The sequence below is a fragment of the Triticum urartu genome, chromosome 5A (assembly GCF_056163025.1).
Source record: "Triticum urartu cultivar PI428250 chromosome 5A, HENAU_Tu73, whole genome shotgun sequence".
Classification (NCBI taxonomy): domain Eukaryota; kingdom Viridiplantae; phylum Streptophyta; class Magnoliopsida; order Poales; family Poaceae; genus Triticum; species Triticum urartu.
This window is the reverse complement of record NC_141877.1, coordinates 560,676,233-560,748,321: the sequence shown is the minus strand read 5'-3', so window position 1 is coordinate 560,748,321 and position 72,089 is coordinate 560,676,233. Positions and strand designations below refer to the sequence as shown.

Below are 72,089 nucleotides of genomic sequence, written 5' to 3'. Positions count from 1 at the left end.
ACATAACATTAGAAAACGATGGCGATATGTATTCTCGTGAGACATGTTGGAAATATAGATCGGGACTTCGCTGTAAAACTCCATCAACTCTAGGACATATGGATAAGAGCTTCGATATATCATGCATGTAGTAAGGTCATTAAATTTATGGCATAATATAAACATGGGTTACCACTTTGCAAAGGCTACCTCTGGGAGGCCTGCACCTTCGTCCAATATGGCCACATATGAGAGTTCACTCTCTCTATATGCTGCTCCTGCTGCCTCCACGGTTTCGTTTTGTGCTCCCTTTTGTGCGCGACAGAACGCGCTCCTCGCGGTCTTCCTGTGCTGCTGCGCACGACCATCCTTGGTTTTGGTGTCCTCTATTCTCGTCTGGCGTCCCGTCTATCTCTTGGTCGGTGGTGTCTAGATCCAAGAACAGTCGCCGTTGTTCTCTTGCGAATTCCCCAGCATATTGATTGCGTGCAAATTCGTCCAATTCCAAATATCCATCACTTCCATCCTGTGAACTACTTTGAACCAGGACATGCTCACCAGCCACTGGAAAAGGTGGTGATGCTGTAAACATGCACTTGTTAGGCACTGGAGAAGAGGGTGCTATTAGCCAACACCGATTTCCTTATGAGGACGAAAGTAGCATGGGCCGACTTACTTGCAGAGCTTGGTCGGCGTCCGGGTCCACATCCACTACCAGGAGCGGCACCACAACCACGACTGTGTTTTCCTCCCGTGGCCACTTCTTCATGATAATAGTCCCTAAGATCAAGGTAGGTGAGACTGGGACGACACTATCATCATCGCAAATGTCAATTAGTTCGAGCACATTGCATTTCCACATCTTGAAGGAAATCTTCTCATCCGCGAATCGATGTTGGCGGAGGAGATAGATTATATATTGTTAGAAATCCTCGATGTTGGAGATGCACTAGTCGGGATCGGTTGCAGCGGGACAATTTCGTTTTTGTTAGTAAAAGCAAAGGCAACCCATTTTCTCTTCTTGAAAGGCAAATCCTTACCCTCGAAGACCACCTTCTTCATGATCCACTATTCTTCTTGCAGTACCGGGGGAGCCGCGTCATGGAACAGGGTCACGATCCCTAGATCAATAGCCTCGATAGATGTTGTCTGTCTTTGTGTCTCGTGGATCTCGGACAGCATAGCTTGTTCCATGATTCTCCACCAGCATGATTCCACCTAGCTGCAAGCCTTTTATGCGTTTCCACTCCGGTAGCCACTTGCACCAGAGCTACTCCAGAAAAACCCCATGTCGCAGCCCGAGCGAGGCCGTTGTTGGACGTGAACGCATATGAACAACGAAGAGCCAGACGCCACGCACGAATTTCTGAACGAATTCGTCTTCCTCGACCAAGACAATGTCCGGGATATCGAGCTCCCACTACTAGGAAAAGGCCTACTAATGGCGCACCAGTTTTGCCTACTAATGGCGCATCACTGGTGCGTCATTACTAGCACGCCACTAGTAATTTTTACTAATGACGCACCACTGGTGCGCCATTAGTATCTGGTATACTAATGGCGCACCACCAAGTGCGCCATTAGTATATAACACCATGCGCCATTAGTGTGCCTCCCAGGGGCCATATTTAACCATGTGCTTTGGCACACTAATGGCACACTGCGGATAGATGCGCCATTAGTATACTTGGCATACTAATGGCGCACTCTGTCTTGATGCGCCATTAGTATCCTTTGGCATACTAATGGCGCACCTTGTGGTGATGCGCCATTAGTATGAATATTTGTTTTTTTACTTTTCTGATTTTTGCACAGGTTACAAAATATATTATTTGATAGAATATAGACAGTAGCACACAGCAACAACAAATTCATCGAATACAATAGAAGATTAGTCTCCGAATACAATTCATCATATTAGTCTCCGAATTCAAAAGACCGAACAAAGATAAAACATTACAAGTCTCGAGACCGTGAGTATCGAGTTTGTCTCTTCGGTAAATTCCTCCCTGACGGTGCCGAGAACGTTCGGGCGCCGGTCCTTCCGTTGCCTCTTTGGTTGGCTACCATCTGTGCGTGCGCCGTCATCATCAGTGGTGGCATCCGCGGCGCCATCATCAGTGGTGTCATCCCCGACGCCACTAGGGGTTGTGTAGTCAGAATCAGTGTCTTCCGCGGTGTCCTCATAGCGGTGAGGTTCTTCCTCCCAACTCCTGGGACAACTCCCAGAATTGCTTACCGCCCGAACCGCCGGCCTCATCATTGTGGGCCATGTTTCGCTCTAAATAGGAAAAAAGTTTGGTCAAAAAGTTGGTTATTGTCAAGGAACAAGATCATGGTCTCATCATTTAGGGTTTGTCGCCACCAAGGCATCCTAAAAGCTAAGCTTTTATCATTTAGGGTTTGTCGATGCCGAGGCACCCTAAAAGCCTAAGCGTACATCATTTAGGTTCTCATCGACACCGAGGCACCCTAAAAGCGAAGGTTTCATCATTTAGGGTTTGTCGACGCCGAGGCACCCTAAATGCTAAGTTTTCATCATTTAGGGTTTATCGATGCCGAGGCACCCTAGGTTGGGCCTAATCACTTGGCACTAATCAGTTGGCTCTATTGCCACCTATGTTGGGTTTATCATCAAGGGTTTATCGATGCTGAGGAGAATTTCTAAGTTGGGCCTAATCACTTGGCTCTATTGCCACCTATGGTTTAATGCAGCAAGAATAAAGGGGCAGTTGATCCTACTTAATTAAGTACTAAGATACCCCGGCCCATGCATTAGTAGCAAGTACCGCATATGTCCGATTTTTAGCAAAGTCATGCTAAAATTCACGGAAAATTTCAGCATGACCTTTGCTGAAAATAGGACATATGGAGTACCCGAATTTGCCAGAACGGAAGTTAATCGACATTCCGGCAAACTCAAGGGCCTCTCGGGGTACCTGCAAAATCATCACGACACGAAGGGCCTCTCAAGGGCCTCAAACAGCAGCGGCGTCTCCCAGGACCCCATTTTTTTTGCTAAATTTCTTTGAGCAACAATCAGAGCAGAAAATTCAGCATATTTCTATACAACAGCACTGTAAAGATGAAGAACAGTTCTACAACAGCCCATTTATATACAATAGCATCTTTGGTCATACCAATTACTGAAACAATTCAAATCTGAACTGTATCTTTGGTCATACAAATCTCTGAAACTATACAAACCTGAAATATATATCTTTGATCATCATCTTTGCATGTCTCTCTCAATGTGATCACAAGTAATTCAGAGGCATCACAAGTAATTCAGAGCATCACTAATAGTTTGTTGTGCAGTACAGCTACAGTGATGCCCTGTCCATTTGTCCCTCCCCAACTAGATACTAGAGTAGCACTGTTGATGCCCTGTTCTTGCTGAACTAGATACTACTGAACCTAATTGAACCTAGGCAATACTCCAACTGAATGCTGGACCATGCATGTTCTCACTACTAAACCCCAAGAGAAAAACTCAGTAACAAATGGAGTAACAGATTAACAAATAACAGTACACAAGAACTAAACTTTGGTTAACTAAATGCATTAGCTACTAAGCTGTCCAGATTAACAAACTACAGTGCACAAATCTCCTGTCATCATCAGTAACAAAATTCAGATTAACAGATTACTTCCATATGTCAATTTACAGTGCACAAACTTTACTGTTATCATCATCAGTAACAAAATTCAGACATTACAGGTGGAGTTGGGGGCTGAAGTAGTCACAGTAGAAGGCATTGCAGGTGTTTATCTGCGGCCATCACGAATCCATTCATCATTACCCAGGGAACAGAGACTGACAAATTTGTCAATTTTAGAGGAAAAAGAATGAATTACTAGCATGGCATCTCCATTCTCCATTGTCTTTCTGTCTAAACCTAGGAACACAGTCATTACTGTCTGTCTGAACCTAGGAACCTAGGAACACAGGAGAGGGAGGAAGGAGGAAGGAAGAGAGGTACCTGGGCGGGAGGACGGCGGCTGCGGCGGCAGCGGTTGGAGGACGGCGTCGTCGACGAACTCGAGGGCGGGGGCACCAGATGCTCCTCTCGTTGATGGGGGTTGGTGAGGAGCAGGTGGCCGGCGTCGTGGTTGGCAAGGCGGCGCTGCCTCCGAGGCTCTGCCTCCAAGGAGGTGGTTGGTGCCTTGGCGGCCGGCGGTGGCGGTGGCCTGGAGGATGGAGGGACCGATAGGGAGAGATGGAATCGGGGGCGCAGGGGCGCGGGGGCGGCGGGGGTGGAGTCCGGCGGGGGTGGGGGCGCGGGGGCGGCGGGGGTGGGGGCGCGGGGGCGGCGGGGGTGGAGTCCGGTGAGGGTCGGGGCGGCGGCGTCTTGGGTCGGGGCAACGCGTGGGTGGATCTGGTGGCGAGGGAGAGAGGGTCGAAGGGGATCTGGCAAGGGAGAGGGAGATAGCTAGGGGGAAGCTTACTAATGGCGCACCACACCTCGGTGCGCCATTAGAAATCTTTTTTTAGATAGCAATGGCGCACCCCGCAGCGGTGCACCATTAGAAATCTTTTTTTAGATAGCAATGGCGCACCCCGCAGCGGTGCGCCATTAGAAATCTTTTTTTAGATAGCAATGGCGCACCCCGCAGCGGTGCGCCATTAGAATTATTTTTATTACAGTTTGAGCACAGGTTATATTGCACCTAACCCAATCCACATCAGAACCCGCCCACTAGCCTGACTGGTCAGCACGCAGCACACACACCAGGAGCTCCTGGGTTTGATTCCCAGGCTTCGCAATATTTTTTTTGCATTTTAAATGCTGTTTGATATTTATTTGTGTTTAAATATGTTCAAACTTGTTTAAATCATAACAGTAATATTTTCTATAAAAACAGTAATAATTTTTTAAAAAATATATTCAAATTTGTTACTTGAAAATATCATCGGCGGCGGTGGTGGAGCGAGGGAGGGTGCGGGGGGTGCCCGTTGGCGGCGGCGGAGTGGGGGAGGGTGCGGGGGGTGCCCGTTGGCGGCGGTGGAGCGGGGGAGGGTGCGGGGGGCCGGGTGCTCGTCGGCGGCGGTGGAGGGGGATCGAGATCGAGTGTCCTCATGAATTCAAAAAGTGCCCGTGAAATTTAAAAATATTCATGATATCAAAAAGTGCCCATGAAATACAATCGAGAAATGAAGACTACGATTTAAATACAATCGATCTTAGCTAGCTATCTGTTCACAATCTTCTTGCCCTTCTTTTTCGCAAATGGAGTTCTTCTGTGGAACGGATGTCCTTTAGGTAGGGTGGTCCTGCTTCTTCTTGTGGTGTGTGCTGCTACTTCATCGTCGTCGTCATGTTCGATCTTCGGGTCGCCGTACTTGTCAAGTCTTGCTCATTGGCTACTCCATCCATTCCGATGATCTTCCTTTTGCCTCTCCTCACGACAACACGACTGGGCTTTGACGGGTCGGTAATAAAGAAGCATTGGTCCACTTGGGAAGCCAGTACCCATGGCTCATTTTTCGTGGTGACGTTTGCGCCCGCGGTGTTGGATTTGGCTTCGGGTATAACCATGGTGGTGAAATACCGGCCTTCTTTTAGGACGCTCTTGGCCCATCTGACACGGAACATCGGGACCTTCTCTCCAGCGTAGCTTAGCTCCTAGATCTCCTCGATCCTTCCGTAGTATCTGTCCTTGTCGTTACCGGTGTAGGATTCCATCGTTACCCCGGAGTTCTGATAACCATCGCTCTTCATGTCCTTGTTCTCGGTGTAGAATGTGTAGCCGTTGATATCGTATGCCTCATAGGTCATCAGGTTGTGCTCGGCGCCCTGTGACAAGGCGAATATGAGTTGTTCTTCCGCGGAAGAATCCTCATGTAAAGGGTACGACAGAAGCTTCTGCTTGAACCAACGCGTGAAACATGAGTTGTGCTCTTTGATTATATCTCCGTCCGTCCTCTGTTGGCCTCGGTCATTGTACGTCTTCTCAATAAAGGTTTTGTGCTCTACCACCCAAGGATCAACCACGTCTATGTGTTGTAGTGCGACTAGGTTTGCTCTTTCAAAGTCGGCGAGTCGACCCTCGAAGTCGACATGCATTTCGCGGCGACCCTCACGGTGACCCCATCTAGCGAGCCTGCCAAGGTGCCTATTGATGGGCAGACCAACGGGGTTCTCGATGCCTAGATAATTCGCGCAGTAGGAGATGCACTCTTCGGTCAGAAAGCCCCTGACTATACTTCCCTCTGGACGTGACATGTTGCGAACGTATCCTTTGATGACACCATTCATCCTTTCGAACGGCATCATGCTGTGCAGGAACGTCGGCCCGAGTTGGATGATATCCTCCACGATATGGACCAGCAGATGCACCATAATGTCGAAGAATGCGGGCGGGAAGTACATCTCAAGCTCGCATAGTATCACCATGATCTCTTCCTGTAGCCTTATGAGTTGCCTCACGCCAATCGACTTCCGAGAGATGACGTCGAAAAAGTTGCATAGGCCAAATAGCGTTTCAGGGACGTGCGCGTCCATGATCCCACGGATTGCAACTGGAAGTATCTATGTCATCAGCACGTGACAGTCGTGAGACTTCATCCCGCTGAACTTCTGCTTCGCTTTGTCTAGGTATCTGCTTATCTTCCCCGCGTAACCGTAAGGAAGGTTTACTCCTACGAGGCAGGTGAAAAACTGCTCGATCTCCTCCTGACTTAGAGTGAAGCACGCGGGAGGGTAGTCACTTCCGGTCTTCTTGGCCTTTTTGCCTTTGCGGCGAGTTTCTGTGTCCTGCTTCGCCTCATCATCATCATCATTAGCGTGAAGCTCCTGCCTGATGCCCATTGATTTCAAGTCTGCCCTTGCTTTCGGCCCATCTTTGATCCTCTCTGGCATGTTGAGCAGGGTACCAAGTAGACTCTCGCACACGTTCTTCGTGATATGCATGGCATCAAGGCTGTGAGGCACACGGTGGATCTTCCAGTATGGCAAGTCCCAGAAAACAGACCTCGTTTTCCATACCTTCAGCAGCGTCTCTAGCGCCTTTCGCTTCTTTCCCGGCTCTGGCACCTTTTTCTTCTTTCCCCGCAGTGGGTAATCTTTCCAATTTTTCAACAGCTCGTCTATTTCCTCGCCGCTCCTCGTATGCGGGCGTTTTCGGGGTTCGGTTTCACCATCGAACAGATCCTTGCGTTTCCTCCACGGGTCATCGTCGCGAAGCCACCTTCGATGTCCCATGAGCACGGTTTTCGAAGACCCGGGATCTCTATCTAGCTGGCGATACGTTGTGTCATCCATGCACCTTACGCATCCAGAAAATCCGTGGACTACCTGCCCCGCGAGATATCCGTAACCGAGATAGTCGTGCACCGTCGTGAGCAGTGCGGCTCTCATAGGGAAATATTCTTTCTCTGCGGCATCCCACGTATTGGCTGGCGTTTTCCACAGCGTGTCTAGCTCCTCTTTCAGCAGCCCCAGATACAGATTGATGTCGTTCCCTGGTTGTTTCGGCCCTTCAATTAGCATACTCATGTGAATGTACTTTCTCTTCATGCACAACCAGGGGGGAAGGTTGTACATCCACACAAACACAGGCCACGTGCTATGTGTGCTTCTCTGGCTGCCAAACGGATTGACTCCATCAGTGCTCGCGCCCAGCGCGATGTTCCTTGGATCTTCCCAAATTCTGGGTATTCGAAGTTCAACGCTTGCCACTGGCTCGCATCCTTAGGGTGACTCAGCATCTTGTCTTTTTTATTTATCTCCGGATCATTTCCGTCATCTTCCCGCTTCTTCTCCTCCCTATCCGCGTGCCAACGCAGGAGCTTTGCTACCTTAGGGTTCGCGAAATACCGCTGCAGACGAGGAGTGATCGGAAAGTACCACACCGATTTTCGAGGAGCTTTCTTCCTCTTCTTGTATCGAGTGACGCCGCACACCGGACATATGGTAGACTCCGCGTGCTCGTCCCGATAAATGATGCAATTGTTCATGCACACATGGTATTTCACGTGCGGTAAATCCAGAGGACACACGATTTTCTTCGCCTCCTCGAAACTGGTCGGGCACTTGTTCCCCTTGGGAAGACGTTCGTGCCAGAATGACATGTTCTCGTCGAAGCATGCGTCGGTCATTTTGTGTTTTACCTTCATCTCCAAAGCCATGAGCGTTACTTTCAGGCGGGTATCCTCGGGCCTGCATCCTTCATACAATGGAGTAACCGCGTCTATCTCCAGTTGATCCAACTTGGCTTTCTCTCGGGCGGCAGCTCTTGCGTTATCCGTCTGCTTGAGAAGCAGCTCTTGAATATGAGGGTCCTGCACCCAGCCTCCATCGTCGTCTGCTCCGGCATCTTCATCTTCATGATCATGCCCTTCGTCTTGATCTTCCTCATCATCATGTACGACATCTTCTACATGATGACTGTGTACAGCATCACCGTCGTGATCATGTCCTAGAGATTCTTCGTCTTCTCGCCCGCCCTCGCCGCGGTGGTACTTGTCTTGTTGCCCTTCCTCATTTCTTGCCCGGCCCCCATGGACGACTTCATAGTCATCTTCATCACCTTGCCACCGATAGCCATCCATGAAACCACGCAAGAGCAGGTGGTCCCGCACCTGCCCAGAATCCGGGTCCGCAATAAGGCTCTTCAGCTTGCATCTTCGACACGGACATCTTATCTCCGTCTCGTTCTTTTGAAGCATCTCGGCCTTCGCGGAGCTCAAAAACCTATTCACGATGCCTTCGGTCATCGTGCGGACCATGGTCGCCTGCGGGGTAGAGCAAAAGGATATTGTAGAACCAAGAAAAAATTTGGCATGACCTTTCCTAAAAATAGGACCAAAAAGAATGTATAGTGCCAAAATTCTCGCCGAAACGGAAATGAATTAACATTCCGGCAAAATATTGGCAACTATCGCGTTTCAAATACCGGTACCTGCAAACACAAACAGATATGCAACACCACAAACACATGCAACACCACAAACATACATAGATCTAGCTAGGCCACAAAAAGTGCATGTGCACGTTGTTGAAGCGAGCTAGGGAGAAAAAAAGTAGATCTACATCATGAAGATAGCTTTCCCCTTACTTACCTATCAAAAAAAGGTAATTTCACCACTTAATTTTGATGAATCTATGGTGGAAATGAGGTGAGGAGGAGGAGGCAGCCGAAAGCTTGGAGAAGGAGGTGGAGGGAATGAAGTGGGGAAAGTGAGTGGGTAGATGTGGGGCTGTCCAAAATATCTTGTTGGGGTCCCAGGTTACTAATGGCGCACCACCTGCACATGCGCCATTAGTAACCCTGGTTACTAATGGCGCACCTGCAGGTGGTGCGCCATTAGTAGTTTTGCAAAAAAGTAATATATATATATATATATATATATATATATATACTAATGACGCACTTTTACATGGTGCGCCATTAGTAGTTTTGCAAAAAAAAAGAATAAAAAAAAAATTCAGTACTGGCGCACTCCTTGTCTGGTGTCTAACTAGTAATGGCGCACCAGACATAGGATGCGCCATTAGTATGTATGTAAAAATAAAAAATAAAAAATTTATCACTAGTGGTGCACCTGTTTTCTGGTGCGCCATTAGTGTCTTCCCTGGTATATAGTAGTGGCGCACTACTTCCCTGGTGCGCCATTAGTGTCAATCCTATCTATAGCCCTTTCCTAGTAGTGTCCGACGATGAGAGGCCCACCTGGGGAATGGAGCTGGGTCGGGACCTTACAAAGGCATCCACTGAGTAGCATATGTGCAGGACGCCGCCGTAGAAGTGGCCATGCAATAATTTAGAGAAAGTGCAACTTACACTTTTTTTCAGTTACAATTTCTAGAAAAGTGCAGGTTACACTTTTTCAATAATCTAAATTTGAATTAATCTAAACCGATTGATGCTTAAGAAAAACTTCATCTACTTAGAATCAACGAGTAAATCTACTCCTTCTAAAATCATGAGTTTGATGAATCCACGCAATCCCAGCCATCCGGTACATTCTTCCCCCAAATCCCTGGTAGGGATCTTGCCGAGATCCTCCTCCTTCATCCCCACATTGCTGATGCATCGTCACCGATCCAGGAGTCTTCGCTGACTTTCAACAACCGAGCACAAGGAGGAGGTGAGGCTCACCAGCGGCATGGCCAAGGTTGCTGCGGCAAGGTATCTGGATGACGGTTTTTCATCGCAATGAGGAATGACCCTCCACTCTGTTCGAAATCTTCCCTTACCTCTCCTCATCTCCCCCGCTAGCTTATGACTCGTTTTTCATCTTGATCTGACAGTTCAGATTTATATGCTTCCATCTAATATGAGTTAGCTTGAGATAAAAAAATCATGCATCATACTACAGTTGCTAATTCCAAATTACAGTTTTATGCTTCTTCTGTTTAGATAGTTGTTTCCATCTAGTCTTCTTCTTCTTCTTCTTCTTCTTCTTCATCTTCTTCTTCTTCTTCTTCTTCTTCTTCTTCTTCTTATTGTCCATCTCCCATCAGGTGCTTTTATACATACTTCTGTAATAATATTTCCTCCCCTGCCATGCTTCGTAATTATAATACATGTCCTTCTTTGGTCTAGATAATTTTACTCCATTTATCTTGTATATAGATCAAATTGTCTCTTATTTTCTCATATGTTATTCCGTTGTACAAATGTATTGCGCCACACGATGCTAATCATGCATCGTTTGTTTCCTGACCGACCGCCCGAAGAGATCGCATGTGCTTAACTCCACCACCTGCTCACTGATAAGCTCGTAGCCGATGTGTTTAACTCCCCCAGGATCGGGTCCTGCTCTACCTGCAGTTTTGGCCTCTAATACACCTTGCCGGAATGTTGTCTCAGTTTGGGAATGAGGCCAGTGTTGGCGATGATCTCGGCTGCCGCTAGTCGTCGAAGTACTGTCTCGACAAACTTTACTGACCGATGCTTTGGCCACGGCAGCGTGTACGCGAAGGTACAAACAGGCAACGCACACGTCTTGGAGCTAAGCAGGCAAGCACACAGCTTGATGGATTCTCGTGTCTAGCTAGCTAGCACGAACCAGGTCACCGGAACACAATACGCAAGATGATGGCAACAGATGCGTGTCGCACCTGTGTTTTCTTATTGCTTTGATCTGATCTGTTTACAGGCATAGGGTACAGCTATATTTATACTAGTACAAAGCTAGCTAATCCAAACCTACTCAGATGATTGCACCAAGTCCGTGCTGGACTGGTCTGCCGTGGTTGATTCCAACAGCCAGCAGGGATAGGCTCTCACGCCATGGAGGAGGTGACTTACTAAGCGATGTTGTATCTCAACATCACATACGCAGGTAGGTGACGAGGGTGAAGCACATGAGAATCCCGATTGATGCACTAGTTTGAACTTAGATTGCACGTGTCGTTAATTCGTCATTAATGAATGCAAGAACAGTAGTTTGTATTGTTCCTTTTTCCATTGGTACATCTCCATTATTTTAAGCATGATAGAGTTTTTCTCCATAGCTCTTGGATTTGTTCATCGATTTTTGTTAAATTTGTCTCATGATTATGTCTCGGATTGCAGGAAGCATAGAAGAAGGTAGTAAGATGCAGTATGTCTTTCCACAAGGTCATGGTGCCAGAGATAAGGTGTTCGCACTTTCGCTTGCCGCTCATGGTGCTTCACGATCACCATGGAAGCAAATCCTCCATTTAACCAAGACAAATGTTTCGCCATTGTGGAAACATATCCCCATTTGTATAGTTTAAAATGTATATATTTCCCTTTTTGATCGAAAGAATATATGTTCGTATCACAATTCTCTGATATATGAAAATAGTATGATAATGATTTAGAAGCAAAATGTATATCTTTGGGAGTGGGGTTCTGCATCGTGCCCAGGCAATGCAAAACCTGAGAATATGCGTCTTTTTTGTTGTATGGAAGGAAATCCTCATGTATTTAGATGCAAGTTACAAATTCTTTGGAAGCAAGTTCTCAGTTCTTTGGACCTAAAAAACAAATTCTTTGGAAGCAAAGTCACAATTTAAATGACCTGTTGTAACTATCAAATTATGGATCGAAGCAATCTCTGGTTACAATGGAAGCAATCTTCATCGGCGAATATAATGAACAAATTCTACCAAGATCGAAGTGATCGATGATTGCCATGGAAGCACTTTGTGTGATCGATAGAAGCACTGATTTCAACTATATGTAAGTAATCTTCTGTTGCCCCGGCCCAGAAGAAAATTCTAATTTGTTTGAAGCAGTGTTTTCTAGCTAATGATTTTTAAAGCAATGTTTGATAGAAACAAATTTTAAACATTTTAAACATTCAAGAGGACTTTTATGGTACAGTCGAAATAACTTTCTAGTCGCTTGAAGCATGTTTTTGTTTGCCTAGTAGGCACAAATGCGATGAAACTTGATCGGAGGAGTTGTCAGTTACCATGGAAGCAATTGTTTTGGTTGATTGAAGCAAAGAAATCCTAACACGATGGAAGGAATCTCCATTACCAAACAAATTCTAACTAGATGGAAACAAACTGCGTTCACCATGGAAAGACTTTCATAGGCTCACGTGTACAATTCAGACCCGAAATAAGGATTGAAAACAAATGGTATGGAAGCAAACCGCATGGATGGAAACACACAGCATGGCGCCCAATCAATTTGATATGCCCTGATTATTAGGAGTAGTAGTTTGTAGGAAACAAATTGATTCCCTTTAGTGCAAATCACGCATGCAAACAAATTAATGGATCACACTTTTTAAGGAAGCAATCCCGCGTGAGGATGTACTGCCGAATCTGATGGTCATGATGCTTCTCATCCTACGGTCAGTGACTAGTCTGATACATCGCAAGGGATCAGTGGTCTGATCCCTAGCGGTCCCTTACTTATATCAGCCCTTCAAATAAGGAAACAATCAATCATGATAGCTAGCAGCATATAGTTGAGTACCTGAGTCGAGATCGCATGAGAAAAAAAAGGTGGCTGGGATTCTAAGCTTTTGCTTCACAGAACAAAAATGTATATGCTTTTATTAGCAACCGTGTGTGTTTGAGCCAGTGTTTTATTAGACAAGATAATAATGTAGCAGGCAGTCGGCACGAAGAGCTGTGATAGCTGTTAGAAGTTATGTAAGATTTATACACTAGAATCCACAGTAGTGTAATTATAAGGAAAAGTCCTACTCTACCCCCGAGCTCAAATGAGCTCGGGATGAACAGTAAATTCAGAAAAAGTGTATTTAATATTTTTGTAAATTTTTAATGGAAAACACTGACAAATTTTCTAGATTCTTGCAAAATTTCAACATGAAAGAACATTCATTGAAGTCGTTGCAAAAATAACAAAATCAACAATCCAAAATGCTTTTGAAAATAGCACTTTTGAAGCATCGGTTCTATTTTATTTTTGCCATAATTTCCAGGAAAGTTGTTCCATGACAAAATTTTGCAAGCATCCGGTAAATTTATCCATGTTTACTGTTCACCCGAGCGCATTTGAGCTCGGGCTGAGAAACATCACGTCTTATAAGCTAGTATACTCTCACTAATTACGAGAAGGAACTATTTTTTTCAGATGCGTACAGAGATACATGTACTCTTGTTCTTCACAAAAATGTTAAGTGCACTTTCCTGGTATATAAGGGTCGTACCTATACTCTTTATTCTTCACAAAAATGTTAAGTGCACTTTCAGTTATACAATGGTCCAAATAAGCTAATTGTTTCTGCAGCTATTAATAAATGGTGTGTGTAAAGAACATATTTTACTGAAAGGTACAATTTTTTATATGCAATAATACAATGGAAATGTATTTGAACTCCTATGACTTCAAGGATCGAACTAAGATCAAGCTACATATGTGTTGACATGTTTGCTTGTCGCCATTGCATATATCCTTCACAATAGTTCTATACGAATTCTATTCAAAGTGAATTTCATTAGCATGTTTTCACCATTCTGACCATATTTTGCTCTACAGTCTATACATCCCTACTGCCAAGGCCTTAAGATGCAGCTGGGCGTCATCGAAGTTGGAGGCCATTGTCGGAAGCATACCATTGGTGAAGGTAAAAGCTAAAGAGACAACGACAGGAGCATGGGACTGTGCGGTGTGGTCTGCCGCCTGTCAACTTTGATGTGCGGCTTTTGTACGTGGTCTTTGAGGCCATCTGCCGACTCATCCAATGATGCCCAATTATTACTGAGATGAAACAAGCGGGATGACTTGTAGCATGAGCCATTTTGAGGTAGCCAGGCAACTATAAATTTTGTTCTATTATTACAGATGAATAGAAGGCTTTGGATCATGTATACTTACTTGCTTTAGTATGCGTAAAACCTCAAAATGGCATTTGACATGAGTATGACATTTTGGAGCTAGGCCTCCATGGAGGCCGATTTTTGAAAAAAAATCAAAAATCAAATTTTTCGGTTTCAACAATTCTGAAAAAAATTATACAAGTAAAGAAGGATGTGATGTGTATGTGTGTAAATTATAGGATGAAGTACGTTGAAATGCGATCTGCACAAAAACGACAAATTCATGGTTTGGGAGGATAAATTGTATCATTTGTTAAAAAGCCCTAGATTTTTGTATTGCACAACCCTCATTTCAACGTATCTCGTCCTGAAAATTTACACACTTGCGCATTATGCTTTCAGATTTTTTTGAAATGTAAAAATATGAATTTCCATGAATTTTGAAATTTTCATTTGGAGGCCTCCATAGAGTTCGGCCTCCAATAGCAATTTCTGCTTTGGCATCCACCATAAGTACTATTAGTGATGAGAAGGCCTAAAAAGGGTGGCAGCACGACTTCTTAAGGCTCACATGTTATTAACGCTAGATCCCTTTTATTTGCAGACAACTGGGATACATCAGAGTAATGGTAAGAGTACTGAAAACAAGTGGGGTATTAGCACAAGAAGCTCATACGGTGGAATGCACCCAACTCTTCTAGGTCATCTCATGAAATTTTGCCTCAAAAATCTTCTTCTAATTCACCCGTAGTGCGACTAAAAACAGTTGGATTCAATGGCTAGCTTACTCGATATAGCTTGCTGCAGAATTAGACCTATCTATGAGTGAATAAACCTTTTTTTCAATTGCTAGCTTACTCAATCTTCCTAGCTTGCTGCAGAATTGGACCTATCTATGTGTGAATAAGTTGCTCCTAAACTGAGACTAACATCAGTTACCCCCTTCCAACAGATCTAACACTGTTCGAAAATGAAGGAAATTGTATCTATGACAGAGAGATAGGAAGGGGGACAGGAGGCGTACTGTCTTGGGTTTCCCCGTCAGCAGTGGATCCTGACGGGGATCCCGCATGGATTGATGACTGAGATGGGGACGAGGGCGAAGCTTTACCATCCTTTCTGTGGTGTAGTCGTCCGACGAGACCGTGCCGGCGTAGGCGCCGACGATTGATGACATCGAGGACGACTCGACGATGGTACACATAGAGCTGTGGGGGAGGCACACGGTTCTATTTTGGGCCAAATTGGTTGGGCCAGGAAGATAAATGGGTTATGGGCCTACTAATGGAAGCAACAGGCACAATGGCTGATACTTTTTTTAACTATTCTGAAAAACAAGTTACATGTTTTTTTATCATGGATTTAAAGAAAAAAGAGAACTGACCAGTTGGAAAAACAATATTGTACACCAGATAACCTTGGTATTTTAACAATTACTTACCTGAGTTTCTCTTCAGGAGTGATCCCAGGAGCAACGTCAAATACTGGGGAGGGTACAATCTCCTCTTTATCTATTTTCTTCATAATACACTCCCGACAAACGGCATACACGAAGATGGTTATAATACAGGCAGGCATGCAAGTATCATACAGAGATTTGTGAGAACCAAATTTATAATCGCACACCTGTCACCTCACATCGGACAGTTCCTATATATAGGCTATACGGTTCTTCTGTCGTCGTAAACCAGCAGCAAAACACTCTCTCCTCAAAAGTGATCATGCGCTTCGGCCGCTCCGCATGTCCCTAGCCCCCCATTCTGCTCTGATCTCGAGCTCCAAGCCAAATTCTCCTCACAAACTAGCTGCCGATCTCTGCAAATGGAGATGGATGCTGGCAGTAGTAGTAGGAGTATGACTACAAGGAAGAGGAAATCAGCTCCAATCTAGGTTAAGGGCTGACCAGCTCCGGTGCCGGCGGTAGCGGTTGAACAGGACGGAGGCAGAGAGGGTGAAGACAGACACAATATCGACCTCATCCGCAACACCCTCCCCCCCACCAACACTCGGACGACATGCTCTCGAAAGATAATCTCGCTCCCCCATATCAAGCAAGGTAGTTGCACTCAGATCCTCGTGAAACGACGCCTCTTTATATTGTGACTTTCCTATGATTCAAATAAAATTAAAAACACCTTCGGGCCTTAGAAAAACTAACAACATTTTCTGTTTTGAAATGGTGGTGGTGGGGGGGGGGCCTCAACCATCTCAATATTGTTTCAGCAAGAGACCAATGCAATTTCAAATTCTTTGGCGGCAATGCTTTCAAAAAGGAATAAAAAAATCCTTGCGCCTTCGTCGCCCCTTTCAGATGAAAATGATCAAAAGGAAAAAAATGCATCATGTGTGACTTGACCGGTAACATCTTCCATACCAAGGGGCTGCTACCTTAGCGTCCTACTTGTGAGCAAAGACGGGCACCGCCATGTTTGATGTCAACTTGAAGCCATCGGTAGGCCCTTGCACCATCAATGATGGATGTTGCCACTGTAGACGTGGGCCTCCACGTGCAGCCGTTGCCCGTGCACTACACAACTATAATGCGGGCCCCAATCACCACGTGCAACACTGGTCCAATTTGATAGTATCTTGGGAAGCAATCAGAGAATGTTTCTACGAATTTAATTGTTGTAACTACCGGTATTTCTATAATTAATTGCAGTTAATGTTTTTTAATAGATTTCTAAGATCAATTGCAATTAATGCAATCAATGTTGTTTCAAAATTATGGTGGTGTGATAGATACATCATTGGAGCAAAGTTGGACGTTGGATGTAGATAATTGAATGGCTGGGATTGTCTGGATTCACCAAACTCATGATTTTAGAAGAAGCAGTAGATTTACTCGTTGATTCTAAGTAGATGAAGTTTTTCTAAAGCATCAATCGGTTTAGATTAATTCAAATTTAGTTTACTGAAAAAGTGTAACCTGCACTTTTCTAGAAAATTGTAACTGAAAAAAGTGTAAGTTGCACTTTCACTAAATTGTTGCATGGCCACCTCTACGGGGGCGTCCTGCACATATGCTACTCAGTGGATGCCTTTGTCAGGTCCCGACCCAGCTCCATTCCCCAGGCGGGCCTCTCATCGTCGGAGCTTGATATCCCGGACATTCTCTTGGTCGAGGAAGAGGAATTCGTTTAGAAATTCATGCGTGGTGTCTGGCTCTTCGTTGTTCACATGCATTCACGTCCAACAACGGCCTCGCTCGGGCTGCGGCATGGGGTTTTTCTGGAGTAGCTCTGGTGCAAGTGGCTACCGGAGTGGAAACACATAAAAGGCTTGCAGCTAGGTGGAATCATGCTGGTGGAGAATCATGGAACAAGTTGTGCTATCCGAGATCCACGAGGCACAAAGACAGAGAACATCTATTGATGCTATTGATCTAGGGATTGTGACCCTGTTCCATGACGCGGCTCCCCCGGTACCGCATGAAGAATAGTGGATCATGAAGAAGGTGGTCTTCGAGGGTAAGGATTTGTCTTTCAAGAAGAGAAAATGGGTTGCCTTTGCTTTTACTAACAGCAACGAAATTGTCCCGCTGCAACCGATCCCGACTAGTGCATCTCCAACTCCAAGTATTTCTAAAAATATATAGTCTATCTCCTCTGCCAACATCGATTCGCGGATGAGAAGATTTCGTTCAAGATGTGGAAATCCAATGTGCTCGAACTAATCAACATTAGCGATGATGATAGTGTCGTCCCAGTCCCACCTACCCTGATCTTATGGACTATTATCAAGAAGAAGTGGCCACGGGAGGAAAACACGGTCATGGTTGTGGTGCCACTCATGGTAGTGGATGTGGACCCAGACGCCGACCAAGCTCTGCAAGTAAGTCGGCCCATGCTACTTTCATCCTCAGAAGGAAATCGGTGTTCGCTAATAGCACCCTCTTCTCCAGTGCCTAACAAGTGCATGTTTACAGCGTCACCACCTTTTCCAGTGGCTGGTGAGCATGTCCTGGTTCAAAGTAGTTCAGAGGATCAAAGTGATGGATATTTGGAATTGGACGAATTTGCACACAATCAATATGCTGGGGAATTCGCAAGAGAACAACGACAACTGTTCTTGGATCTAGACACCACCGACCAAGAGATAGACGGGATGCTAGATGAGAATAGAGGACACCAAAACCAAGGATGGTCGTGTGCAGCAGCACAGGAAGACCGCGAGGAGTGCGTTTTGTCGCACACAAAAGGGAGCACAAAACAAAACCTAGGAGGCAGCAGGAGCAACATATAGAGAGACTGAACTCTCATATGTGGCCGCACTGGACGAAGGTGCAGGCCTCCTGGAGGTAGCCTTTGCAAAGTGGTCACCCATGTTTATATTATGCCATAAATTTAATGACCTTACTACATGATAGATCGAAGCTCTTATCATTATGTCCTAGAGTTGATGGAGTTTTGGGGCGAAGTCCCGATCTATATTTCCAACAAGTCTCACGAGAATACATATCGCCATCGCTTTCTAATGTTATGTAGGCTCGCCCGAGTGGTGTTTTGGCACGGTTCGACATGAGTGCCAAGATCACATTAACCCATAAGAGGAAGCATGGCACATCACTCGCTCAGACGGCTGATGGAGCGACTCCGGAGACTCCTGTTTCTAGCGGTGGGGTTGCCGATAGCGAAGCCCCGAAAGACGAGGCGGACATTGGTAACGACATGTTGAAAGGATATGTTCATGTAAGAAACCTTGAGTTCGCTCTTTCCTTATCGTTATAGGACTGTTGATGTTTGATATTATTTCTATTGCATCTGTCTGTCCATATTAATTCTACCGTTACTAACTTTCCCTCCTTTTAGGATTGCAAATTTTTGCGGCTTTTTAAAGGAGGGCACAAAAGTTGTTGCGCCCACTGGTACAACTTGAGCCACATGATTTTAAGAAAACTGATAGCGAAGGGTCCGGGTTGGACCCCTTGTTTTTTCTCTTTATTTATTTTCTCCTTTTCTTCTCACCACCTCGCGATACAATAACCACATATACCGGCTCGCACCACGACAAGTTAAATTGATAGGCTTGACTGATTGCAACAGCCTGGATGCCTGGCACCGGCGGTAGCGCAGCTCCATCGTGAACTCATTCGCCGGAGCACCCACTGGCCTCTGGACCTCGTCCTTCGGCTTGCAGCTCAGCCACCGCTTGAGTAGGCCGTGCAGTGTAGGCAAATCGGCTCGTCATGGCATAAGATCTTCACCTGCATTTCGCACCAGTGTATACACAAGGTGTCAGACAAAAGAGCAGGCTCGCATACTTTCTAGTTTCTAAGCACACTCGGTAACAGGAAGAGATATGATTTAGTGATGTATTCTTTGGAACATTTGCAACAGAAAAGTGGTGCCAATAAATCCTACTATGTCACCAACCAAATCTACAAATGCAGCACGGTACTTCCTTTTAATGAAAATTGGTGGAGACTGGCCCCTTAAAAAAAGTAGCAAACTCTAGATTTATCGATAATGTAATGCTTGGAAGCAAGCGCCTTGATAGGAGGGCACAGACTGGAATAGTGTTTGTGGAGTGACAACAATTTAAAATGGAAGTACAAGGACATCTAAAAGGCTCACCTTATCTTCACTTGCGAGCTCAAGTTTTTTATTAATCAGCCTCAGGATGGAGGATACCCGCATAGTTCCATCTCTGAACCAAGAAGAAAAAAGTCATATTGAAGAACAGAATGTACTAAATTCTTGGAATATAGTTACATGTTATTACATCACCAACAACAAATTGCTGGTAGGAATGAATGGGGGAAAAAAGCACGCACGATTTTTTTTGATGAAATACTTCCCCAACCAAACACAGCCACTAATTGCGCCTTATATTAGTTGTGAATATCATCTACCACTGCAAATCTGTAGTCAATGTAAGATCTGAACCAATGTAAGATCTTTAACCGATATACATATCTCTCCTGGATATTTCCTTGCTGTATAGTATTAATTGTATATATATACATCCAATCAAGCAGATGCATGAAGAGCAAGCACTCATTTTGGTAAGGAACACGGTTCATGTTGTCCTATTTTGGGCCAGGTTACATGGTTCATATTGCCTGGTCGATAAGATCATGTTCATATACTAATTACTTACCCCGCAACAAAAAAACTACTAATTACTTATGCCAGGCTGCCCCCTCCTAATTAATTGCCATAATTTTCTGCTAATTATTCCCTCAATCTTTGGCTATACATGTTCGTATACAGCGAAGGAGAATCATAAAGCACAGCCCAAACTACAAAAATATGAGAGAAAGAATGGTCAATGTTAGGATAAATCATGTATATGGGTATTGTGGCGCAAGTCCATGACCGAGTTTGCTAGCTAGCCATGCGTTTGCATGCCAGCCAAGTCAGACACATGCATGGCGGGTCATCTGGTAGTGGCCGTTGCAGTGTGCGTGCATGCAGCGGCTAGATAGGTTTGTTAGTCACAGATAGACTTCCGGGAGGTTAGCTAGATGTGAGTGGCCGGGTGTGACGGCCAAGTTAGTTGGCTCAGCGGCTGGATGATTCGTGCGTGTGTGCGTGAGTTAGTGGGGTGTGTGTGGCCGCTGGCCTGTGTGTGCAGCCGGCTATAAAAGCCCCGTGTGTACTGTTTGTAGAAGGAACCGTGTGTAAGCCATGTAGCCACTGTAAAGAAGAAAAGATTGGGGCGTTCGTGCCACCGTGGCGGCGTTCATGCGCCGGCCGAAAAATCATGTGTCCACTGTTCTTCTTCTTCCGCCTCCGTTCGAGTGAGAGGAGAGGTAGCTAGAGGGTTGCGGTTCCAACAATTGGTATCATGAGCTTGGTGTCTTGGGCGTGCTTGTCGTGCCAGAGGCGTGGCAGCGATGGCGGCGCTCGCCGGCAGCTGCACGACGGAGCTCCGGGCCGTGTGTCGGATCATGGAGGTGGGGGGCGCTGTGGCTGTCATGGCGCGTGGCGGAGGCGGCGGGAGGTGATGTTGTACGTGCGGCGACCACGGAGGCCGCCGAGGCGCTGCGTGGTGGCGCGGCGGCGCAGCACGGCGCGGCGGCATGGAGGCCGCGGCGGTGCAGGGCAATAAGCCGCGGCGGCGAGTCGGGCGCGACCAGTGCGTGTTATGGGTGCGATGTGGACGCGTCGGGCGCGTCGAGACCGCGGGCGCGCGTACAAGCGTGCGGTTGACGTTGGGAGGAGGCATATGTCGCCGTTGTGCTCGAGTTCGGCTACATCCTTCCGGCGTTTGTCGCTGGCGGCTGCCATGGCGGACGCGGAGGCGGCGCGCGGTGAGTCCATGGCGTGTGGTGTGATCGGGCGCGTCGGGTGCGCGCGGGACGTGCGGGATGCACTGGTGCGGTCGGGCTCGTCGGGCGCGTCGGGTGCGCGCGGGACGTGTGGGATGCACTGGTGCGGTCGGGCTCGTCGGGCGTGTTAGGTGTGCGCGGGACGTGTGGGGTGCCGAGGGACGCCAGGCGTGTGTCGCGGTGGAGAAGGTGCTCGACGTGTGTTACCGGAGTCGTGACGGAGCACGATACGACCGGCGTCGTTGCGTCAGGTCGGGTCCGCGGGCTGGGTCACGGTCGTGACGACATCGATGACGGAAGCTGTAACAACTCCGACAACGACGACATGGTTTAGGGGGAGTATGTTAGGATAAACCATGTATATGGGTTTATGGCGCAAGTCAATGACCGAGTTTGCTAGCTAGCCATGCGTTTGCATGCCAGCCAAGTCAGACGCATGCATGACGGGTCATCTGGTAGTGGCCGTTGCAGTGTGCCTGCATGCAGCGGCTAGATAGGTTTGTTAGTCACAGATAGACTCCCGGGAGGTTAGCTAGATGTGAGTGGCCGGGTGTGACGGCCAAGTTAGTTGGCTCAGCGGCTGGATGATTCGTGCGTGTGTGCGTGAGTTAGTGGGGTGTGTGTGGCCGCTGGCCTGTGTGTGCAGCCGGCTATAAAAGCCCCGTGTGTACTGTTTGTAGAAGGAACCGTGTGTAAGCCATGTAGCCACTGTAAAGAAGAAAAGATTGGGGCGTTCGTGCCACCGTGGCGGCGTTCATGCGCCGGCCGGAAAATCATATGTCCACTGTTCTTCTTCTTCCGCCTCCGTTCGAGTGAGAGGAGAGGTAGCTAGAGGGTTGCGGTTCCAACAATTGGTATCATGAGCTTGGTGTCTTGGGCGTGCTTGTCGTGCCAGAGGCGTGGCAGCGATGGCGGCGCTCGCCGGCAGCTGCACGACGGAGCTCCGGGCCGTGTGTCGGATCATGGAGGTGGGGGGCGTTGTGGCTGTCATGGCGCGTGGCGGAGGCGGCGGGAGGTGACGTTGTACGTGCGGCGACCACGGAGGCCGCCGAGGTGCTGCGTGGTGGCGCGGCGGCGCAGCATGGCGCGGCGGCATGGAGGCCGCGGCGGTGCAGGGCAATAAGCCGCGGCGGCGAGTCGGGCGCGACCAGTGCGTGTTATGGGTGCGATGTGGACGCGTCGGGCGCGTCGAGACCGCGGGCGCGCGTACAAGCGTGCGGTTGACGTTGGGAGGAGGCATATGTCGCCGTTGTGCTCGAGTTCGGCTACATCCTTCCGGCGTTTGTCGCTGGCGGCTGCCATGGCGGACGCGGAGGCGGCGCGCGGTGAGTCCATGGCATGTGGTGTGGTCGGGCTCGTCGGGCGCGTCGGGTGCGCGCGGGACGTGCGGGATGCACTGGTGCGGTCGGGCTCGTCGGGCGCGTCGGGTGCGCGCGGGACGTGCGGGATGCACTGGTGCGGTCGGGCTCGTCGGGCGTGTTAGGTGTGCGCGGGACGTGTGGGGTGCCGAGGGACGCCAGGCGTGTGTCGCGGTGGAGAAGGTGCTCGACGTGTGTTACCGGAGTCGTGACGGAGCACGATACGACCGGCGTCGTTGCGTCAGGTCGGGTCCGCGGGCTGGGTCACGGTCGTGACGACATCGATGACGGAAGCTGTAACAACTCCGACAACGACGACATGGTTTAGGGGGAGTATGTTAGGATAAACCATGTATATGGGTTTATGGCGCAAGTCAATGACCGAGTTTGCTAGCTAGCCATGCGTTTGCATGCCAGCCAAGTCAGACGCATGCATGACGGGTCATCTGGTAGTGGCCGTTGCAGTGTGCCTGCATGCAGCGGCTAGATAGGTTTGTTAGTCACAGATAGACTCCCAGGAGGTTAGCTAGATGTGAGTGGCCGGGTGTGACGGCCAAGTTAGTTGGCTCAGCGGCTGGATGATTCGTGCGTGTGTGCGTGAGTTAGTGGGGTGTGTGTGGCCGCTGGCCTGTGTGTGCAGCCGGCTATAAAAGCCCCGTGTGTACTGTTTGTAGAAGGAACTATGTGTAAGCCATGTAGTCACTGTAAAGAAGAAAAGATTGGGGCGGTTCGTGCGCCCGTGGCGACGTTCGTGCGCCGGCCGGAAAATCATGTGTCCACTGTTCTTCTTCTTCCATCTCCGTTCGAGTGAGAGGAGAGGTAGCTAGAGGGCTGCGGTTCCAACAGTCAACTCATCAAACACCCGATCTCTGAGAACCAGCGGTCCGAAGATCCCTTCGACGAAAGCTCTCCAGTGGTGATTCATCTCCAAATGGGAGTGTAAGGAGGAAGAACCAACGAGCAAGTACTTGTCCAATAACTTCAAGAAAAATCCAAGAAAAATGCATTGCAAGGAGGTTGATGTTCCCATCTGGTTGAAGGAACTCAAATCATACACGAACGGGGAGTGGAAGGTCCTCGTCAATAAAAGAGAAAACGGCATGACAGACTGGGTAAGTTGTTCTCCGATCCAACTCTGGGCAAGAATAGCGAACTAATTTATCTGTCCATTATATTTGATTGATCTTAGAAGTGCATAGCAATATGGCGTGTGTATATAAACATCCCTGCCACTACAAGGTACGAGTGTGGTCATAGAATTCACATAGGTAGGCAGGTGAGATCTGTTTCCATGGATGCGTCGCTCCTGGGCACACGGCCGTATTTTTTCTCGGCAGCAGCGCACCCTGAATGCTAGCTACCTATCGTGCCGACTAGTGATCCTGTCTGCAGACTGCAGTCTGTCACCTCCACTGCCATAAATGAAGGGTAATCATCTATTGATCCATTATGTGGTTAAATCGAGACGATAAAGCCATCAACTGTGTAATTTCTCCTCGCAGTGACAGTTCACATGCACTTCCATCGGTTCCTCCTGCTTATATATCCTCACACTTTGGTTGCTCAAATTGGGGAGCTCTATGCAAGGCCTATAGATTTTAGGAGAATATGCAAATAAACTTCGATATTCGTCCTGAATATGATATTGAAGATAATACCGACATTTGGGTGGATGTAGATATGCTTCCAGTTCTATCTCTATGTGAGTTTGTCAAACAAATTTGTTAAGTAATTTATATTATTTATTTAAAAATATTTGGTGTTATGCCCTACTAAACTTGCTTATTTATAATTGACAGATTATTTACTTTCTTCAAAAAATACTTGGAAGGCTGTAGACAACACATATTACAGTTATGGCTCCGAGCTAACTTATTAGGAGAAAGGATCTCTTGTCTCAATTATAAATGATGTTGAGACTTTTAAGACTAATTATCAAATTAGAAAAAATTATAGTGAATACGCGTTCCACTAGTCCATTAGTTGCATGATGGTAACTTCAATGCATAAAACATGGTATGATTTTGCTAACTATGGTTGCATACATTTTTCTTAAGTAAACTACATTTCTAACTATATATTTTACTATTATGTTCTTCAATAGAAGCTCCCGAAGGAGGTTGTGTCTCACATGATGTTCACCGAAGGTCATATGCATATGGTTAGCTTATGACCGACTCCGCCGACGGCTTACCACAGTGGATACTCAATTTCTCTAAAAGGTGAAAGGCTCGATATCAAAGAATGAAGCAAAGTAATGAATCCGTGTAGGCAACCAATTGGAGATAATATGAATGTGTGCAAGCCACAAGTTGATGATAAGTGGATCTCTATTCTCCATTTGTAAGATGGGCCGAAGTACATGTTTTATACTATTTTACCTAAGAGAGAGGAGTAGGTCCTAGGTAGTTATTTACCTTAGGATGACTACCCTTAGCTAGTGTTGGTTAACTTTCATTTGGGCTATATTGACGGTCAGTTTTTATATAACTATGGATGATGATCGAGTTCTTATATGACTACGATGATCATGATGGCACGGTCGTTCTACTTCTCATTAGCTATAATAATGTCAAGTTATTATATATATGACTATGAGGGTGCTTGCATATGTTTTGGTCTTATGACTAAAAGAAGTGGGACTAAAACTTGCTAGCCTCACCCATCCTTGGATCCAAATACTAAAGAGACTAAAAACAAGTTAATGAGCATTTATTATCCTCCAAACCCTCCAATCCAGAACTCGCCTGTGTTAAAGGAGAGAAGTTAAATGATGAGAGAGAGGACTAATCCACATTTTAGTAGGGTTACCCTTCACTAAAATTTTTTAGTCTCAAGACTAGTTTTAGCCCCTCTTTAGTCAGGGGTGCTTGAAACTTTAGCCTGTTAAAAAGACTATTTTTAGTCAGACTAAAATAAGTCTCTTGGATCCAAGCACCCTCTATGAATGATGAATTGATGGATGACTACAGATGATTATGAAGAGTTATTATTATGTGACTATGGATAATAAATTATTATATCAATAGGTGGAAGAAACACAAATTAAATTAAAGTAGATGGATCCAAGTGAGCAAGTTGAATTAGTGGGATGATACGATGTTGGGACGGCACACAAGTGTCAAATCTCATTCATCAAAACAAATGTTGGTCCGTCGCATCAAATAATACTAGCATTATTTTACAGCTCATAACCCCCGTTTATATATGCCTCATAAAGAAGTGCCGTGCGTGTAAACCGTCTAGTTTTCGCTGCAGGTGCGCAGGGAAACAGTCAGGAGCCTCGCCATCCCGCTGTCGCAGGGAAACAGTGAGGTGCCTCGCAGTCTTGGAGCGGAGGGCAGTGCGTCCGTCTACAGTGTGAAGAATGGCGGTACGTCGTCGTTTCTCCTTTCTTTTTGTTTTTGTATGTATTTTTTACTTGCCACGAGACCAATGCCGGCGCCCACGCATAGTCATCGTCTTGGCCGAGCAGCTAGCTAGCTCGTCCCTGGCGCGTGCGGACCTCGTTGTTCTTCAAGTGGTCAGATGGATCGACGGCCATGGTCACGACTGTTCTTCGTTTTTGGTGGGACATGCACGGATGAATCCTTGTTATTTATTGATGGCCTCGCTCATGGCTAGTTAGATGTAGACGTTTTAGTATTTGTTCGTCATTACCGACAGATCACCTGATTTGTTAACGAGAAAAAAGGCCGGATGATTCCAGTTCACCGTCCGATCCCACTCATAGCTGGCAATGGCATGCATGCAACCTTGTATATATGCATGTTATGTTTCTGGTCCCACCACCGGACTACGTTTGTGGCCCAATACATGATGTATGGGCCCCTACTTAGCACGGCCTTAATTGGGCCGTCTAATCACTTGACCGCTATTTGGCGTGGGCTACACTGCAAACATGAGGGACGTGATGCCTGCCTGGCTGTTTGTGTGCGGTCACTTTGAACACCGGCCTCGCTCGGAGGCTGTGGCGGCAGCACGGGTTTTCCCCAGAGTAGCTACATCGCAGGCGGCTACGGCTGAGCGCCAACGAGAAGCCCGACCATGCAAAGCAAACACGGTGCAAGGTGACCGGAGAAGGCAGAGGTGCTAAGGATATGGCCCCTGAGCTTTACTCCTTTGCTCGGGCTCGGGGTGCCAACGAAAAAACAGTGGGTGAGGCACTTTTCAACGAGACTTGGATCAGAGACCTACGACAGGCTCCCTCAGTTCAGGTAATTGTTGAGTATTTCGATCTTTGGCATGATATTTAGATGGTTCCCCCTCTCTCGGACCAACAACACAACGTTTAACATCTAATGGTGTCTACTCAGCGGCATCAGCCTATATGGCTTCCTTCTTCGATGTGCAATTTTCGTGCTGAACACTTTGATATATTATAAGTTTTTTCCGACATTGTATGTAGAAGTTATAGTCGTTTTACTTTTTCATAACACTTTTTTGTAAAACATGTCCAAATTTAAGTTTTTTAATTTTTCATAACACTTTTTTGTAGACTCAAGACGAAAAGATCCCAAGGACTATGCAGACATGACTCAAATACTCGAGAAGTAAATTAAATCGATCATTATCCACCGTATCAGCAACTTTGTTCATTTCCTGATATATGAAGTAATTGTTTTCTTTGTCCGGCAGGGTTTGGAGAAAATTCACCAGAAAAGCTCCGGGACTGCCGAAGGAGCTGCAATTTAGACACCCGAAAGTAAGTACTAGCTATAGTAGCATTTTAAGCGCATCTACTAGTCATTCAAGCGCTAGTTTCATCAATACCATTTGGCATTCTTGCTTATCAGTTTGATTAACCTCTATTTCTTGTAAAGTGGTTGTGGCAGGAACAAGGGAATGATTTCTGTGGTTACTATGTTTGCGAGTCCATCCGCCACACGACCTGTGAGCGGGGCTACACTGACGAACAATATGAAGTACGTAAATAACAACATTCATAATTTTATTTTATTACCATCATTTGTGTTGAGTTTCATTCATTCATATATATATGTATTGACCCCCTTCTTTAAATTAGATGTTTCGGAAGCGGGATGAACTCCTAGCACCAGCTCGCATGCGAGGAATTCAAGAGGAATTGGCGGCATTCTTTCTTGACCACGTGATCCCTGAAGACGAAGAATTCTATGTTAACCCTGAGTCCGTATGATTATATTTGTAAGAGATAATTACTGTATATATGTAGCCGGTAGTGTCAGATAGATATACGAGAACTTGTTGTTCGACCAATCTCTCGGAGAAGGAGAGGTGGTCGATATCACTTCTCTCTGTATATATGCATATATGTTCATGACGATCTTCTGTTTCCTTCGTTTGCTTACTAGCTAGCTAGCGTGTCTAGTCCTCTCTATATACGTATGTATAGTACCTAGCGTCGACCAAGCACAGACATAACAGAGGACACTTCTCTCTATTAATTATAACTAGCTAACACAATATATGAAACACCTAAATTAACCACCTAAAACCCCCAACCCCCCCCCCCCCCCTTTCAAAAAAAAAACAAAACCCCAGCCACAGAAGTGCTGACGCGTGGATGCCTATTGGTCCCGGTTGGTGGCACCAACCGGGACCAAAGGGACTCCACGTGGGCAGTGCGCAGAGCCCAGTCAGGAGACCCTTTGGTCCCGGTTGGTGGCCGGTGCCAAAGGGTCTCCTGACTGGGCTCTGCGCACTGCCCACGTGGAGGGCCTTTAGTCCCGGTTCTGGATTGAACCGGGACTAAAGGGTGGAGGTATTAGTACCGACACTTTAGTCCCGGTTCCGGAACCGGGACTAAAGGCCCTTACGAACCGGGACTATAGGCCCTTTTTCTACCATATATATAACTACATCTCGAAGGATTTTATGGTTTGAAGTTTTTATCATTTTCTTTTATTTTATTTTCAAAACTAAAATGGCGATACACGGTGTGGGGGGGGGGGGTAGTTTGAGACACGATCCCTTTAGTCCCGGTTTGAGACATGAACCGGGACTAAAGGGCATCACACCCTTTAGTCCCGGTTCATCTCTCAAACCGGGACTAAAGGTCTAATATTTAGTCCCGGTTTGAGATACAAACTGGGACTAAAGAGCATCACACACTTTAGTCCCGTTTCGTTTCTCAAACCGGGACTAAAGGTCCCATTTGAACCGGGACTAATGCCTTCCCGACGCCCTAGCCGCTCGATCCGGGACTAATGCACACATTAGTCCCGGTTCGTAATGCAACCGGGACTAATGTGTACATTGAGCTGTGAGCAAAGCTCTGTTTTCTACTAGTGATGTGCCACTGGTTCACTTGTTGCATGATAGTAAATTCAATGCAAACAACATGGTACGATTTTGTTAAGTATGGTTGCATACATTATTCTTAAGTAAACTACATTTCTAACTATATATGTTACTATTATGTTCTTCAATAGAAGCTCCAGAAGGAGGTTGTGTCTGACATGCATGATGTTCACCGAAGGTCATATGCATATGGTTAGCTTACGACCGACTCCGCTGACGGCTTACCACAGTGGATACTCAATTTCTCTAAAAGGTGAAAGGCTTGATATCAAAGAGTAGAGCAAAGTAATGCATGCGTGTAGGCAACCAATTGGAGATAATATGAATGTGTGCAAGCAATAAGTTGAAGATAGGTGGATCTCTATTCTCCATTAGTAAGATGGGCCGATTTATCTGTTTTATACTATTTTACCTAAGAGAGAGGAGTAGGTCCTAGGTGGTTATTTACCTTAGGATGACTACCCTTAGCTAGTGTTGATTAACTTTCATTTGGGCTATATTGATGGTCAGTTATTATATGACTATGGATGATGATCGAGTTCTTATATGACTACGATGATCATGATGACACGGTCATTCTACTTCTCATTAGCTATAATAATGACGAGTTATTATATATATAACTATGAATGATGTATTGATGTATGACTACAGATGAAGAAGAAGAGTTATTATTATGTGACTACGGATAATAAATTATTATATCATTAGGTGGAAGAAACACAAATTAGATTAAAGTAGATGGATCCAAGTGAGCAAATTGAATTAGTAGGTTCATATGATGTTGGGACGGCACACAAGTGTCAAATCTCATTCGTCAAAACAAATGTTAGCCCGTCGCACCAAATGCTATATATAATAGATACATAGTAATGGAAATAATACTAGTATTATTTTACAGCTCATAACCCCCATTTATATATGCCTAAAAAAGAAGTGCCCTGCGTGTAACCCGTCTAGTTTTCGGTGCAGGCGCGCAGGGAAACAGTTAGGAGCCTCGTCATCCCGTTGTCGCAGGGAAACAGTGAGGTGCCTCACAGTCTTGGAGCGGAGGGCGGTGAGTACGTCTGCGTCGTGAAGAATGGCGGTACGTCGTCGTTTCTCCCTTCTTCTTTTTTTTGTATGTACTTTTTACTTGCCAAGAGACCACTGCCGGCGCCCACGCAAAGTCGTCGTCTTGGCCGAGCAGCTAGCTAGCTCGTCCCTGGCGCGTGTGGACCTCGTTGTTCTTCAAGTGGTCAGATGGATCGACGGCCAACGCTCACGATTGTTCTTCGTTCTTGGTGGGACATGCACGGATGAATCCTTGTTGTTTCTTGACGGCCACGCTCACCGCTAGTTAGATGTAGACGTTCTAGTATCTGTTTATCATTACGGACGGACCGCCTGATTTGGTAACGAGAAAAAAGGCCGGCTGATTCCAGTTCACTGTCCGATCCCACTTGTAGCTGGCATTGGCATGCATGCAACCTTGTATATATGCATGTTACGTTTCTGGTCCCACTACCGGACTATGTTTGTGGCCCAATACATGATGTATGGGCCCCTACTTAGCTCGGCCTTGATTGGGCCATCTGATCACTTGATCGCGATTTGGCGTGGGCTACACTTGCAAGCATGATGGACGGGACGCCTGCCTGGCTGTTTTTATGCGGTCACTTTGAACACCGGCCTTGCTCGGAGGCTGTGGCGGCGGCACAGGTTTTTCCGAGAGTAGTTACAGCGCACGCGGCTACGGCTGAGCGCCAACGAGAAGCCCGGCCATGCAAAAGCGAACGCGGCGCAAGGTGACCGCAAAAGGCAGAATGCGGCCCAAGGTGACCGCAGAAGGCTACCCCTGAGCTTTACTCCTTTGCTCAGGCTCGGGGTGCCAACCAAAGAACAGTGGGCGAGGCACTTTTCAACAAGACTTGGATCAGAGACCTACGACAGGCTCTTTTAGTTCAGGTAATTGTTGAGTATTTTGATCTTTGGCATGATATTCAGATGGTTCCCTCTCTCTCGGACCAACAACACAACGTTTAACATGTAATGGTGTCTACTCAGCGGCATCAGCATATATGGCTTCCTTCTTCGATGTGGAATTCACATATTAGGCCAAGGCTTTGTGGTCAAGAGGGGCGCCGTCTAAGCTCGCGATCATTGTGTCGAAACCATTAATCATCCGTTGATCCTGCACAATGTGTGGAGAGGTCTGCACGTCTTCTTGCCGAGAAAAAAATCCGAACCTGGAGGCACAAGCTCATATCGACGGCTACTAATTTCAGGCATGAGGATGATATGGCTGGAGAGTAATACCCGGGTATTTGACAACAAGGTATGCTTGACAGATCAGGTGGCAAGTGTTGGGGATATTACTATTGGACATAAACCAGCCAGGAATGGCCGGGTTATCTCTATGATGATTACTTATTTGAAGCCTAGGAAGACAAAGGATGGTGACGCTTCATGAAGGCCCAAGGCCCAAAGGCGGGTTAAGGCCTGTAAGACATAAACCGACATTGTTATGTAACTTGTATTGTTAGATAGAAGGAATAGAGACCGAGCTGGACACGTTGATGATCCGGCTCGGAACTTTGTAACCGACGGGTGTCGACATATGTATATAAGGGGCGATCGGGCGGCAGTTTAGGGACAACACACAATAACTCGAGAGCCAGGCAAAGCGGATTCTCTCCCTGGTCATCGAAACCCAATCAATACCATCACAACTGGACGTAGGCTTTTACCTTCATCAAAAGGGGCCGAACCAGTATAATTCTTGCGTCCCTTGTCCGCTTTAACCCCTTTAAGCTAATCCGTTGCGATGGCTCCACAACTAAGTCCTTTCACGAGGACATCTGCCATGACAAAACCATGACAGTTGGCGTCCATCGTGGGGCTATCGCACGATGGTTTCGAGCTCTTGAAGGGCAGCTTCGAAGGACTCAAGGGGTACGCCGTGGGCCGGATGACTAATAGTCGTCGCGGCAAGCTCTACATCGACGATGCAGGATGGGGTCCCGAGGCCGGCTCAATCAATTACGGGTACCGGGTCCCCTTTGGTGGAATTTATGTTTTCATCAGCAAGATCGACGAACCGGGCCCTGAGCCGGACATCTGCACCGACATCATCGAGATGGCTCAGCGTGCAAGATCCGCCCAGCTCCAGCCCGCCGTAAAGCGTGCCTTCATAGGTGTCATCCATGGAGCGGAATATGAGGATAGATCGGCATCTAGCGGCGAAACCGTTGTCTACACTGATGACGAGTCCTCAATCGGAGAGACCGAATCACTCTATCAGCTGCAGGATGGACGAGTTAGTGGAGGTTCTGATGGCGACAGTATTCCGGACCCCATTGATCTGCCGAGTCGGGTCGCGGTCTTCATGGCCGGTACACAATCAGCACAACACTCTTCTACCGCCGCGGCGATGATCTCTGGTTCAGCAGCAGCGACACCAGCAGGAGCAGGGGGCTCAGCGCCGCCTCCGGCTCAGGTTTTGTCCGATTTGTTCGACGGTTTAGCAACATTGCTGGCAGCAGAGGAGGATGCGGCAAACCGGGATCAGCACAACGCAGAGATTGCAATGGTGAAGGATCAGATAACTCAAGCTAAAGCGGACCTGGGGGCAGAGAACGCCAGGCTGGCTACAGAGTGGGCCGAGTTAGAGGCTCAGGCCTACCGGCTTATGCTGGATCAGAGTGCGTCAGATGATGTCATGAGAAGAAGATACCGGTCGCACCTCCGGCCGGCTTTTGAGGCAAGAAATCTCTTTAACACGCCAGGAGCAGGCACCAGCAACCAGCAAGTGGTAAACCGGGTGGACGCACCTAGGACCGGGGCACCGGTTCAACCTCGTGCGATGGATCCGCCTCCTCAGCCTCATCACAACGATATCCCATCAAGGCATGTCTCAACGCCTTTGGGACATTACTCTAACCCGTTGGATAACATCGTTGCTGCCGCTTCACGATTGGCAGCTCTCCCGATTGATGGCGAGTCCCCAGTAGCAGTTGAAACACGACGGGCTAGGGAGCTCCTTCAGACGGCCTTGACTCAGCAGCAGGCTTATTCATATAGCCGCGAAAGGATTCATTCTAATCCATGCCCAAGCCGGAGCTACAGCAGGCATATCGATGAACCGGCCGTATCAAGCAGCGCGCGGAACCGTAATCAGCCCTGTGGCCATAACCTGACGGGCAGTGGTGGAAATGCCCAGAATGTAGTGGATCACGCTAGGGCATGTCGGGAAGCCGAGTTAGCGGCACAGCATGAAGCTCCGGTTCGACAACTCACTCTGGTTCTTCAGTTCACTCTGGTCCGTCCAACAACGTCGGTGGAACCGAGGGTTACCTCCAGTTCTTTGGGAGTACCATGTCTTGTCCCCGCATTGCGCAACGTACGGCTACCCAAGGATTTCAAAGGCCCGCGCAAGGTGCCGAATTACACCGCCGATTTATCCCCCGAGTCATGGGTGGAAAGCTATGAGATGGCAATGGAGATGCTGGATGTGGACGAAGTGGCGCGTGCCAAATACTTTACGATGATGTTGGAGGGAACATCTCGCACATGGTTGAAAAATCTGCCAGCCAACTCCATTGGATCGTGGGCCGAGTTAAGGGCCCGGTTTATGCAGAACTTCAAGGATACGTGCAAGCAGCCCATGTCAATCGTGGATTTAGCTGCCTGTGTCCAGGAGGAGGGAGAATCAACAACCCGCTGGGTGCACCGGGTTTCAGAGATTTTGTATTCATCAGACCGCATCAACGCTGGCACAACCGTTTTGACATTGGAAGGCAATTGCCGGTTTGCACCCTTGAAACTGAAGTTGGGACGCCTCAAACGCCATTGTAATGACATGGGAACACTTATGGCGGCTCTGGTGAAATATGTCGATTCTGATAGTACCAAGGACCCCGAGTCTAATGATGACAAGACAGGGAAGGGAAAGAAGAGCGGCAACACCAAAGGGCAGCAGCATAACCCGGCAGGACATGGGAACTACGGTAAACGCAAGGCGAATAATAGCTTGGACTTTGTGGCTAACACCAACACCCAGGATAACGGTCAGCGACGTAAGGGTAAACCACCCAGTGGGCTGAAGGGTCAGGCCCTAATCTGGAGCGCCTATTAAACCAGCCTTGCCCGAAGCACGAATCAAAGGAGAGGCCAGCTACGCATCTTTGGGAGGATGGCTTCATCATGCGGGAGTTCAAAAATTCAAATCTCTTTTAGTATGACAATGGACCTCCCGACGGTTCAAGAGGCGGTTTCCATGGGCCGGTTTATGGTGGTGGCAGTTCCGGTTCAGGATTCCAAGGCAACCAAACCAGACATGGCAATCAGAGCAACCAGGGCAACCAGGGAGGTTACAACCATCAGGGGAATCAACAACAACATCAATCGGGTTATCAGAGTAATCCAAAGCAGTTGAATAGTGGGTAGTACCATGTCTTCACCACTAGCTTATGTAAGCACAATCAGAAGCTTAATAAACGAGCCGTGAACTCCATTGAACCGGCGGTACCTCGTTATCTGTGCTGGTCTGAACAGCCCGTCCTGCAGAGTCGAGAGGATCATCCACCCCGGGTTGACAATCCGGGTCATCTGGCCTTAGTGGTGGCACCTCAGGTTGGGGGGTATAAGTTTACCAAGGTGCTTATGGATGGAGGAAGCAGCATAAATATCCTGTACTATGAAACCTTTTGTCACATGGGGTTGACAGATAGAATCTTAAACCGTCGAACACCGTGTTTCATGGGGTAGTGCCTTGTAAATCGGCATACCCACTTGGCAACATAGCTTTGGAAGTTGCTTTTGGAGACGATCATGATTCAAGATCAGAGGTGTTGACTTTTGAAGTGGTGAAAATTAATAGTCCATATCATGCCCTGTTCGGACGACCGGCTTATGCTAAGTTCATGGCAAGGCCCTGTTATGTTTATTTGCAACTTAATATGCCGGGTCATAAGGGGACCATCACGGTGCATGGGAGCCGGAAGATTGCTTTGGAATGTGAAGAAGGTGATGCGGCTTATGTTGAGTCGGTTTGTGCCACAGAGGAGCTGAAATTTTATAAGGACAATGTTGATCCGGAAGATATGACTTCTCTGAAAAAGCCAACTACCGAGCCTGATCCGGCGCTGAAATTTAAATCGGCTGAGGAGACTAAGGTGGTTGACTTTGTTCCTGGTGATTCATCCAAGCAGTTCAACATCAGCGCTAACCTAGATCCGAAATAGGAAAGCACGCTCATCGAGTTCATCTGTGAGAACTGGGACATCTTTGTATGGAAGCCTTCTGATATGCCAGGTGTACCGAGGGAACTCCCTGACCACACCCTTATTATAGATCCTAAGTTTAAACCGGTCAGGCAGTTTCTTCACCGCTTCAACGAAGAAAGGCGTAAAGCTATTGGTGAGGAGGTAGCCCGGCTTTTGGCGGTAGGGTTTATTGTGGAGGTCTTTCACCCCGAGTGGCTAGCTAATCCGGTGCTGGTACTTAAGAAAAACAGTACTTGGCGTATGTGCGTGGATTACACAGACTTAAACAAAGCCTATCCAGCTGACCCCTTTGCTCTCCCTTGTATCGATCAAATTATTGATGCTATAGCAGGTTGTGACCGTTTGTGTTTTCTGGATGCTTATTCTGGTTATCATCAGGTCAAAATGGCAGTTAAGGACCAGGAGAAGACAACTTTCATAACTCCCTTTAGAGCCTTTTGCTATGTATCTATGCCTTTTGGGCTTAAGAGTGCCCAAGCAACTTATCAGCATTGCGTCCAGAATTGTCTCCATAAACAGATTGGGCGCAATGTCCATGCATATGTGGATGATATTGTGGTGAAGTCCAGAAAGGAGGAGACGTTGATAGGTGACTTGAAGGAAACTTTTGATAACCTCCGGGTTTATAAGATGATGCTTAATCCGGCCAAATGTGTCTTTGTTGTACCGGAAGGCAAGCTTTTGGGTTTTCTGGTGTCTAACAGGGGCATTGAACCTAATCCGGAGAATATCATGGCCATCACATCTCTGGCTAAACCGGCGTGCATCAACTATGTTCAACGTTTGGCGGGCCAGATTGCAGCCTTAAGCCGGTTTATCAGTCGCCTTGGAGAGAAGGCTATCCCTTTGTATCAGACGCTAAAGAAAACGGATCACTTCGTCTGGAGTGATGCTGCTGATAAAGTGCTAGAGGATTTGAAGAGACAGTTAGCCAAGCCACCTGTCCTTGCGGCTCCGGTTGATAAAGAGCCCTTATTATTATATGTGGCTACTAATGCCTGGGCTGTTAGTCTGGCTATTGTTGTGGAGCGCAAGGAGGCTGGAAAATAGTATCCGGTTCAACGGCCGGTTTATTATATCAGCGAGGTGGTTATTGAGTTCAAACAGAGATACCCACATTGGCAGAAGCTGGATTATGGGATTTTTATGGCAAGCCGGAAGCTCAAGCATTATTTTCAGGGTTATCACATCACAGTGGTCAGTTCAGCCCCCTTGGGAGATATCATCCAAAACAGAGAAGCAACTGGCCGGATTGCTAAATGGGCTATTGAGCTTGGACCTCACGTGCTAAAGTATACGCCTCGCACAGCAATCAAATCCCAAGCACCTGTGGACTTCATCAATGATTGGACAGAGTTGCAAGCACTGGAGGAAAAGCCAGACAACACTTATTGGACTATTCATTTTGATGGGTCCAGGCAATTGGAGGGCTCGGGGGCCGGAGTCATATTAACTTCCCCACGAGGTGATAAGTTTTGTTATGTTCTCCGTTTAATGTTCCCTTGTACTAACAATGCAGCTGAGTATGAGGCCTTAGACCATGGTCTGCGGTTGGCTAAGGAAATGAATCTAAGCCGGGTTAAGTGCTTTGGTGACTCGGACCTGGTGGCTCAACAGGTATCTGGCACTTGGGATTCCAAGGATCCACTCATGGCAGCATATAGACGAGAGGTGGATGCAGTGGCTGGTCATTTCAAGGATTATCAGGTTGACCATATAGACCGGTGAAAGAATGAAGCGGGAGACGCTTTAAGTCGCTTAGGCTCTCAACGTAAACCAGTGCCACCCAATACCTTTTTAGATGTGCTGCATAATCCGTCAGTCAAGATACCTACGGAGGAGGACTTGGCTGTGCCTGACCCCGAGGCTCAATTGGTGGCGGCTCTGCATGCTTTTCCGGATTGGACGGTCCCATATCTGGCATACATGAACCGGGGCGAGTTACCAGACGATGAAACCTTGGCCCGACAGATAATCCAGCGAACCAAGTCTATGACCATTGTCAATGGGGAGCTACATCATTGCAACGTCACAGGAGCATTTCAGCGTTGTGTGTCTCCTCAACAAGGTTGTGAGATTTTGCGTGAGATCCACGAAGGAGATTGTGGTCACCATGCCGGTTCAAAATCCTTGGTGGCTGAAGCCTTTCGTCACGGCTTCTATTGGTTGACGGCTCATGCTGATGCTGAGGATTTGGTAAGGAAGTGTGACGGTTGTCCGAAGTTTGCACGACGTGCTCATGTTCCGGCTCAAGAATTAAGAATGATCCCAATAACTTGGCCGTTTTCAACTTGGGGGCTCGATATGGTTGGACCTTTTAAGAGGTCCAAGGACAAGAAGACCCACCTGTTGGTGGCAGTTGATAAGTTTACCAAGTGGGTAGAGGCAGAGCCAGTCAGTAAGTGTGATGCGGCCACGACGGTTTAATTCATCAAAAAGGTGATATTCCGGTTTGGTTTTCCACACATCATTATAACTGATAATGGTACTAATTTGTCGACGGGTGCTATGGAAGAATTTTGTCAACGTGAGCACATCCGGCTTGACGTGTCGTCAGTGGCTCACCCCAATCTAATGGTCAAGCAGAGAGGGCCAATCAAGAAATTTTAAGAGGTATCAAACCCCGCCTTATGGTTCCTTTAAAGCGGACGCCGGGTTGTTGGGTGGAGGAGTTACTTTCCGTGTTATACAGTATCAACACCACACCAAACAGATCTATGGGTTACATGCCTTTCTTCATGGTTTATGGAGCAGAGGCAGTTCTCCCTAGTGACATACGTCATGATTCGCCCCGTGTGGCGGCTTATGTTGAAGATGATGAGAAAGCACGTCAGGACTCACTGGACCTGTTAGATGAGGAGCGTGATCTTGCGACAGCACGTTCGGCGATTTATCAACAAGATCTGCGACGTTATCACAGCCGCCGGGTTAAAACCAGAACTTTTCAAGAAGGCGTTTGATACGTGTAGCGACCAGACCTCAAACAGTCTGATCTCTGTGCTCCGGTGTCATCCCTGGATCAGTAATGCTGACACCACACAGTACTCGGAGGATTTATAGCAGAGTAGCAATCACACACTTATTACATCGAGTGTCTCATAAGAGAACTTATTACAATAAATATGGCTTAAGGCCATCTAATAACGATAACAGCGGAAGGCTTGGAAGATAAGTGAGTCCATCAACTCCAACGGCATCACTGAGTATAGGACCACGACCTAAAAACTCCTTAATTGTCGTCTGAAAAGTCTGCAACATTAACGTTGCAGCCCGAAATGGGCCAGCACATGGAATATGCTGGCAAGGTAACACATAGAGAGTAATGGAATGAAACAGCTATACTACATGCATATTTAGCCGGTGGAAAGCTCTATGGTTACAGTTTTGCGTAAAGCCAAATTTTCCCTACTTCAAAGGAATAAAATTTAATTACTATCATGGTGGTTGTTAAACATTGAGAATGGTTGACAGCATTCTCAATCCCAATTAAACATCATCATTAAACATAACCCAACAAAATTAATTTAGATTAACATGTTGAGATTCACATGATAATCCAAGTACTAGATACTCAAGATGTCCATAACCGGGGACACGGCTAACCATGATTAGTTTGTTACACTCTGCAGAGGTTTGGCACTTTTCCCCACAAGACTCGATCACCTCCGTTTGGTTTCTCACACTACATGGTGTTTGAGAAGACGGATGACCGAGACATAGTGTTTCAGAAGCGCTAGCACCTTACGATCGGGTAGACCGTACCACCTACATCCCCTACATCTGCTAGTCTACCACTGTAAGAGTTCGCACGACTTAGTCAACTATGCTAGAGCCCATAATAGCTTGTGGCTGCACACGGAAGTTTCTAGTATGAATAGTCTCATGATCCCTTTGAGCCTGGGTGACGGTCCAAAAGAAAACAGGCAAGTCCTGGAATACCCAGGTGCCTCAATCCACCCAGATGTGTGTTTAAGTTGCCACCTTAAATAAACCATTATTTAACAAGCTCACATCTGTCATGGATATCACTCACCCAATCCACGTCTACTAGCATAGCATGGCATAATAAGCAAACGTAGAAGTAACTCCCAAAGGTTTGATAATAAACATGTAATAGGTACTACCTCATCTACTTCCCATCACACAATTTAATTAGATCCTAATCATGCAATGTGTGAGGATTGATCTAATGCAATAAAACTAGGTAGTAGGAAAGGTATGGTCAAAGTGTTACTTGCCTTGCTGATGATCCGTGAAACCTAACGATTCGAAGTAACAGGTGGCGCACTTCGGGTATTCCATCGCAGACAAACAAACAAGCATACAATAAGTACTCATCTAATGCACAGGTAAAACTCAAATAAGAGATCTAACCAGAGGGTTCAACTTAAGAACTCCGGTTGGCAAAAAGAATCAAATCGAACGAAGCAACGAAAGTCAAACGGCGAAAGGAAACAACTTCGTTCTAGTAATCTGTATCTAGGGAAAATTTTACAGTAGAAAACCTTGTTTAAGTTGGTTAAACCTATAGATGGTTTCGAGATGAATCCCTAGGCGCTTGAATCGCCTGATTCCGATAAACGAGCGAAAAGTTATACTAAAACGAAAATCGGATAAGGAATCGCGATCAGAAAAATCGCGGATTTAATCAGAGAAAAAGAAAAACGACGAACACCGAATTTTTTTCCCTCTTTTTTTTATGACGGCACGGAAAACGAGGCGCGACGAACCTCGGCGGCGGGATCCGGCGGCGGCGGCTAGGGCGGGGCGGCGGCTGGGCTGGGGCTGGCTAGGGTTTCCCTCGGGGTGGGCTGCCCCGGCTTATAAAGGCCCCCCCTCGGGCCGGAGTCCTAGTCGGACATGGCCCGTAGGTCGGTTCGTTTTTTTAATTCCGTTCGGAAGAAAAATAAAAATAAATACTAAACGGACTCCAAAAATTCCGAAATAAATTTTCACGGGCTTCTAAAATCAATCCGCACAAGGTGAACATTTATTTGGGACCTAAATGCAATTTTGAAAAACGCACTTTTTTCCTAAATTCAATTAAAACACCGAAAAACTCCGAAATAAAATCTTATTTGATTTTATTATTAAATCCTCAATATTTCTTTATTTTGGGAAAGTCATTTTATTCCCTCTCTCATATTTTTGTAATAGAAATAACTGATGATAAAATAAATAAAATCAAATGATCCTATTCTCAAAATTTGAGAAAACTCAAATATGAAAATAACGAAATCCCCAACTCTCTCCATGGGTCATTGAGTTGCGTAGAATTTCTAGGATCAACCAAAATGCAAAATAAAATATGATATGCATGATGATCTAATGTATAACATTCCAAATTGAAAATTTGGGATGTTACAAACCTACCCCCTTAAGATGAATCTCGCCCTCGAGATTCGGGTTGGCTAGAAAATAGGTGAGGGTGGTCTTTGAGCAAATCTTCCTCTCGCTCCCAAGTGGCTTCATCCTCCGTGTGGTGGCTCCACTGAACTTTGCAAAACTTGATAACCTTGTTGCGAGTGACTCGACTGGCAAACTCAAGGATCTTAATTTGTTTCTCCTCGTAGGTCAAATCGTTATCCAACTGAATAGTTTCCAAAGGCACTGTATCTCTCAACTGTATGTCAGCCATCTCCGTGTGACATTTCTTTAACTGAGAAACGTGGAACACATCATGTACTCCTGACAATCCTTCGGGCAATTCCAACTTGTAGGCTACTTCTCCCATACGCTCCAAAACTCGATAGGGTCCTACAAATCGTGGTGCTAACTTCCCTTTTACTCCAAAACGCTTTGTTCCTCGAAGTGGAGATACTCGAAGATAAGCTCTATCTCCGACTTCGTAAACTGTCTCCTTACGTTTAGAATCTGCATAACTCTTTTGTCTGGACTGGGCTACCTTGAGCCTATCGCGAATCAGCTTCACCTTCTGTCCAGACTCTTTAATCAAGTCAGGTCCAAACAACTGGCGGTCTCCAACTTCGTCCCATGACAGCGGTGTCCTGCACCTCCTTCCGTACAAAGCTTCGAAAGGGGCCATCTTTAAACTGGTTTGATAACTGTTGTTGTAAGAGAACTCTGCATATGGCAAATTATCGTCCCAACTAGATCCATAATCTAGCGCACAAGCTCTCAGCATATCCTCCAAAATCTGATTGACTCTCTCGGTCTGTCCATCTGTCTGTGGATGAAAAGTTGTACTGAATTCTAGCCTGGTACCCAAAGTTTCGTGCAACTGCTTCCAGAACTTTGAGGTAAACTGGGTTCCTCTATTTGATACGATACTCCTTGGAACTCCATGCAGACATACGATCCTGGTCATGTATATCTTTGCCAACTTAGCACTGGTGTAAGTGGTCTTTACTGGGATGAAATGAGCTACTTTCGTCAATCGATCGACTACAACCCAAATCGAGTCATAGCCTAAATGAGTCCTGGGCAATCTCGTGATAAAATCCATGCCTAACTTATCCCACTTCCATTCGGGTATCGGCAATGGTTGTAACAATCCTGCTGGCTTCTGATGCTCTGCCTTTACTCTCTGACATACATCACAAACTGCTACATACTCCGCAATATCCTTCTTCATTCCGGTCCACCAGAAAATATCCTTCAAATCCAAATACATCTTGGTGTTTCCTGGGTGAATCGAATATGGTGAGTCGTGTGCCTCTTGCAGTATCAACTTCCTGATCTCCGGGTCATTGGGAACGTAAACACGGTCTTCAAACCATAGGGTGTCGTGCTCATCCTCACCAAATCCTTTAGCTTTTCCTTTGCTCAGTTTCTCCTTTATAGAGGCAATCTCTTTGGCAGCTTTTGAGCTTTCCTGATTTTATCCATCAAGGTTGACTGAATCTCCAATGCTGCTACATAGCCTCTCGGAACTATTTCCAGACATAGTTCACGCAGATTTACTGCTAACTCCCTTGGTATTTCTCCTGTCATTAACGTATTGACATGGCTTTTGCGGCTTGATGCGTCTGCTACTACATTAGCCTTTCCAGGATGATAATGCAATTTCATATCATAATCCTTGATAAGCTCCAACCATCTCCTTTGTCTGAGATTTAACTCCTTCTGGGTGAAAATGTACTTCAAACTCTTATGATTCGTGTACACCTCACAATGATTTCCTATGAGAAAATGTCTCCATGTCTTCAATGCATGCACTACTGCTGCTAACTCCAAATCATGCGTGGCATAATTCAACTCATGAGGTTTCAGTTGTCTTGAGGCATAAGAAACAACTCTCCCTTCCTGCATAAGCACCGCTCCAAGACCTCGACGTGAAGCGTCGCAATACACCTCATAATCCTTGGTCTGGTCTGGCAAAATCAATACTGGTGAGGTAACCAAACGTTTCTTCAACTCCTGGAAACTAGCCTCACATTCCTCTGTCCATATGAACTTGGTATCCTTCTTTAACAACTCAGTCATAGGCTTCGCAATCTTTGAGAAATTCTCAATAAATCTCCGGTAGTATCTTGCGAGTCCAAGAAAACTCCGGATCTCTCCAACTATTGTTGGGGCTTCCCACTTGGTCACGGTTTCAACTTTAGTGGGATCTACTGCTATACCTTCTCCAGATATAACATGTCCGAGGAATCCTACTTCCTTCAACCAAAACTCACATTTGCTGAACTTGGCATATAGTTGATGTTCTTTGAGCTTTCCAAGTACCAAACGCAAATGCTCCTTATGTTCCTCTTCATTCTTCGAATAAACCAGGATATCATCAATGAACACTACGACAAACTTATCCAAAAACTCCATAAACACTTTGTTCATCATGTTCATAAAATAGGCAGGTGCGTTAGTCAGACCAAATTACATAACGGTGTACTCATACAGCCCATACCTGGTAGTAAAAGTTGTCTTCGGAATATCCTGTTCTCGAATCTTCAACTGGTGGTATCCTGATCGCAGATCGATCTTGGAAAATACCTTAGCTCCTTACAATCGATCAAACAGATCATTGATCATTGGTAGTGGGTACTTGTTTTTGATCGTTACTTCATTCAATCCTCGATAACCAACAACCATCCTTAACGATCCATCTTTCTTCTCCACTAGAAGTACCGGCGATTCCCCAAGGTGAAGAACTTGGGCGAATATATCCTTTATCCAGTAACTCCTTAATCTGCTTCTTAATTTCCACCAAATCCTTTGCTGGCATCCTATATGGTCTGTTTGATATTGGCCCTGTGCCTGGCAATAGCTCAAACAAAAACTCAATATCTCTATCCGGTGGCATGCCTGGCAACTCCTCTGGGAATACATCAGGGAAATCCCTTACCACTGGTACTTCCTCCTGCACAACTCCTGTTAGGCAATTTACTTGAGTCCTCTTTGGCACATGCCGGGATACATACTTGATCCTTCTCCCTTCTGGGGTGGTAAGCAAAATTGACTTACTAGCACATTCAATATTCCCTTCATACTTTGATAACCAATCCATGCCTAATATCACATCCAATCCTTGAGATTCCAATACTATTAGGTCTGAGGGAAAAACATAGTTACCAATCCTTAATGGTAATCGATCACACCATCGACTAGCCATATATTCTGCTCCGGGCGAGGTTACTAACATGGGTGACCTAAGGGCTTGGGTTGATAGGTTATACTTATCCAGAAATCCCCTTGAGATGTATGAATGCGATGCACCAGTATCAAAAAGAATGAGTGCAGTAAATGACTTAACCAAAAACTTACCTATTACTGCATCGGGCTGAGCTTCAACCTCCTCCACGCTAACGTGGTTCACTTGTCCCCTGTTGAAAGGGTTCGGCTTCTTCCCAGAACTTCCATTGCTATTTCAATTTTGTAATTCAGGACATTCATTGGCATAATGTCCGGTCTTTGAACACTTAAAGCAAGTGACTTGTTTCAAGTCCTTCTTGGCTGGGGTTGAGGGGTTGGTGCGGTTCTGGCCGTTGCTTCCTCCATTGCCATTACCATTCTTGGCACCATTGTGATTGTGCGAGCTACCTACTCCATGGGCATGCTGAAAATGTCCTCCCGGTCTAGGGGTAAAACGTAGCTTCTGCTGAGCTCCTGAATTGTACTTTCCTTGTCCATAATTCCTCTTGCGATTCTCAATTTTCTGCTACTTCCCTTCAATCATAAAAGCACGATCTACCAACTCCTGGTAGTTGTTGAAGGTTGCTACCATCAACTGCATGCTCAACTCATCATTCAGTCCTTCCAGAAACTTCTCCTGCTTAGCTGCATCCGTAGCGACGTCATCTGGGGCATAACGTGCTAACTTACTAAATTCCTCGACATACTGGCCAACTGTCCGTCCTCCTTGGCGCAAGTTACGAAACTCACGCTTCTTCATGGCCATAGCTCTTGCTGAAACATGTGTAGTACGAAAAGCCTGCTGAAACTGGTCCCATGTGACAGTGTCGACTGGGAAAGTGGCTGTGAAATTCTCCCACCATGATGCCGCGGGTCCTTCTAGCTGATGTGCGGCAAACTTCACCTTCTCCGCATCTGTGCATCCTGCTGTGGTCAACTCCCTAGCTGTCTTGCGGAGCCAATCATCTGCTACTATCGCCTCGGTGCTACTGGAAAACACCGGCGGATTCAGCCTAAGAAAACGGGCTAAGTGGTTAACAGGTGGTGGTGGTGGTGGGTTGTTGTTGTTCCCCGGATTCTGATTCTGGACTAGCAACTACATCAATGTGTTCTGTTGCTGGATCAATTGGGTGAGCTCTGGTGGAAAGGTAAATCCGGGGTCACGTCTCGGAGGCATCTGAGGGTTTAGAAAAGATGAGATATAAGAATAGAGGGGGTCTAAAGAGAAAACACTACCCATATGCACATGAGGCAAAACAAACAATTCACTTCAATCAATCAAACAAGGGCATAAAATCGATCTAACTATCACAAAAGTGCTCGGGCTACTATATTTACATGGTGGACTACTACTACTAATGAGGTGGTCTACTAGAAATATTCTTCGGTTGCAGACTCCATGATATCTGCTCCAGCTTCATCAACATAGTCATCATCGCTACTATCTTCTTCCGAGTCTGTGCCGTCGATGATGATGTAGTCTTCCGGGCTAATCTCCTGAGGTTCTTCGTCTTCATCCACTGGTGTAGGGCCTCCCATAAATATTCCAATCTTCTTGATCAGGTCGTCATTCTTCTCCACCAATACTTCAATTTGTTCTTCATAATCTTCACGTGTAGCCTTGAGTTCTTCCTCCAGTTCCTTGATTCTAGTCTTAGCCTTCTTCAGATCTATCATGTCAGCGCATATCTGGTTCTCCTGTCATCGAATGTGCTGGTTTAACTCCTGGATAAAAGCTGCAATTGATCTATCCTTCCTGGTGCTGATCATCTCCCAGTGCTCATCTCGGCGTCCACAAATCTGGTAGATAGTATCCTTGAGATCCTTGCGGTAGACTTCTCCAATGCGTCCCATGGAGATGTGAGCTGCCATGCTCTTTCCTAGACTCCAAGTTGGTGCATCAAAAGAAAACTCTATGGGCTCAGTGACTGGCATGAACGTCCTTCCTAGAACTTGAACTTGAATCATCCAGCGCTCTTCTTCAGGTAAAGTGGCGTTGTAGGTTCCTGTGAAGCTTGGTACTCCTATGTTCAGGTATCTAGTGACTTCCTTCAAGTGTCGTCCAAAGGGTGTATCTTCATCTGGTTGTGTGAACTTGTTCCTTGCAACCGCCATCCTAAAGAATAGAAAAGATGAGAGGTCAGAAGAGAAGAGAGTGAATAGTGTTCAAGGTCTTGTGCTTAGTGGTTGTGTCCTACAGTCAGCGTGTGCTCTGATACCATCTCTGTAGCGACCAGACCTCAAACAGTCTGATCTCTGTGCTCCGCTGTCATCCCTGGATCAGTAATGCTGACACCACACAGTACTCGGAGGATTTATACCAGAGTAGCAATCACACACTTATTACATCGAGTGTCTCATAAGAGAACTTATTATAATAAATATGGCTTAAGGCCATCTAATAACGATAACAGCGGAAGGCTTGGAAGATAAGTGAGTCCATCAACTCCAACGGCATCACTGAGTATAGGACCACGACCTAAAAACTCCTTAATCGTCGTCTGAAAAGTCCGCAACATTAACGTTGCAGCCCGAAACGGGTCAGCACATGGAATATGCTGGCAAAGTAACACATAGAGAGTAATGGAATGAAACAGCTATACTAAATTCATATTTGGCCGGTGGAAAGCTCTATGGTTATAGTTTTGCGTAAAGCCAATTTTTCCCTACTTCAAAGGAATACAATTTAATTACTATCATGGTGGTTGTTAAACATTGAGAATGGTTGACAGCATTCTCAATCCCAATTAAGCATCATCATTAAACATAACCCAACAAAATTAATTTAGAGTAACATGTTGAGATTCACATGATAATCCAAGTACTAGATACTCAATATGTCCATAACCGGGGACACAGCTAACCATGATTAGTTTGTTACACTCTGCAGAACTTTGCGCACTTTTCCCCACAAGACTCGATCGCCTCCGTTTGGTTTCTCGCACTACATGGTGTTTGAGAAGACGGATGACCGAGACATAGTCTTTCAGAAGCGCTAGCACCTTATGATCGGGTAGACCGTACCACCTACATCCCCTACATCTGCTAGTCTACCACTGTAGAGTTCACACGACTTAGTCAACTATGCTAGAGCCCATAATAGCTTGTGGCTGCACACGGAAGTTTCTAGTATGAATAGTCTCATGATCCCTTTGAGCCTGGGTGGCGGTCCAAAAGAAAACAGGCAAGTCCTGGAATACCCAGGTGCCTCAATCCACCTAGATGTGTGTTTAAGTTTCCACCTTAGATAAACCATTAATTAACAAGCTCACATCTGTCATGGATATCACTCACCCAATCCACGTCTACTAGCATAGCATGGCATAATAAGCAAACGTAGAAGTAACTCCCAAAGGTTTGATAATAAATAGGTAATAAGTACTACCTCATCTACTTCCCATCCCACAATTTAATTAGATCCTAATCATGCAATGTGTGAGGATTGATCTAATGCAATAAAACTGGGTAGTAGGAAAGGTATGGTCAAAGTGTTACTTGCCTTGCTGATGATCCGCGAAACCTAACGATTCGAAGTAACAGGCGGCGCACTCCGGGTATTCTATCACAGACAAACAAACAAGCATACAATAAGTACTCGTCTAATGCACAGGTAAAACTCAAATAAGAGATCTAACCAGAAGGTTCAACTTTAGAACTCCGGTTGGCAAAAAGAATCAAATCGAACGAAGCAACGAAAGTCAAACGGCGAAAGAAAACAACTTCATTCTAGTAATCTGGATCTAGGGCAAATTTTACATTAGCAAAAACTTGTTTAAGTTGGTTAAACGGATAGAGGGTTTCGAGACGAATCCCTAGGCGCTTGAATCGCCTGATTCCGATAAACGAGCGAAAAGTTATACTAAAACGAAAATCGGATCAGGAATCGTGATCAGAAAAATCACGGATTTAATCCGAGAAAAAGAAAAACGACGAACTCCAAATTTTTTTCTCTCTCTTTTTTTACGACGGCACGGAAAACGAGGCGCGACGAACCTCAGCGGCGGGATCCGGCGGCGGCGGCGGCTAGGGCGGGACGGCGACTGGGCTGGGGCTGGCTAGGGTTTCCCTCGGGGTGGGCTGCCCCGGCTTATAAAGGCCCCCCCTCGGGCCGGAGTCCTAGTCGGACACGGCCCGTAGGTCGGTTCATTTTTTAATTCCGCTTGGAAGAAAAATAAAAAGAAATACTAAACGGACTCCAAAAGTTTCGAAATAAATTTTCACGGGCTTCTAAAATCAAGCTGCACAAGGTGAACATTTATTTGGGACCTAAATGCAATTTTGAAAAACGCACTTTTTTCCTAAATTCAAATAAAACACCGAAAAACTCCGAAATAAAATCTTATTTGATTATATTATTAAATCCTCAATATTTCTTTATTTTGGGAAAGTCATTTTATTCCCTCTCTCATATTTTTGTAATAGAAATAATTGATAATAAAATAAATAAAATCAAATGATCCTATTCTCAAAATTTGAGAAAACTCAAATATGAAAATAACGAAATCCCCAACTCTCTCCATGGGTCATTGAGTTGCGTAGAATTTCTAGGATCAACCAAAATGCAAAATAAAATATGATATGCATGATGATCTAATATATAACATTCCAAATTGAAAATTTGGGATGTTACAATACGTCTCCGTCGTATTTACTTTTCTAAACACTTTTGCCCTTGTTTCGGACTCTAACTTGTATGATTTGAATGTTACTAACCCGGACTGATGCAATTTTCAGCAGAATTGCCATGGTGTCGTTTTATGTGCAGAAAACAAATACTCTCGGAATGACCTGAAACTCCATGGAACATCTTAGAAAAAATAATAAAAAATCCTCGCCAAAGATGAAGACCAGGGGGCCCACACCCTGTCCACGAGGGTGGGGGGCGCCCCTCCTGTAGGGCGCGCCCCCTACCTCGTGGGCCCCATGGATGCCCTCCGATGCCAACCCCAACTCTATATATTTGCTTTCGGAGAGAAAAAAATCAGGGAGAAGAAATCATTGCGTTTTACGATACGAAGCCGCCGTCAAGCCCTAAAACCTCTCGGGAGGGCTGATCCGGAGTCCGTTCGGGGCTCCGGAGAGGGGGATTCGTCGCCGTCGTCATCATCAACCATCCTCCATCACCAATTTTATGATGCTCACCGCCATGCGTGAGTAATTCCATCATAGGCTTGCTGGACGGTGATGGGTTGGATGAGATTTATCATGTAATCGAGTTAGTTTTGTTAGGGTTTGATCCCTATTATCCACTATGTTCTGAGATTGATGTTGCTATGACTTTGCTATGCTTAATGCTTGTCACTAGGGCCCGAGTGCCATGATTTCAGATCTGAACCTATTATGTTTTCATGAATATATGTGAGTTCTTGATCCTATCTTGCAAGTCTATAGTCACCTACTATGTGTTATGATCCGACAACCCCGAAGTGACAATAATCGGGACCACTCCCGGTGATGACCATAGTTTGAGGAGTTCATGTATTCACTATGTGCTAATGCTTTGTTCTGATTCTCTATTAAAAGGAAGCCTTAATATCCCTTAGTTTCCAATAGGACCCCGCTGCCACGGGAGGGTAGGACAAAAGATGTCATGCAAGTTCTTTTCCATAAGCACGTATGACTATATACGGAATACATGTCTACATTACATTGATGAATTGGAGCTAGTTCTGTGTCACCCTATGTTATGACTGTTACATGATGAACCGCATCCGGCATAATTATCCATCACTGATCCGGTGCCTACGAGTTTTCCATATACTGGTTCTCGCTTATTTACTTTCCCGCTGCTACTGTTACAATCACTATAAAATACCAAAAACATTACTTTTGCCGTCTTTACTTTTGTTGCCGCTACCGCCACTATCATATTACTTTGCTACTAAACACTTTGCTGCAGATACTAAGTTTCCAGGTGTGGTTGAATTGACAACTCAGCTGCTAATACTTGAGAATATTCTTTGGCTCCCCTTGTGTCGAATCAATAAATTTGGGTTGAATACTCTACCCTCGAAAGCTGTTGCGATCCCCTATACTTGTGGGTCATCAAGACTAATTTCTGGCGCCGTTGCCGGGGAGCATAGCTCTATTCTTTGAGTCACTCGGGATTTATATCTGCTGGACACTATGAAGAACTTGAAAGACGCTAAGACAACAATTTATCCCTCAACTACGATGGGAGTTAAGGAACTGCCATCTAGCTCTGCACTTGATTCACCTTCTGTTATGAGTAAGCTAGCGACACCTAAACCTGCTTCTGCTATTCGTTCCGATATGTCGCATGTTATTGATGATGCCACTTTTGCTATGCATGATACTTATGATGAAACTGCTTCTATGCCTGCTACTACTGTGCCCCTTAGTGAATTTCTTGATGAACAAATTTCTAGGGCTAGAGAAAAAGAAAGTATTGAATCTGAATACGATGATGAAAGTGATGATGAAAATATGCCTGTTATTCCTGAGGGCTATCTTTTTGATATGGAATCTTCTGCCGCTATTTTAGCTTGCAAAGATAGATATGAGCTCAATAGGTTATTAGTTAAATGGAACAAAGAATCACTTAGAGATAAAATGAAACCTGACCCTGCTTTTGCTACTTCACCTATTTGTGTTCCTGATAAGGATTATGAATTCTACGTTGATCCTGATATAATTACTTTGGTGGAATCTGATCCGTTTTATGGCTATGAATCCGAAACTGTTGTGGCACATCTTACTAAGCTAAATGATATAGCTGCCCTGTTCACTAATGATGAGAGATCGCGTTACTTCTATATACTCAAAATATTTCCGTTCTCATTAAAGGGTGATGCTAAGATATGGTTTAACTCTCTTGATCCTAGTTGTGTGCGTAGTCCCCAGGATATGATTTATTACTTCTTTGCTAAATATTTCCCTGCTCATAAGAAACAAGCTGCTTTGAGGGAAATATACAACTTTGTGCAAATTAAAGAAGAGAGTCTCCCACAAGCTTGGGGGAGGCTTCTCAAGTTACTGAATGCTTTGCCTGATCATCCTCTTAAGAAACCTGAAATACTTGATATCTTTTATAATGGACTAACCGATGCTTCCAGAGATTACCTGGATAGTTGTGCTGGTTCTCTTTTCAGGGAAAGAACACCGGATGAAGCTGAAATTCTATTGAATAATATGTTGACAAATGAAAATAATTGGGCACCTCCTGAGCCAGCTCCTGCTCCAATTACTGAGCCTATTCCTAAACCAACTCCGAAGAAGAGAGGTGTTCTATTCCTCAGTCCCGAAGATATGCAAGAGGAAAAGAAATCTATGAAAGAAAAAGGTATTAAAGCTGAAGATGTTAAGAATTTACCTCCCGTTGAAGAAATACATGGTCTTAATTCACCGCCTGTTGAAGAAACTTATGATCTCAATTATTTATTTATTGAAGAACCTCCTGACCCCGATATCCCGACATAGGTAGTAAAGGTAAATTCTCTCTATAGATATGATAAAGCTGAAGTTCCTCCTACTAAAATTGCTAGTTAGTGCTTGGATGAGTTTGATAACTTTATGTTTAAGCAAGACGACTTCAATGCTTATTTTGGTAGACAATTAAAAGAAAATTCTTATATGATTAGATGCTTGGGTGATTATATGGCTAATATTAAAGGTGAACTTAAATTTGTTCGCAAACATGCTTCTATGGTTACCACTCAAGTAGAACAAGTACTTAAGGCTCAAAAAGAAGTGCTTGATGAAATAAATAGTAAGAAAAATGATTATGCTATTAGAGTGGCTACTAGAACTGGTAAAATGACTCAGGAACCTTTGTATCCTGAAGGCCACCCTAAGAGAATCGAGCAAGATTCTCAAAGAAATAATATTGATGTTCATAGTTCTTCTAAAAAGAAGAAGAAGAAAAATGATAGAACTGTGCAAACTTCTAGTGAACCTATTGCTGAACCACCTGATAATCCAAATGATATCTCTATGTCTGATGCTGAAACACAATCTGGTAATGAACATGAACCTAATGAAAATATTAATGATGATGCTCAACCTAGTAATGACAATGGTGTAGAAATTGAACCTGCTGTTGATCTTGATAACCCACAATCAAAGAATAAATATTATGATAAAAGAGACTTTGTTGCTAGGAAACATAGTAAAGAAAGGGAACCTTGGGTTTAGAAACCCATGCCTTTTCCTCCAAAACCATCCAAGAAAAAGGATGATGAGGATTTTGAGCGCTTTGCTGAAATGATTAGGCCTATATTTTTGTGTATGCGATTAACTGATGTGCTCAAAACAAATCCTTATGCTAAATATATGAAGGATATCATTACTAATAAAAGAAAGATACCGGAAGCTAAAATTTCCAACATGCTTGCTAATTATACTTTTAAGGGTGGAATACCAAAGAAACTTGGAGACCCCGGAGTACCTACTATACCTTTCTCCATTAAAAGAAATTATATTAAAACTGCTTTATGTGATCTTGGAGCCGGTGTTAGTGTTATGCCTCTCTCTTTATATCGTAGACTTGACTTGAATAAGTTGACACCTACTGAAATATCTTTGCAAATGGCTGATAAATCAACTACTATACCTGTCGGTATTTATGAGGATGTGCTTGTTGTGGTTGCAAACGTTACTATTTTAACGGACTTTGTTATTCTTGATATTCCCGAGGATGATAGTATGTCTATTATTCTTGGAAGACCTTCTCTTAATACTGTCGGGGCTGTTATTGATTGCAACAAAGGCAATGTCACTTTTCATGTTAATGGTAATGAGCATACGGTATAGTTTCCGAGGAAACAACTTCAAGTTCATAGTATCAACTCCATTGGAAAAATTCCATCGATTATAATTGGAGGTTTTGAATTTCCTCTTCCTACTGTCAAAAAGAAACGTGATGTACTTATTATAGGGGATGTGCATATCCCCGTTGAGGTAACTTAGTGTTATTTGAAATTTCTCCGGTTTCATGATTATCGGAATGAGTTTGTTAACAAGACTTGATCAACCTTGTTAGTGGATTCTTTTTGATGAGCATGAGATGGATGAAACTAGAAGCACAACCTTCTGTACCCTCTCTATTTTTTCTGTTAATTAGTAGAAATAAAGTAAAAATAGTATTTTTTTGTCTGTTTCCTGACTTATCCGTGCAATATAAAAATATCCCGAAAATAAAAGTCCTCAGAATGACATGCCAATTTAATATGATTTTTTCGGGAATATTTGAGGATTTACTATGCAAAAATTACCGCGGGAGGAGCTCCCACCTGGCCACAAGGGTGGTGGGCGTGCCCCCCCTGTAGGGCATGCCCCCTGCCTCATGGGCCCACGGTGGCCCTCCTCCACTTATCCCAACACCCATCTTCTTCCTTTGTCTCACACAAACCCGAAAAACCAACTCAAGCACGAGTTCCAGCCACTTTTGCTGTGATTTTCGATCTCCTTGCTCAAAGCACCTCTCACAAAACTGCTTGGGGAGATTGTTCCTTGGTATGTGACTCCTCCATTGGTCCAATTAGTTTTTGTTCTAGTGCTTTATTCTTTGCAAATTTGCGCTGCATAGGTGACCATGTTCTTGAGATTGCATGTCAAATTTATATGGTTCCAAGTAGTTCTAATGCTTGATTTAGGCTCTAGGCACTTGTAGGAGTAGTTACTATCAGTTTTATTGAAGTTGGTTCACTTTTGTCTGAAGTTACTAAAAATTTCAGATTATTTCATAAAAATAATGAGGAGACTTTTGAGGGGTTCATCGAGCTGAAGCTCAAAGGATAAACAAAATGAAGAAGCTCACAGGCCCAAATATAATTTGCCTCGTACCGCGGAGATCCGGCCGTGTGAATGGCCTTCTGATAATTTCTGGAGAGAGGCCGGGATTTATGAGGATTTCTATTCATTGATTAAGAATGCTGGCCTCACCGGCTTCGTCCGCGACCAACATCCACAATATCTCTTACTCACAAATACTTTTGTGCAAAACTTCTACTTTTTCCCTAAAGAGTCACCTCCTTTAGTAGAGTTTCATTTATATGACGTTGTGAAGAAAATGCCATTGTCTGAATTTTGCGCAGTCTGCAACATACCTCCTGATGGTATCTTAGAGGAACCACCTCGTAAAGAGTTGGAACCATTTATTAACCTTATCTCTATGGGAGAAACCACGAAGGTTTCTGATGCACTAGCATACATTTTCCTGTGTTACGCTATTTTGCTTTATTTGCTAGTCGATGCTTGATTGGTCGTGGGAACTGTGGGAACCTTAGTGTTCCTGATATTATTATTCTGTTCCATGGTTTATACCGCGACAACACTGTTAGTATGGGCGGAATTATTGCTAGGCGGTTGAGTCTGAACCATACTAAAGGCCCCATCTTTGGAGGCAGTTATGCTTCTCGCCTTGCTGCACACTTTAACATAGCTATTAGGCATTATGAGAAAGAAGAAAAATTGTTGCCTAATGCTTATCTAGACTATAAGAGCATGATAGCTCATGATTTTCTTGTTAAGGACAAGAATGGAGAGCTCAAATATAAGTTATACTTTGATAAACATTATCCTGAAACTATTACGTTGCCTGCTCCTTCTTTGTTTAATTTTGTAGGACCCTACCTCGTTACGTGGCTGCCGTCCAAGCTTACAAGAATCCCGCACCAGCCCCGGAACAGGAACCACAAGATGAGCCTCCATGACAATATGTTTATTCTTGGGATCCAGAGATGACTGTCAGCCAGTGGCAGTTAGAGTCTTCTTCTTCATCACAGTATGATCCCAACTATTCTTCGTCGCAGTACGACCCCAGCTACACCTATGGGTATCCTCCAGGCTATCCCTGGCAATAGACCAACTTAGGCTAAAAGCCTAAGCTTGGGGGCGTACGTATTTCTCACCGACATTACATTTATGCTCACACACACTCATTACTAGATGTCGGTACTCATACTCTTTCACTGTAATATCCATGCTAGTTTATTTTCTTTTTCCTTCTTTCTTCTTGTGTGTTTGTTAAACGTTAAGAAAAAAAATTAGTTGTAGTTTACTTTTCTGCTGTAGTAGTAGTAATAAAAAAAGAAAACCCAAAAATATTTCCCATTCTTCTTTTGCTTGTTGGGAGCTTTCCCGTGTAAATAGTTTTTATTTCTTCTCTTTCCTTTGGGGGTCAGTAGGAGAAGACCATGATTAAATTGTTGAAGTGGCTCTTATATGCATTATTGTTGATTTAACCCAGAGCCCATATTGCCTTGTCTTCTCCTGTTTATTGAATGCTCGCAGATTCCAGCTTAGTCCAATGCACGTACACTCTTATTATTATTCACACCGTTCGGTCGTGCAAGTGAAAGGCAATTATGATGTTATATGATGGACTGACTGAGATGAGAAAAGCTGGTATGAACTCGACCTCTTTTGTTTTTGTAAATATGATGAGCCCATCGTTCTTGATTCAGCTTATTATGAATAAACATGTTTGCAATGACAATTAGAGATCGTAGTTGCTTGTGCCATGCTTGATTAGCTATGAGTTATAATGATTTACCTTGTATGCCAACATGCTATTGCGATGATTATGATGTGGTATGATGGGGTGGTATCCTCCTTTGAATGATTTAAGTGACTTGACTTGGCACATGTTCACGCATGTAGTTGAAACAAAATCAACATAGCCTTCTCCGACTCCAACTCCACCTCCATATATCGAGTTTCGATGAGAAAAAAATAGGAGAGAAGAAATCATCGCGTTTTACGATACGGAGTTGCCGCCAAGCCCTAAAACCTCTTGGGAGGGCTGATCTAGAGTCCGTTCGGGGCTCCGGAGAGGGGGATTCGTCGCCGTCATCATCATCAACCATACTCCATCACCATTTTCATGATGCTCACCGCCGTGCGTGAGTAATTCCATCGTAGGCTTGCTGGACGGTGATGGGTTGGATGAGATTTATCATGTAATCGAGTTAGTTTTGTTAGGGTTTGATCCCTAGTATCCATTATCTTCTGAGATTGATGTTGCTATGACTTTGCTATGCTTAATGCTTGTCACTAGGGCCCGAGTGCCATGATTTCAGATCTGAATCTATTATGTTTTCATGAATATATGTGAGTTCTTGATCCTATCTTGCAAGTCTATAGTCACCTACTATGTGTTATGATCCGGCAACCCCGAAGTGACAATAATCGGGACCACTCCCGGTGATGACCATAGTTTGAGGAGTTCATGTATTCACTATGTGCTAATGCTTTGTTCCGGTTTTGTATTAAAAGGAGGCCTCAATATCCCTTAGTTTCCAATAGGACCCCACTGCCACGGGAGGGTAGGACAAAAGATGTCATGCAAGTTCTTTTCCATAAGCACGTATGACTATATATGGAATACATGCCTACATTGCATTGATGAATTGGAGCTAGTTCTGTGTCACCCTATGTTATGACTGTTACATGATGAACCGCATCCGGCATAATTATCCATCACTGATCCGATGCCTATGAGTTTTCCATATACTGGTTCTCGCTTATTTACTTTTCCGCTGCTATTGTTACAATCACTACAAAATACCAAAAACATTACTTTTACTGTCTTTACTTTTGTTGCCGCTACCGCCACTATCATATTACTTTGCTACTAAACACTTTGCTGCATATACTAAGTTTCCAGGTGTGGTTGAATTGACAACTCAGCTGCTAATACTTGAGAACATTATTTGGCTCCCCTTGTGTCGAATCAATAAATTTGGGTTGAATACTCTACCCTCGAAAGCTGTTGCAATCCCCTATACTTGTGGGTTATTACTTCTGCGTCTTCAGCCCTCTTTGCTAAAGCGGCCTTCTGTGTGTCCGAATCTGCATGTTCCTTCTTAAAGGTTTCCTTCAGCTTCTCCATGGCTGTTAAGACATTGGTCAGTTCCTCCTTGGCTGTAGAAGCCTCCGCTTGCTGAGATTTAATGTTCTCTTGAAGATCAGCGGTTTGGGCGTCCTTTTTGCTCAGCTCAGCCGATAAAGAAAAGACATATCATCAATGGGCTATATATATTTGAAGTACCAAGCATATAACAAGTTATGCACTTTGCACTTGGGGGCTAATGCCTACTCGCTTCGTTCTAGAAAATTATTTCAAGTCCCAAGTGTAATGCAAGCATTATTCTTGGCACTTGGGGGCTAATGTACATCTGTTCAAAGTAATAGTGGTTAAAGTCCCGGTTCACCTTGGAAAGATAAACCGGCCCTTGGGGACTACACAAGCGAAAATTACAAGATTACAATGCTAAAGTATCGGTTCATTTTTAGAGGATCAACCGACCCTTGGAAGATAAGTATGCAGAGGTGCGGTATTATGAAGTCCCAGTTTTCGATTACTATCATAAATCGGCCCTTGGGGGCTACTGGAATTGGTACTTACAATTGGACTTAAGAGAGAAAATGATTTGTAATTATCTCATAATGTTCCTTCATCAAGTTCACTAAACCGGCTTTGTAGTTACGGTTTGTGTACAGGCGGTTTAAAAAACCAGAATGGAGCTCCTGGGCGTTAAGGTGGGCATAGCTTAATAAATCGGTGCTCCATTTGCCTTTCTCCATGGCAGAACGTCCTTCTTTGGCACTATATTTGGTAATGCAACAGGATGGCCAGGGGAGGTGTGGCCAACGCCAGTAATGATAACCTCATCTTCCTTGTCTCCAATAGCCTTTACTGGAGTTGGTGGAATATCAGTAGCCTTAACCGGACTAGACGGTCCATCATCAATACGGACTGGACTTGCCGGTTTATCAGCTTGCACTGCGGTATCAACTTCTACTTGTTCAGTAAAAACATGATCTGGGGGTGGCAGGTCGTCAAACATGAAAAATGAACCAAGAGAATAAAGTTCTACCTCTACGCCCGGTTCATCAGGGTCATCATCAAGATCTAAACCGATTGGTTCAGTTGCCTTCCTCTTGGCAGGTCTCTTGACAACCTTCGTTTTAAGACGAGGAGCCTTAACCGATTTCTCCTGTGGTTTCTTTTTCCAGAACAGGTCATCACCCTGTTTAAAAGATGGGCAGAGGGTATTAAAAGTTGTGCAGTTCAAAAATATCAGATATAAAGCGGGAGCAAAACAATTCTTACAGCGGGCGGTTTGTTCTGTGTGTAAAAGGGACTTAGCCCGATCTTACTACAGACAGCTTCCGGTTCATTCAACATTTTCTTGACAGACTTAATAAGTTCGTCATCTGATAGCTGAATGTCAATATGATGTTGAGAGTCTTTTAAGTCACTAGTATACTCGCACATTAAACCGGAGCGGCGACTTAACGGCAAGATACTCCAGGATAGCCAGAAACGAACAAGGTCCACACCTGTCAAACCGTTGGCCATGAAAGCTCTAAGCTTGTTGAGTTGTGGTGCATACGAGGTCCGTTCTTTGGCAGTTAGTCGTTGCGGAAGTGGATGTGTGTTGGTAAGCCGGTGAGCACGGTAACCCGACAGAGGGTTCTCATCTTCGGGAGAGGTATCCTTACAATACAACCAAGTCCGATTCCAATCCTTTGGGTGACTGTGAAGTTTGGCGTGAGGAAATCTAACATCCTTCCTTTTCTGAATGGAGACGCCACCAAGTTCAGTATTGGGCCCGTCTACGAATTCAGTGCGACGGTTTAAGTGGAAGAAATCTCGGAACAGCTCGACAATCGGTTCTTCTTGAAGATAGGCTTCACGAAACACCTCAAAGTTGCAGATATTGGATACAGAGGTGGGTCCAATATCTTGAGGGTGGATCTGAAAGCTGGCAAGTACATCATGGAAAAAATTGGATCCAGGCGGTTTAAAACCATGGCCCATGTGATCAGCAAACACTACTACTTCGCCATCTCTGGGGGTAGGAGGGTTTTCTGGACTGGGAACTTGCCACTGGATTTCACTCTTCTTTGGTAAGGTGCCAATTTTGACACATCCAGTTGCTCCTCAGTAACCCGAGAAGGGACCCAGTTACAGGAATAGAATTGTTTGGCCATTGCAAGTGAAGAGCTGGAAAAGATTACTGCCGGTTTCCGATTCATGAATGACATAGCATAAAGCGCAACAGGTTAAGAAAAAGGAATTCAAGCATGTAAAATTATTAAACTGGTGGCTGATGCAGTTATAAATGATAAAGCGACGAGCGGTTTACAAGGGGACTAATGGCATCAGATTACTTTGTACAAGGATAAACCGCCTATGTAGATAAGGAAGATACAGATCTGAGGCAAAAATGACTAAGTGAGGAAAAACAGGTTTCATACAATTACATTGGTATTTTGGATCTACCACAAGTAAGGAAAAGAAAGAAAAGACCTAAAAAAGTTTGGTCCTGAAGCAGTTCACAAAAGCTCCAGATCATGTTCTTATGTGTATAAGGCTTGGTTTGATGGCCAAGATAAGGATTGCCATAGCCACTGCAGGGAACACGTCAAGCTTGAGGACTGCTGTCTATGGACTGACGAAGAACAAGAGCAGTGCGCCATGAACCTATATGAACCCTAAGTGGATCTACAGAGGAAAGAGGGAATGACTTATTGCAGCTGTTGAAGCAGCGGAGGTGCGCCACGTCTCTCTTGTGCAATCAGGTTGATGCAGCGGCCGGCGATGAGGCAGAGGCGAAGCTCGACGACGGCGATGACGCTCGGGTGTAGGGGCGTCGCGAGGAGGAAGAAGAGATGGAAAGGCAACGGAAAGAAAAGGAAGGGGATCCTCCGCCCTATTTATAAGGACAAAGAGATATGCGACAGGCGCGGGAATCGAGGAGCCCAAAAATGGATATATAATGAGGTTGTCGCCTTGATTATTGGATGCTCATTAATAAAGGGTATCTTCGGGTTTAATGAGCAGATGACGTCACAACGGTTTACTACAAAACTGGAGGATGACGTCACGGCGGTTTACAAGATCCATGCGAAGGTGCAAAGGGAGGAATTTTTCTAAGTGTTGAAGATTGACATGAACAAGTTCAAATCAATCTGGGGCCTAATGTTGCGGATATTACTATTGGACATAAACCGGCCAGGAGCGGCTGGGTTATCTCTATGATGATTACTTATTTGAAGCCCAGGAAGACAAAGTATGGTGGCGCTTCATGAAGGCCCAAGGCCCAAAGGCGGGTTAAGGCCTGTAAGACATAAACCGACATTGTTATGTAACTTGTATTGTAAGATAGAAAGAATAGAGACCGAGCTGGACACGTTGATGATCCGGCCTCGGGACTCTGCAAACCGACGGGTGTCGACATATGTATATAAGGGGCGACCCGGCGGCGGTTTAGAGACAACACACAATAACTTGAGAGCCAGGCAAAGCGAATTCGCTCCCTGGTCATCGAAACCCAATCAATACCATCACAACTAGACGTAGGCTTTTACCTTCATCGAAAGGGGCCGAACCAGTATAACTCTTGCGTCCCTTATCCGCTTTAACCCCTTTAAGCTAACCCATCGTGATGGCTCCACAACTAAGTCCTTTCACGAGGACATCTGCCGTCACAAAACCACGACCGCAAGGCTTGCTCTGAACGAGCGAACAACAACACGCGGGTATCATGCAGACACCGACACACTGCAGTCCAAAACACCACAATTGCAGGACCTTGGCGTCACTATCTGCCCAGCTAGCCCAAGCAAGAAGCACACAAATCTGCCATCATGTTCTTTTGTTGATTCAAAGTAGATTAGAATTTTTCTTAAGAACTACTCAGTTTAGAAAAACATTTTATTTTACTAAATAAGTGTAGCCTGCACTTTTCTACAAAATGCAACTAAATAAAAAAAGTGTAAGTTGCACTTTCACTGAATTGTTGCACTTTTCTAAATTGAATGAGACTTCAGAAAATATCATCGGCTTACGCATAGATGGAGAAGAGCCCATTAGAATGACCCGGGGAGTGTGGAATAGCTTTGACGGCTACGCACTGGCGCGGACCGTTACCAGCCAAAACGACTAGTCCACCACTAGACAAAACCGAAGGCATCTCACCTAGAAGTTCATTTGGACAAATCCCAGCTACTGCACAGCCTTGCACAGTGGGTAAAGAAACAAAATTACCACAACAAAGAAACAGAGGAACTGTAAACCAAAAATGCATACATAAACTTTTTAGATCGCAAAGTTCCTTTGTAGGCCGTGCTCCACGGTCCCTCTTATCTGGGCTGTTGGTTTGTATTGAGATTGGTGCAAAAATAAGCCTCACGCGCAGCGCAGCTGTTGGTTACAGTGTCATTAGCAGGTGCTGTCCCATCCTGTCACATACAACTCCCGTCCTCTCACATGCAGCTCACTGCTCACCTGGCCACATGCAGGTCACTGGTCACATGCAGAGAAAGCCAGCGCTGCTCACGATGCATCCTAGATGAGAGAGGCGAGGATGAGAAGAGAGATAGAGAGAGAGTCGGAGGTGGAATCTATTATTTGCAAGTCTCAGATTTTTGCAAAGTCTCAAATGGCAGAGAGAAGAGAAAATAAAGGAAAATTCTGCATGTGAGAAGTTTTGTTTTTACTGAGTTAAGAAAGCTCTGAAGACGAAATCTGCATGTCAAGAAGCTTGTGTTTGCATGTAAGACTGCATTTAAAAAAGAGAAAATGAGAAGAGAGAGCGCTTGTGAAAAAGGTTGTGTTGTGCATGCATGCACGTCAGGAGGAGAACACGCTCACATGTGCACATAGAAAACAGAGCCTACTGAGCTACCCTGCGTGCATACAACTGCTAATCACCTGGTATGGTCCCAAAATAGTCTATCACAAGCATGAATCTCGGAGATATTGAACGGGGTGGATAGAGGGTGCCGTGGAGCTGGAGCTACAAAAAACTGAGATTCTTTGTCTAGCAGGTTTATGGCTAGGCTAATCTGTTTATTTCGTCCCTTCTCCCTTTGCATGGTTCAACAAAAATGAGAAAGATAAACAGATATAGAGTCCTAGGTAGGTTGACCGATCAATGGATGATTGAACGACAAGCATGAGCGAATGACGGAGAGCGGAGCAGCTAGGTGCTGCAATGGCAGGGTAGGGCGGTTGTCTTAATCATGCTGCAAAGGAGCCTTGACGCATGGCACATGCGGTAGGGCAGCTCCATCACAAACTCATTGGCTGGAGCACCCACCGGCCTCTGGACCTCGTCCTTCGGCTTGCAGCTCAGCAACCTCCTGAGTCAGCGAGGGCAGACCAGCTCGTCATGGCATAAGATCTCCATCCGGCCTCCACTGTGATATCCTCGGCCATATCTTCCTCCTACTATTGTGCATCGCGGACCGAGTTCGGGCATCTGCCGTCAGCAAGCACTGGTGCCGGGTAGCCCTGCAGAACCCGTCCCCACTGCCACGGCTCCTCAAGCCCTCCGCTGCCCAGACCGACAGCTACAGGATCTTTCGCGGCTCCGTTGATTTGCGCCCGACCCTCTCCGACGAGGGCCATGGGGCATGTTTTTGTGGATCCACTACCGGAGGGTGGGTCATGGTATCATCCCATCGCTGCCACAGTCATGCTATGCTCAACCTCCGCACCAGCGAGCACGTCACCCTCCCCAATCGTATGTGCATCCCCATCAACTCCGACGACATAAGGTGCCCCATGATATTCCCCGCAGCCTCCATGTCTATCGCCCCGTCTTCTGGTGCCTACGTGGTCACTGCCATAACGTCCAGCCAGACAAACATGGCCTTCTGCCGCCCAGGCATGGAGTGCTGGACGTCGCTTCCCGCAGAGATAACGGCCCCTCCCAAATGCCTATGACCTGACATACGACCATGGATGGTTCTTGCCATCGACTCAGATGATGACATCTACTGCTATAAGGCCAAACTTTCGACATCTACTGTGCTATAAGGCCAAACTTTCGACGTCTACGCATACCATTGTACAACTTGCCAACGAAATTCTTGATCCCCGGACGAACATGGCACACGTGGAGATAGTATCCCGCTACCTCTTGCTCTCCGCCTTTGGCGCTGATTTGCTGATGGTGAGGAGATTCATCTCGCTGTTGATAGGACGCACGTCGTGGTTCCAGATCTTCAGGATACAGAGGCAATAGGAGGGCTGGCCGGCCTCCTGGTCCTGGGGTGTCTACAAGATGACTGGGCAGGTGCTCTTCGTCAGCCGGGCCTGCTCCAAGGCCTTCGACACGGGACACGTCGGCTGACCAGGCTACATCTACTTCCTCGACGACGTCTACCCTGGTGGTCCGCACAGTGTCCTCCACCAAAACGAGTATCCCTGCGCCGACGCCGGCGAGTGGAGTTACTCAATCCCCAACGAGATCGAGCAGTGCTTGCCATGGTCTCCCCCCTCGGACATCTCTCCGTGCGTTTGGTACCACCATTAATTGAGCTATTCCAAGTAGGTTCAGTTTGAGGCATCATACAGATATCTATCAGTTTAATTAGAGTCTTTGTTGTTTGTGTTTGGTCCTCGTTAGTGTTTCTTTGCTATTGTACTCTTTGATTTGGTTGTTGTTGTAATATGTAAACCTGGAAGTTCCATATCAAGTTTGTTGTATGTGTGCTAAATTTGAAGTCTGTTTTCGAACTCATTTCATCTATATGAAATTGTGAACTATTTAGAGTTTTAGACTGCTACTATATAGGTTGTTTAAATTATTTGTATGAATTTCTGCTGTAAATTCTAATTCCGACTTTGATATTTTCCACCGTGTTGTCAGGAGTGCACACAACTTCTTATTGTATCACATTATTGCATCTGTCGGTGGCAGAGGAGTTTTTCACGTCTCCCCTATATGCATTGAGATGAGATAATCTGCAACTGAACATTTGATGTGTTTTCAGGTGGTATACAACAACTAGTAGTGAATGTATGTTGTAGACTTTAGCTAGTCTGTGCATCACCATTATTCTTAACTGATGTGTTTTAGCGGCATATACTTACTACATCATTGATGTGGTTGTCATTGAAACTAAAACTTCCGTATCATGTTTGTTGTATGTGCTTAATTTGAAGGCATTTTTCAAACTCATTTCATCTATGAAATTGTATTGTATTTAGCTGATACTAGATACATATATAGGTTGTCTGATTTCTATATGCTTCTCATTTTTTTTCTTGCTTTCCTAGTATTTGAAATATGTGTATGATTTTCTGTTGTAAATTCTAATTCAGATTTTGATATATTCTGCCATATTTTTACTAGTCCACAAAATTTCTAATTGTATCGTATGATTGCATCTATAAGTGGCAGAGGTGTTTTTCATGTCTCCCCTGTTTGCATTGAGATGAGATGATCTGCAACTGAATATTTGATGTGTGCTCAGGTGTGGAGATCAACTAGTACTGATTGTATGTTGAGCACTCTAGTCTTTATTAGATGACCCTTCTTCACTTCTCAGTCGAATGTTTGATGTGCTTTAGCATTTTCCATTTATGCCACTGGAGAAACCTCACTTTGTTGAATACAAGATCATAAATGGGCACACTGCGGCTGGTTTAACGATGTGAGCCGGACAAAGCAAATGGAGGTTATGCTATTACATTGGGCTTCATTATCAAGCCGTTACTTCTAAGCTCTGCGTATATTTACTATGCCTTTTTTTGCGGGGGATATTTACTATGCCCTCTGAGCACTTGAAATTGTATCTAGGAAGAGCATATGTACATAGCCAGAGCAGACTGAGCCAGATGAAATGGGACAGGCTAGTTCACTTAGGAGAATATTTCCCATGTTCATATATAACCAATAACTTGTTATGTTATATAACATGGAAAAAAAATTGTGTGTTGACTGTGATCCACAAGACCAGGGAAATGAAAGAAGGGGTCCAGGCATGAACATAGGCAAAAGTTTATGTTTTCTTGTTAGTACTCCCTCTATCTCAAAATGTAAGTGTCAAAAAACGTCTTATATTTTGTGACAGAGGGAGTAGCATTTAAACGATCATTGATGCATCTTACTAGTTTAATCATCATTCATCGACTTGTCTCCGGATGTCATGTGGTGAGCCTCAGTGCCATGATTTAATTTTGCCTTCTATCTTCTAATCCTCTAATCCAAGATGGGGAACCTACACCCGATTGATAAATCTCTTTTGTTGATGTAGTACGGCTGGCATGCCAACACCATGTAATCCCACTATTTCTATAGCTATTTGACAAAGGCGTGCAAACAAAGAGAATGCCGTGGTCAAGAGCATAGTGCAATTCAATCAACGAAAGCTAGGTGGTTCATATTCACTGCAAACCAAGTTATATATTTGTCGTGTTTCTGCTAATGGGATTCACAAAACACCTCTGCTAGCACAACATCAGCGGGATCCGAGGAAGAAAAAATCAGCCGGAATTGAGGTTGAGGGCTAACTAGCTCCTGTGCCACAAGAACAAAGACGGTTGTTATTGGATCTGGACACCACCGACTGAGAGACAGATGGGATGCCAGATGTGAATAGAGGACACCAAAACCAAGGACGATAGTGCGAAGAGGCGCAGGAAGGCCGCAAGGTGTGCGTTCTGTCAGGGACGAAAGGGAGGAGAAAACAAAACTGTGGAGGCAGCAGGAGACGCGTAGACAGAGTAAACTGACATATGTGGTTGCACTGGATGAAGGCGCATGCCTCCCGGAAGTAATCTTTGCAAAGTGTTCACCCATGTCATTGTGCAATCTAACTGCTGCCATTACACACCTGTGTGAACTGCCATGCATCATCCGCCATGATCCAGGGTCCACTACCCAATATCCTTTGCATGAGTAGATACGGACACCACCATGTTTGATGCCGATTGGAAAATGTCTGTGCACCCTTGCCCCATCAAAGATAAACATTGCCACTGCCGAGAAGGACCTCCACCTGCAACCATTGCGCGTGCACTAGACAACAACCGCCCACGCGCCCTCGGCCAACGCATGACCATCATGCAGACACCGGCACACTGTAGTCCAAAACACGGCAATCGCAGGACCTTGGCGATACGATCTGCCCAGCTGGCCCAAGCAAGAAGCTCACAAATTTGCTGTCATGCTATTTTGTTGATTCAAAGTAGAATTGAGCACTGCGCCGGGCCATTAGGCCCCTCCACGCATCGCCACACACCCTCCCGTGAGGACAAGTGCGGCCACACCACACCACCGGTCGCCCATCTCATGTGTGCCACCGTGTCGCCGTCCTTTACCATGGTACACAACTGCATCGATGGGCATGCAGATGCCGGCTGGAACCGCCGTATCCCGAGCAGCCTGCCACCCGTGCTGGCCCACCACAGCCATCACCAGCCACGTCAGAAATGGGCTCGGGCCCCTGACTTGCGGCCTCCACGCAGCAGCGCCATGGAAGCGACGATACACTGCATCACCCTTACCACTACGTTTCCCGAGCCGCCATCTCAGCCTACCAGTGCCGCCCCTAGTCGAACTCGAAGGGTGCCAACACCATGACAAGAAGCCTCCCCCGGCACCATTAATTTGGAGGCGGGGACCCACCGCAACCACAGTGACAGGAGCGGGCGGCAGCGGCAGCGAGGAAGCACATGGGAGGGAGAACTTGGGTTGGCGGCGGTTGCGCCCCCAATGCCGCTTCGGTGCGAGCGGATACAATTAAAATCTGCCTTATGTGGAAACAAATTATTCCAGGTAGCATGGATACTTATATCAGCCCTACAAATAAGGAAACAATCAATCATGATATCTAGCAGCATATAGTTGAGTACCTGAGTCGAGATCGCATGAAAAAATATAAAAGGTGGCTGGGATTCTATGCTTTTGCTTCATAGAACAAAAATGTATATGCTTTTATTAGCAACCGTGTGTGTTTGAGCCAGTGTTTTATTAGACAAGATAATAATGTACTCCATCCGTTCCGAATTACTTGTCGCAGGTATGGATGTATCTAGATGCACTGGTAGAAAAATGGCCTGTTGTCCCGGTTCGTAAGGGCCTTTTGTCCCGGTTCCTGAACCGGGACTAAAGGGTCGGTACTAATGCCCTGTCCCTTTAGTCCCGGTTCAATCCAGAACCGGGACTGATGGGCCTCCACGTGGCCTGTGCGCGGAGCCCAGGCAGGAGACCCTTTGGTCCCGGTTGGTGGCACCAACCGGGACCAATAGGCATCCACGCGTCAGCATTTCTGTGGCTGGGGTTTTTGTTTTTTTTGAAGGGGGGGGGGGTTGGGGGTTTTGGGGGGTTAATTTAGGTGTTTCATATATTGTGTTAGCTAGCTATAATTAATAGAGAGAAGTGTCCTCTCTTATGTCTATGCTTGGTCGACGCTACGTACTATACATACGTATAAAGAGGACTAGACACGCTAGCTAGCTAGTAAGCAAACGAAGGAAACAGAAGATCGTCATGAACATATATGCATACAAAGAGAAGTGATATCGACCACCTCTCCTTCTCCGAGAGATTGTTCGAACAACAAGTTCTCGTATATCTATCCGACACTACCGGCTACATATATACAATAATTATCTCTTACAAATATAATCATACGGACTCATGGTCCACATAGTATTCTCCGTCTTCAGCGGTCACGTGGTCAAGAAAGAATGCCGCCAATTCCTCTTGAATTTCTCGCATGCGAGCTGGTGCTAGGAGTTCATCCCGCTTCCGAAACATCTAATTTGAAGAAGGGGGTCAATACATATATATATATATATATATATATGAATGAATGAAACTCAACACAAATGATGGTAATAAAATAAAATTGTGAATGTTGTTATTTACGTACTTCATATTGTTCGTCAGTGTAGCCCCGCTCATAAGTTGTGTGGCGGATGGACTCGCAAACATAGTATCCACAGAAATCATTCCCTTGTTCCTGCCACAACCACTTTACAAGAAATAGAGGTCAATCAAACTGATAAGCAAGAATGCCAAATGGTATTGATGAAACTAGCGCTTGAATCAATAGGAGATGCACGGAACATGCTACTATAGTACTTACTTTCGGGTGTCTAAATTGCAGCTTCTTCGGGAGTCCTGGAGCTTTTTTGGAGAATTTTTTCCAAACCCTGCCAGAAAAAGAAAACAATTACTTGATATATCAGGAAATGAATAAAGTTGCTGATATGGTGGATAATGATCGATTTAACTTACTTCTCGAGCATTTGAGTCATGTCTGCATAGTCCTGCGATCTTTTCGTCTTGAGTCTAAGACGGTTACTAGTCCCTGCTCAAGCTTAATCTCTAGGAGAATATAGTGGTAACTGCACACGCATGCATAACTCATCAATTACATTACTATAACCTTGACTAATATATAAGGGAAACCGAATACGCACAAGACAGTAACACTAACTTGAAGTTGTAAGGAAAGAGTATTATATCTTTGTTTTCATTTATTACCAACGATCATAGCAAGTTGGCCTCGGTATCTGCGGCATGAAATTTAACCTGAGTTGCATCTATGAGATATGTGTTAATGAACCCAATATCACCGACTTGTCTTTTCTTCAATTCGGCGATCTTCAATCTGCATAATATATTGAGGATGATTATAAATACATGCAATGAAAGAGCTGAGCTATATAGAGAGACTTAATGATAGAAGTAGTACTACTTACAGACAGTAGCAGGCAACCGTTGTTTTATCGAGGGCCAATTGATTGAAAAACTGAAAGAACTCCTCGAATGGAATAGGCAACAGTTCAATTCCAATGAGCTCATTCTCCTTTTTAACTTTCACGTACAAAGTACTCCTCCCCCCAGAGTCTCTGCAGATTTTCAAGTACCAATCATGCAATCTTCGCATCATCGTTGATAGAGATCTTTCATCTTTGATGAGAGGCTTCCCGTACTCGTATCTTTGTATCTGCACCTCCATGAAATCATATTGTACATCGTCGGGCAGGTAATCGCCAAGATTGCTATAACCGGGCACCATCCGCGGATCATTAGCGACGTTGTCGCTAGGCACCTTGAGCGGGGATCACTGACAGTACTTCCCGACCGCTCCGCTTCAGCAAATTCCTTTCCAATAATGCGCTCATAGTTTCCTTTCGGCGGAGACTTGGGTGGTTTTGTCAGGGCAGCCAGAGTGCGCTTCGCTTTCACCGGATCTACCTTCTCCTCCGGAGGTGGATGTTTCTTTGCTTTCACCCCTTCAAAGTAGTTCCTCACTTCTTCTCGTGCGACCTCGGTGTTCTCGTCCGGGGTCCTCTCGTATGGTAACTTCTCTGGAGTCTTCAGAGAAGGACCAAATCTGTATTTCCTCCCGCCTGTGGCAGTACTGCTAGACGCCGGCAGACGGAGCGGTTGTCTTCTTTACTTGCTTACGAGGCGGAGGAGATGGACTACGACACGCCGGAGCAGCCGGAGTGGCGGCAGGTCTCTTTCGCCCTTGCTGACGAGGCGGAGAAGGAGGAGGCTGGCTGCTCGGGCGCGTTGGCGCAGGCGGAGAAGGAGGTGGAGTGCCTCCACGCGCTGGAGAAGGAGCCGGTCGAGTGCCCTGATCGTCACTCGCCGAAGGAGGAGGCGGTGGAGGAGGCGGAGTGCCCTGACTCGCCGGAGGAGGAGGCGGTGGAGGAGGCGGAGTGCCCTGACTTGCCGGAGGAGGAAGAGGAAGCGGAGGCGTCCAGTTCGGAAGGTTGATGTGCTCCTTCCGCCATAGCCATGGAGTCTTCAAAGCAGACCCCAGCCTAGTCCCCCCTTCACCGGTAGGGTGGTCAAGCTGGAGGTCCTCAAATCCCTCCGTTATTCCATCCACCATGACCCTAGCATATCCTTCTGGAATCGGCCGGCAGTGAAAAGTTGCATCGGGTTCAGTAGGATAAACAGAGCCAACAGCCGCCTTGACCTTCAAATTCATCCATTGCGTCATAAGGTGGCAATTTTGAGACTCTGTGATAGCATCCACGGGATAGCTGGCAGGAGCCGTGAAGGCATGCTCCGGCTGAAGTAGCTCGGTGGAAGCCACGCTGCTTCTCCGCTGAGATGTTGGGGTAGCTTCGGGGGAAGCTTTGGCAATACGTTTGTTGTGATTTGCTTCTCGTTCCTCTATTGCTTGTACCCTTGCTTGTAGCGCCTACATTTGGGTCTGCTGCAATTTTTTCCTCCTCTCATGGGATTTGTAACCTCCTGCGTCCGGAAACCCAACCTTCCACGGAATGGAGCCTGGCGTGCCTCATGTCCGTCCAGGGTGCTCAGGATTCCCAAGGGCCATTGTGAGCTTGTCGTTCTCTCTGTCTGGAAAGAACGTCCCTTGCTGCGCTACTTCGATATACTGCTGAAGCTTCCTGACTGGTATGTCCATTTGATCGTTCATCCAAATGCACTTCCCTGTTACAGGGTCCAGGGTTCCGCCAGCCCCGAAGAACCAAGTCTGGCAACGGTCTGGCCAATTAATTGTCTCTGGTTCGATCCCTTTATCAACCAGATCATTCTCAGTCTTGGCCCACTTAGGTCGGGCTACGAGGTAGCCACCTGACCCCGTGCGATGGTGATGCTTCTTCTTCGCAGCATTTTGCTTGTTTGTCGCCGACATCTTCTTACTCTTTTCCGATGTCTTGTGGGCCACAAATGCGGGCCAGTGATCTATGATCTTCTCATATCTGCCCTTGAATTCCAGTGTCTCATTATTTTCGACAAACTTATTCAGCTCTTTCTTCCACATCCTGAATAGTTCTGCCATCCTCTTAAGAGCAAACAACTTGATTAATTGCTCTTTAACTGGCTTCTCTGGATTATCCTCTGGCGGTAGGGTGAAATTTGACTTCAGCTCAGTCCAAAGATCATTTTTCTACATATCATTGACATAAGACACCTCAGGGTCTTCTATAGCCGGCTTAAACCATTGCTGGATGCTGATCAGGATCTTGTCCCTAACCAAAACCCCGCACTGAGCAACAAATGCGCTCTTTGTCCGGAGGGGTTCAATCGGTTGGCCGTCGGGCGCGATTGCTATGATCTCAAACTTTTCATCCGAGCTCAACTTTTTCTTTGGGCCTCGTCTCTTTACCGAAGTTGTGCTCGATCCGGAGGGCTAGAAAAAAGAACAAAGACTTAATTAATACGTGTACATACCAAAACAATGAATGCATCAATTAGCTAGTCAGCAGAAGCTTAACTAATATATATAGCTGGCTGGACTCGGCTCGGTCACCGGAGACATCATCACGGTCTCCTTCTTGCAACGGCATTGGGTCACCAGAGCCGTCCTCACGGTCTCCTTCTTGCACCGGCATTAGGTCACCGGAGCCATCATAATCATAGCCAGCTGCTTCCAGACCATCGGTGTCGTTGAGAAACAACGAGCAGACGGCATCACTTCCTCGTGCGATTATCTCCCCCAACAACTCTTCTTGAACTTCGTCTCGGGCGGTGTCCATAGTTTCTACAAATATTGACAACATGGCAATTATTATTCAAACATGAAAGATGGATATATTAGTGGCAAACGTAGAACTAATATTAATTAGTGGCCTCGACGCTGCTTCTCTAGGGTTTGGGGTGGCCTCGACGCTGCTTCTCTAGGGTTTGGGGTGGCCTCGACAACGCTTCAAGGATAAAAAAAGAGGAAGAAGAAGAAAAAAAGAGGAGAAGAAAGAATAGAGGAGAAGAAAGATTTCTTCTTCTTCCTCTTTTTTTTATCGGGAACGAGGGTCGTCGAGGGTCACCGAGCGGTAGAGCAAACCCTAAATAGCAAGTATCATGGGTGTGAGATACATGTGGCCGTCGGTGTCGGACACTACATCCACGTCCCACAAGTGACGTGGGCGTCTTAGCCCGCGCCACTTGTGGGACGTGGATGTAGTGTGCGACACCGACGGCCACATGTATCTCACACCGATGAACTTTCTATTTAGGGTTTCCTCTACTGCTCGGCGACCCTGACCCTCGACGACCCTCGTTCCCGATAAAATAAAGAGGAAGAAGAAGAAAAAAAAGAGAAGAAGAGGAAGAAGAAGAAATCTTTCTTCTCCTCTTTTTTTTCTTCTTCTTCTCTTCTTCTCTTTTTTTTTCTTCTTCTTCCTCTTTATTTTATCGGAAACGAGGGTCGTCGAGGGTCAGGGTCGCCGAACGGTAGAGGAAACCCTAAATAGCAAGTATCGTGGGTGTGAGATACTTGTGGCCGTCGGTGTCGGACACTACATCCACGTCCCACAAGTGATGTGGGCGTCGAAGCCCGCGCCACTTGTGGGACGTGGATGTAGTGTCCGACACCGACGGTACATGTATCTCACACCGACGATACTTTCTATTTA

At 45.6% G+C, this 72,089-nt stretch overlaps 1 pseudogene; it reads left to right on the top strand.

Moving 5' to 3' along the window:
• The first annotated feature begins 22,774 nt into the window (after positions 1 to 22,774).
• Positions 22,775 to 63,267, top strand: LOC125531426 (uncharacterized; annotated as a pseudogene).
• The last annotated feature ends 8,822 nt before the right edge of the window (positions 63,268 to 72,089 follow it).